The sequence below is a fragment of the Ahaetulla prasina genome, chromosome 6 (assembly GCF_028640845.1).
Source record: "Ahaetulla prasina isolate Xishuangbanna chromosome 6, ASM2864084v1, whole genome shotgun sequence".
Lineage (NCBI taxonomy): Eukaryota > Metazoa > Chordata > Lepidosauria > Squamata > Colubridae > Ahaetulla > Ahaetulla prasina.
The window spans coordinates 8,219,808-8,291,896 of NC_080544.1; the positions used below are offsets into that span (position 1 = coordinate 8,219,808).

Consider the following 72,089-nt stretch of genomic DNA (forward strand, 5'->3'; position numbering starts at 1 on the left):
GCCGGACTTTCTCCGTCCCACCTGAGCGAGCCAAGGAACGGGGCGGGGGGCGTCAGCGAGGCAAAGAGACGCCGAAGCTCCTCGCTCCGCTTCTTCAACGAGCGAAATGGAGACGGGGCGGGGCGGGGGGGGGAGAGCAGCGGGGCGGCACAGCTGGGGGTGGGGTGGGGGGTCTTTTTTTCCCCCCCTCCCCCCCCAAAACTTCGCCTGACTTACTTGAGGCGGCGGCGGAGGCGGCGGCTGCCATGCCGAGCTTCCCCTCAGGACCCGTCCAGCTCCGTCCTTACGGCCGGCAAAGTCAGCCGGAGGTCTTGGCCCTCAGCCTCCTTCCGGGCGCTTGTGGGGGGGAAGAAGAAGGGAGACCGTTGTGGCGCCTCAGCGAGAACCGGCCGGCTGAGGGCGGCCACCACTTCCTCCCTTCCCCTTCTTCCCCTTTCTCTGAGCCGGGAGAAAAGCGGCGGGGCGGGCGGAGTTCCCACGGCCAGGAGAATGGAAGCAGCCGCCCGCTTCGGTCAGCCCGCAGCGGGGTTCGCTTGGCGCAGCCCAGCAGCTGTGGGCAGTTGGGCCGCCTCCGTTTAAGGGAAGCCCGCGAAGCTCTTGATGATGGGGAAGGAGGCTATCGGGGGGGGGGGAGCGCGGAGCCTTCGCTGCCGATCTCGGAGCGCAGCTTGCGAAGCTTCTCTACAATGTTGCATACAAAATAAGTGGCCAAGCGCCAGTCTCAGTGCAGGGGTCTCCAACCTTGGCCACTTTAAGCCTGGCGGACTTCAACTCCCAGAACCAGCAAAGCTGGCTGGGGAATTCTGGGAGTTGAAGTCCGCCAGGCTCAATAGAATAGAATAGAATGGAATAGAATTTTGTATTTATTTATTTATTTTATTTATTTATTTCGATTTTTATACCGCCCTTCTCCCGGAGGACTCAGGGCGGTGTACAGCCAAGTAAAAATTCAATATATAAACATTAAAAAGAAGTTAAAAAGAAATATTATAATGTGGCCAAAATTTTAAAACCATTTAAAATCTTAAAACATAAATACCCCAATAAAATTTCAATCCAGTCCCGCTTGAATAAATAGGTGCGTTTTCAGCTCACGCGAAGGTCCAAGATCAGGCAATTGACGAAACCGGGGAAGTTCATTCCAGGCGTAGGAGCTCCAACAGAAGGCCCTTCCTGGGGCCGCCAGCCGACATTGCTTGGCAGACGGCACCTGAGAAGGCCCTCTGTGTGAGGCACGGGTCGGTGGGAGGCACAAGGTAACAGCAGGCGGTCCCGTAAGTACCCGGGTCCTAAGCCATGGAGCGCTTTAAAGGTGGTAACCAAAATCTTGAAGCGCACCCGAAAGACCACAGGAAGCCAGTGCAAGCTGCGCAGGATTGGTGTTACATGGGAGCAACGAGTTGCCCCCACTATTACCAGCGCAGCTGCATTCTGGACTAGCTGCAGCCTCCGGGTGCACTTCAAGGGCAGCCCCATGTAGAGAGCATTGCAATAGTCCAAGCGGGAAGTGACAAGGGCATGAGTGACCGTGCATAAGGCATCCCGGTGAAGAAAGGGGCGCAACTGGCGCACCAAGCACACTTGGTGGAAGGTCCTCTTGGAGACGGCCGCCAAATGATCGTCAAGCGACAGTCGCCCATCCAAGAGGACACCCAAGTTGCGCACCCTCCGTTGGGGCCAATAACCGCTTCACAGCCAGCTGCGGCTGCAGCTGACTGTACCGGGTGCCGCATCCACAGCCACTCCGTCTTGGAGGGATTGAGCTTGAGTCTGTTTCTCCCCATCCAGACCCGTGCATAGCTTCCAGACACCGGGACAGCACTTGACAGCTTCGTTGGGGTGGTTCGGGTGAAAAGTACAGCTGAGTATCATCAGCGTACAGATGATAACTCACCCGAAACCACTGATGACCTCACCCAGCGGCTTCATGTAGATGTTGAACAGGAGGCGAGAGAATCGACCCCTGAGGCACCCACAAGTAAGGTGCCTCGCGGTCGACCTCTGCCCCCTGTCAACACTGCTCATGCCGGTCGGAGAGATAAGAGGAGAACCACCGATAAACGGTGCCTCCCACTCCCAACCCCTCCAACCGGTGCAGCAAGATACCATGGTCGATGGTATCAAACATCGCTGAGAGATCTAATAGGACCAGGGCAGAGGAACAACCTCTATCCCTGGCCCTCCAGAGGTCATCCACCAACGCGACCAAAGCTGTCTCCGTACTGTGACCGGCCCGGAAGCCGGACTGGAACGGGTCTAGATAGACAGCTTCATCCAGGTACTGGGGAAGCTGCCATGCAACCACACTCTCTACAACCTTCGCCACAAAGCGAAGGTTGGAGACAGGACGATAATTTCCCAAGATAGCTGGGTCCAGGGAAGGCTTCTTGAGGAGGGGTCTCACCACTGCCTCTTTCAAAGCAGCGGGGAAAACCCCTTCCATCAATGAAGCATTTATAATTCCCCGGAGCCAGCCTCGTGTCACTTCCTGAGTAGCCAGCACTAGCCAGGAAGGACACGGGTCCAGTAAACATGTGGTCGCATGTAGCCTCCCCAGTAACCTGTCCACGTCCTCGAGAGCCACAGTCTCAAACTCGTCCCAAATAACCTCAACAAGACGTGCCTCTGCCATCCCACTTGGATCATCGCAATTTTGGTCTAGACTATCCCGAAGCTGAACGATTTGGCCAAGTGTGATTGGACACACAAGGAATTTGTCTTTGGTGCATATGCTCTCAGTGTACTAAAAGAAATAGAATAGAATAGAATAGAATAGAATAGAATAGAATAGAATAGAATAGAATAGAATAGAATAGAATAGAATAGAATAGAATAGAATAGAATTCTTTATTGGCCAAGTGTGATTGGACACACAAGGAATTTGTCTTTGGTGCATATGCTCTCAGTGTACTAAAAGAAATAGAATAGAATAGAATAGAATAGAATAGAATAGAATAGAATAGAATAGAATAGAATAGAATAGAATTCTTTATTGGCCAAGTGTGATTGGACACACAAGGAATTTGTCTTTGGTTCATATGCTCTCAGTGTACATAAAAGGAATAGAATAGAATAGAATAGAATAGAATAGAATAGAATAGAATAGAATAGAATAGAATAGAAAGAATTCTTGATTGGACACACAAGGAATTTGTCTTTGGTGCATATGCTCTCAGTGTACATAAAAAAAATAGAACAGAACAGAATAGAATAGAGAATATATTACAGAATAGCATAGCATAGCATAGCATAGCATAGCATAGCATAGCATAGCATAGCATAGAATAGAATAGAATAGAATAGAATAGAATAGAATAGGACAAGTGTGATTGGACACACAAGGAATTTGTCTTTGGTGCATATGCTCTCAGTGTACTAAAAGAAATAGAATAGAATAGAATAGAATAGAATAGAATAGAATAGAATAGAATAGAATAGAATAGAATAGAATAGAATAGAATTCTTTATTGGCCAAGTGTGATTGGACACACAAGGAATTTGTCTTTGGTGCATATGCTCTCAGTGTACTAAAAGAAATAGAATAGAATATAATAGAATAGAATAGAATAGAATAGAATAGAATAGAATAGAATAGAATAGAATAGAATAGAATAGAATAGAATTCTTTATTGGTCAAGTGTGATTGGACACACAAGGAATTTGTCTTTGGTGCATATGCTCTCAGTGTACATAAAAGAAATAGAATAGAATAGAATAGAATAGAATAGAATAGAATAGAATAGAATTCTTTATTGGCCAAGTGTGATTGGACACACAAGGAATTTGTCTTTGGTTCATATGCTCTCAGTGTACATAAAAGAAATAGAATAGAATAGAATAGAATAGAATAGAATAGAATAGAATAGAATAGAATAGAATTCTTGATTGGACACACAAGGAATTTGTCTTTGGTGCATATGCTCTCAGTGTACATAAAAAAAATAGAACAGAACAGAATAGAATAGAGAATATATTACAGAATAGCATAGCATAGCATAGCATAGCATAGCATAGCATAGCATAGCATAGCATAGCATAGCATAGCATAGCATAGCATAGCATAGAATAGAATAGAATAGAATAGAATAGAATAGAATAGGACAAGTGTGATTGGACACACAAGGAATTTGTTTTGGTGCATATGCTCTCAGTGTACATATAAAAAAAGTTACCTTCATCAAGGTACAACACTTACAATACAAATGATGGTCAATATATCAATATAAATCATAAGGATTACCAGCAACAAAGTTACAGTCATACAGTCACAAGTGGAATGAGATGGGTGATGGGAACGATGAGAAGATTGATAGTAGTGCAGATTCAGTAAATAGTTTGACAGTGTTGATGGAATTATTTGTTTAGCGGAGTGATGGCCTTCAGGAAAAAACTGTTCTTGTGTCTAGTTGTTCTGGTGTGCAGTGCTCTGCAGCGTCATTTTGACGGTAGGAGTTGAAACAGTTTATATCCAGGATGTGAAGGATCTGTAAATATTTTAAAGTGGCCAAGGTTGGAGACCCCTGGTTTAGTGCGTTGTATGCACAGTGAGGAAAGATAATTGCTATATTTTTACTTACAGTGTTAATAGGCTGTTCTAGCTAATCCCCTTTGCTAACTCTGAGCAGGGTGCAACTTCCCAAATCCATAAGAAGAGTTAAAGTAATTTGTTTGAATCATCGAAGATTAGAGCTAAAATCGTAATATAAAAGAATTATAAATATAATCAGACATTGTAACACCAGAGAGTTAAAGTAAATTACTCATCTGGAGGAGGAGTAATAGCTGCCCTGGTACTGAGGCTTGATCAAATAGCCTCCTCTGATTTTCTCAAGATCAAGAAGAGCAAGGGTGCAGACAAGGCAGCGTCAGCTGTAATACTGAGAAGGAAAGTTTCACTTGATTCTGTAGGTGGCAATTTCTGATTGAGAGGTGTGAAGAGCTCACTATATTAGATTTATTGGCAGATAGATGTTATAGAGAGAAAACGGTCCCACAAATATCAAGGCTCTGAACCAGTGGTGAAGTCCAATTGTTTTTACTACCGGTTCTGTGGGTGTGGCTTGGTGAGTGTGGCAGGGGAAGAATACTGCAAAATCCCCATTCCCTCCCCACTCCCCACTTAAAAATGCAAGTAGAAAAAATAGGGACCACTTTTGGTGGGAAGGTAACAGCGTTCCGTGCACCTTTGGCGTTGAGTCATGTCGGCCACATGACCACGGAGACATCTTCGGACAGCGCTGGCTCTTCTGCTTTGAAAAGGAGATGAGCACCGTCCCCTAGTCGGGAACGACTAGCACGTATGTGCGAGGGGAACCTTTACCTTTAACCTTGGCAACTTTAAGACTTGTGGACTTCAGCTCCCAGAATCCCTCAGCCAGCAAAGCAAAGGGGCGAGCATAAGAGCACCAGCGTGTCTACCGTTCCTGTCCCAATGTTCCCATTGACTGTATCCAGTTCATATGGTTATTTCATGCTTATACTTATATATACTGTTGTGTTTGACAAATAAATAAATAAATAAAATAAAAGTCTTAAAGTTGCCGAGGTTGGAGACCCCTGCTCTGGATAACAGGAGATCCTGCTTTGTCCTCCCGGCCATGAGTGGGCAGGAAACATCCCTGCTTGCTCTCCTTATCTTGCCACTTTGGCCGCGAACACGGGTTGGCGAGAGAGGTTGCGCAGTCGGACTGCCAGCATAGGGAGAACCTCCACTCCCTGGCGCCCAAAAACAAGTGGCTCAGAATTCCAGGGGCAACAACTCAGCCGCAGGTGGAGGAGTCCTGGGTGGCCAATAGGAACAGGGCGGGAGCTCCTCTAACCAGGGGTCTGCAAACTTGGCTCTTTTAAGACTTGTGGACTTCAACTCCCAGAGTTCCTCAGCCAGCTTTGCTTTGCTTTGCTGGCTGAGGAACTCTGGGAGTTGAAGTCCACAAGTCTTTTTGTTTAAAGTTTTTTATTTTTAAAACACATTAAAACGAAAGACAAAACATACAACATTTACATAGATATCACTGTTTATCAGCTATTCAAGACAGTCCTTTCCTATTATTTACACATATTTTAGTTCTATCTTACTCTACTTTTATTTATATACCCTTCCTATTTTCTAACCATTCATACCATTTGCTCCTGACCTTATAATATTCTGTGTCCTCTTTCTCTTTAATTTCTTATGTAAGCTTGTCCATCTCTGCACATTCTAATATTTTTTTAATTAGTTCTTCCTATGTTGGTCGATTTTTATTCTTCCAATTTTGGGCATAGGCTATACGTGCTGCTGTTAATATATGGAGTATTAAATATTGCGTTATCATTTGTATAATTTTCTGTTGAAATCCCTAATAAAAAATATTTATTAGGGAAGTCCACAAGTCTTAAAAGAGCCAAGTTTGCAGACCCCTGCTCTAACCTCATCTCAGGCCGATTTTATGGACCAGAGGTCTTCAAACTTGGCCCCTTTAAGACTTCTGGACTTCAACTCCCAGAATTCTCCAGTCAGCTATACTGGCTGGAGAATTCTGGGAGTTAATCCAGAAGTCTTAAAGCTGCTCAGTTTTAAGACCTCTGTTATAGACCAGGGGTCTCCAACCTTGGCCGCTTTAAGATTTCTGGACTTCAACTCCCAGAATTCTCCAGTCAGCTATACTGGCTGGAGAATTCTGGGAGTTGAAGTCCACAAGTCTTAAAGCTGCTCAGTTTTAAGACCTCTATTATAGACCAGGGGTCTCCAACCTTGGTCCCTTTAAGACTTGTGGACTTCAACTCCCAGAGTCCCTCAGCCAGCAAAGCAGGGGGCTCCAACCTTGGTCCCTTTAAGACTTGTGGACTTCAACTCCCAGAATCCCTCAGCCAGCAAAGCAGGGGTCTCCAGCCTTGGTCCCTTTAAGACTTGTGGACTTCAACTCCCAGAGTTCCTCAGCCAGCTTTGCTGGCTGAGGGACTCTGGGAGTTGAAGTCCACAAGTCTTAAAGGGACCAAGGTTGGAGACCCCTGTTATAGACTGACCCCCAACAACAGCTTTCCCCTCCCTTCCCACCATTATATTCCCAGCAGGTTTCAAAAGCCGCGTTTCTTTCCCTCCGAAGCTGCTGCAGGTTTTTCCCCCTCCCGCAAGAGGCCGCTCTCGCTGCAGCGCGCAGAAAAGGACTTGAACGTAGAATCGGCCGCTCTACATCTTTTCCTATCTCTACGGTTTCTCCTCCCGCCGAGCTTCCGGCCCGGCGAACCCGCCTCTTCCGGCTCAAAGATGGCGTCGGGCCGCGCGGTGCCGAGCGACCTCTTCCCGCTGGTGCTGGCTTTCCTGCGGGAGAACCACTTCGACGGGGCGGCGCGGGCTTTCCGGAAAGCGGCCGGAGTGGTGAGGCCCGGGGAGGGGCCTGGAAGGGCAGGGAATCCCCGCCGCAGCGCCTGAGGGAGGCCTGGGCGGCTCTCGGAGCGTGCGGGCAGCGCAGCCTCTGAGGCGAGGTCGATCTTCAGCCTTGAGGGAAGCTGAGGGGGAACCTGAGGGGAAAAGCGCGGGCGCGCGTGGCGGTTAAAAGAAGCGCAGCTGCTCAACGATTGGATACTTTGGGGAGGGGGGCGGGATTTCTCAGGATTTAGAGTGGGGGGGTCAGGGTTTTTTACTACCGGTTCTGTGGGCGTGGCGTCGATTGGTGGGCGTGGCATGGGAAGGATACTGCAAAAGCCCCATTCCCTCCCCACTCCAGAGTAAGGATACTGCAAAATCCCCATTCCCTCCCCACTCCAGGGGAAGGATACTGCAAAATCCCCATTCCCTCCCCACTCCAGGGGAAGGATATTGCGAAATCCCCATTCCTCCCACCCAGGGAAGGATACTGCAAAATCCCCATTCCTCCCACTCCAGGAAGGATACTATAAAACTCCATTCCTCCACGCCCAGGAAGGATACTATGAAAGGCCCATTCCTCCCACTCCAGGAAGGATACTATAAAACTCCATTCCTCCATGCTCCAGGGAAGGATAGTGTAAATCCCCATTCCTCCCCACCCAGGAAGGATACTATGAAATCCCCATTCCCTCCCCACTCCAGGAGAAGGATACTGCGAAATCCCCATTCCCATCCCACTCCAGGGGGAAGGATACTGCGAAATCCCCATTCCCACCCCACTCCAGGGGAAGGATACTGTGAAATCCCCATTCCCTCCCCACTCCAGGGGGAGGATACTGCAAAATCCCATTCTCTCCCACTCCAGGGGAAGAATACTATAAAAACCCCATTCCCTCCACGCTCCAGGGGAAGGATACTGCGAAATCCCCATTCCCTCCCCACTCCAGGGGAAGGATACTATAAAAACTCCATTCCCTCCATGCTCCAGGGGAAGGATATTGCAAATCCCCATTCCTTCCCACCCAGGAAGGATACTATGAAATCCCATTCCTCCCACTCCAGGAGAAGGATACTGCGAAATCCCCATTCCCATCCCACTCCAGGGGGAAGGATACTGCGAAATCCCCATTCCCACCCCACTCCAGGGGAAGGATACTGTGAAATCCCCATTCCCTCCCCACTCCAGGGGAAGGATACTGCAAAATCCCCATTCTCTCCCCACTCCAGGGGAAGAATACTATAAAAACTCCATTCCCTCCACGCTCCAGGGGAAGGATACTGCGAAATCCCCATTCCCTCCCCACTCCAGGGGAAGGATACTATAAAAACTCCATTCCCTCCATGCTCCAGGGGAAGGATATTGCAAAATCCCCATTCCCTTCCCACTCCAGGGGAAGGATACTATGAAATCCCCATTCCCTCCCCACTCCAGGAGAAGGATACTGCGAAATCCCCATTCCCATCCCACTCCAGGGGGAAGGATACTGCGAAATCCCCATTCCCACCCCACTCCAGGGGAAGGATACTGCGAAATCCCCATTCCCTCCCCACTCCAGGGGAAGGATACTGCGAAATCCCATTTCCTCCCCACTCCAGGGGAAGGATACTGCAAAATCCCCATTCTCTCCCCACTCCAGGGGAAGAATACTATAAAAACTCCATTCCCTCCACGCTCCAGGGGAAGGATACTGCGAAATCCCCATTCCCTCCCCACTCCAGGGGAAGGATACTATAAAAACTCCATTCCCTCCACGCTCCAGGGGAAGGATATTGCAAAATCCCATTCCTCCCACCCAGGGAAGAATACTATAAAATCTCCATTCCTCCACTCCAGGGAAGGATATTATAAAATCTCCATTCCCACCCCACTCCAGGGAAGGATACTGCAAAATCCCCATTCCTCCCACTCCAGGAAGGTTACTGTAAAATCCCATTCCTCCCACTCCAGGGATGGATACTATAAAGGCCCATTCCTCCCCACTGCAGGGGAAGGATACTGCCATATCTCCATTCCTCCCACTCCAGGAAGGATAGTGTAAAATCATTCCTCCCACTCCAGGAAGGATACTATGAAAGGCCCATTCCTCCCACCCAGGAAGGATACTATAAAACTCCATTCCTCCCACTCCAGGGGAAGAATACTATAAAATCTCCATTCCTCCCACTCCAGGGATGGATACTATAAAATCTCCATTCCTCCATGCTCCAGGGGAAGAATACTATAAAACTCCATTCCTCCATGCTCCAGGGAAGGATACTGCAAAATCTCCATTCCTCCCACTCCAGGTGGACTTCAACTCCCAGAGTTCCTCAGCCAGCTTTGCTGGCTGAGGGGCTCTGGGAGTTGAAGTCCACGAGTCTTAAAGGGACCAAGGTTGGAGACCCCTGCACTAAATAGATAAATCTTTACTTTTAAAACTTAATTTAAGTAGAAAACCTAGAAGTAATCTTATTTCTTCAAATAAAGTTTTAAGTGTTACCTTGCTAGATATAATTTCTTTCTACCAGTAATATTACCAATAATGACAAACTAGTTTTTCTGATGCTTTTAGTTTAGTAAACCAAACAAATTGTATTGTGGTCTCTTTAAAAACATTTATCAGTGCTTGAAAAACTGGTGGCCTTCAAGTACCTGAATTGTTTCATTGTTAAATGCACTACAGCTAGTCCTCAACAACCACAATTGAGTGCAAAATTTCTGTTGCTAGGTGAGAAATTTGTGAGTTTTGCTCCATTTTACTTTTCTTGCCACATTTGTTAAGTCAATCATTGCAGTTGTTAAATTAGAAAAATGGTCGTTAAGTGAATCTGGCTTGGCCCTTGGCTTTGCTTGTCAGAAGATTGCAAAAGGTGATTACATGACCCCAGGACACTGCAACCGTCATAAATGTGAGTCAGTTCTCAAGCATCTAAATGTAAATCCTGTGACCATGGGGAATGCCACAATGGTCATAAGTGTGAAAAAATGGTCATAAGTCACTTTTCACAGCCGTTGTAACTTTGCTGTAACAGTCACTAAGTGAACTGTTGTACGTTGAGGACCATCTGTATTTGTGGGGAGAATGCTTTATATAACAGCTCTGTACTCATGATATAGGATGTTTGCAAGATGACAGGATTGTTATATTTATCTCTAAGCTGAACTTTTCAATCATTGTCAACAATATTATTTATCTTAATTTTTTTCCCAGTTTTCATTTTCTTCATGATTCTTTTGTAGACTGAGCAAGATCCAAATGCTGCTTCTCTCCTTGATATCTTCAATTATTGGCTAAAGTAAGTAGCTTCTCTTCAGGGAAAAGATTATATATTTCTGTTTTAAACAATTTAGCCAGCTAGCTTATTTTTTAGTGATTTGCCATCAGCTTTAAGTCTTTCTGCTGTGGATGTATGTGAAACTAGTGAAAAGGCTGGGAGTCTAAATTAGGGATGAGCAACCTGCAAACTTTGCAGCCTTCAGGGTCCTTCTGTTTGTGGTGGCTGGAAGTTGGCAACAGTTTATCACCAATCCCAGAAGATAGTGTGGCATTGGTTCTAATACTTATTTCTAATAGAAAAAAATTCAAGTGTGATTTACCCAGGTCATTTTACAATTGGCAGTGAATACAGTGATGTTGCCCCAACTGTATGTATCCTATATGGCTGCCACAGTTGGGGCAAGATCACTGCACAGTAAGCAGATACATAGAATAAAAATTAGCAGAACACGGAACATAATTGTGGCTTGGGATTTAACGGGATTGTGGTTGAACCAAAATTTGGAATTCTATGGCTCTTCGGGTTTTGATTACAACAAAGTCCAGATGGGTCCTCCAGAGCAGAGGTCTCCAACCTGGGCAACTTTCAGCCTGGCGGACTTAAATTATACTATCTATCTATCTATCTACCTTGATTATCCCAGCTTCTTTTCTCAATATGCTGTCACTATCTTGGTATTGCTGCCTCTGCAACACATATCTGGACACAAAAAAAAAATGTGGGTTCTGGGTCCAAACAAAACAATTGTCTAGGCAAGGGCAAGGTGTGCTCTATTTTCAAAACGTTTCATACATCTTTGTAGTTGAGTAAAATGCATTTGTTATGCTTATCCCATGACTGTTCGTCCAGTGACTAAGGTTATATAACAGCACTGAACAAATGGTGATTAGGAGAAATCTCAGAGTTCCAGCCATCCCAGCACTCCTGTGGTCATGCCTTGGTTTGGCAACCAGTTTGAACTTACGACATAGCACCCTAGAATCACATTTGTAACCTTCCTTAGAAAGTCAGGGGGGAAGCCAGCCAGTAAAGTTACAAGTTTTTGAGTAAGTCCCCTCCCACCCATACACCATCTTCCCAGCCCCTCTGTGCCTCATCATTGTTAAGGGTAATCTTGTCTCACAACCTATGTTGTGGACTATTGAGCAGAGTACCCTTTGAGATTACACACAAAAGCGACTGAGAATGATTGTGGATAATAATAGTTAATACACAAACAAACTGGGTTTTGATAATATTTTACTTTTAGGGAAAAAGCAAAATTATAGTCCAAAAACAATCCAGGTCATACACATATAAAGTCAGTCCAGGGATATTTTTTAAATATCAAGTCTTCTTACCAATCGTAGAAAACACAACAAACCAGATCTTCTTTAGTTTCATTCAGGAACAAAGTTCAATACAAAACAGTCAGTAAATATTAAAGAAGCAGTCAATAGCCATGATCATGCATAGAGCTCAAATATAGAGTTACAGCATATTAGCTGGTAACAATGGTGTAGTGTCCACACAAACCATAATTCAGGCTTTCTTAAGTACATTGGCTACAGAGCTCAGCCAATCAGGATGCATGATGATGCAACAAAGTTTTTAAAGCTACATAGTACTTTTAGCTACAAACATACAATGTTGGTTTATATATTTCCTGGCCAACCAGTTGGGCAATAACAAATTTCCTAACAATCATGTTGGCCCTTTTGCACACTCACAGCACTCCTCCGACCCTCACTGCACTCTCACCCACCTTTCATCCACTACACCTTTCATACATACCATTGTCTGTGTTGTGTCTGCGCCCCCCGAGCTAGGCCTCCTGCCAGAAAGTGACTTGAACAGTGAGGGGGAAGGGCCATCAGGACTTACCTCGGGAACACCAGCTTCCCTGGCTCAGCTCCAGGAGCCAGAGGCAGGCCAGGTGGAGGAGATAACGAGGCCTCTGTCCCCTGACTCTTCCCCCCCCAGGCCACGCCTGCAGACCCAGCTGACGGCAGTCGGGCTTGGTTGAACACAAGGTTTCGTAGGCAGGAGAGGAGGGAACAACAGAAGCAGGGGTAGGGCAGGCTCAGGAAGTGCTGAGTCATGGAGCCACACCCCACAGGATATAAAAGGCAGCGAGAGCTGCTGTGTCTCTTTGTAATAGGCAAATCCACTGATTAAGAGCTGAAGTTTGTTTCTAGGTGACTCACCAGCGTCATGGAAGATAACGGAGGTTCTTGGCAGATGCTGGCTATTCTGCTGCCAAAGCTGATAGTGCCAGCTAATTAAGTCATCACTCGGACGGAGGCGAGGGAGGACAGAACAGTCTATTCCCCCCAATCTGCATCTCTCATATACCCCTTTGCACACCACATATATTTGTAAATAAATGAGACAAGCTTCATTTATACTATATAAAAAAGTAAAATTAAGGTTGTGGGCAAATTTATTAGTAGTTTTATTTTTATACTAAATTATTCTATACTCCTTTAATATTAATAAACTTTGTTTTTCCAAGAAATATTCATTGTATAGGTCAATAGAATAGAATAGAATAGAATAGAATAGAATAGAATAGAATAGAATTTTTTATTGGCCAAGTGTGATTGGACACACAAGGAACTTGTCTTGGTGCATATGCTCTCAGTGTACATAAAAGAAAAGATACATTTGTCAAGAATCATAAGGTACAACACTTAATGATAGTCATAGGGTACAAATAAGGAAACAATATCAGTGTAAATCATAAGCAACAAAGTTACAGTCATCAGTCATAAGTGGAAGGAGATGGATGATGGGAACGATGAGAAGATTAATAGTAATGCAGATTTAATAACTAGTTTGACAGTGTTGAGGGAATTATTTGTTTAGCAGAGGGATGGTGTTCCGGAAGAAACTGTTCTTGTGTCTAGTTGTTCTGGTGTGCAGGTTAATAAGGTTCTGGTGTATAAGTTAATAAGATACCAGCAGTAACTACATTATGTCTGCAGGCATTATGAATGTTTCAAATGGGCCCTTTGGGATTGTTTTTAACTACAAATTGTGATAAAAAGGCTATAAACATAATCACAGCTTCTTGACTAGTTTAATCTTTATGAATATTTAGATGAACGTTTTCATTTTCCCCCATTTTCTATATTGGAGCATAAGATGATCTTTTTCAATCATTGGATATGCCCAGCTGTGTTTATCTTCACACACTGGCTACAATCGTATTTCTCCTGAACATTCCAAAACTTAATATGGAATAGTGATTCTTATACTTTCTCACTCACCCATCCATTCAGATCACCTATTGCCAAAAAACAGCAAGCATTTGCAAATGGGTCTCCTGTGAAGAAGGCAAAGAAAGAATCATCTAGATACAAAAGTTCCAGTGACAATGAAATCCCTCCAGTCAAAAAACAAGGTGAGGCTTGCGGGTTTATGCCTAGTGTAATATTTCATGCTTTTTCAAAGTGGTTTGTTATATTACTGATAAAATGTCTCACGATTTTATTCCCCTTTTGACTCAGAGAATGATGTTTCAGGAGTAAGATAGCAGATACTTGTTTACCACTATGAAGGCGTTGTTATCAAGTCTTCCAATTGCCAGAATGCATCCAAACGTATTTATTTTAGAACACCCAAATTCAACCACAGTTTCAGTTGAGAAACTGTAGTTATCTTAGATTGAAACCAGATCTAGGAATGCAAGAGAATTTCTTGATGTATGATACTTTGAGAAGCCGTCATTAGCAGACCTATTTAGATAAGCTCCATGTCAGGTCTTTTCCAGCTCAGAACCCTTAAGAAATAAAAACCCTCGACTCCATTTGGTTGAAATGATAGGTTCTTTTATTAGGTTAAGTGGTTGCAGCAAAAGAACCCTTACCCTAAAAAGCTATTAAGGAAGGCAAGGCCTCTGTGGCTCAGACTGGTAAGACAGTCTGTTATTAACACAGCTGCCTGCAATTACTGCAGGTTTTAGTCCCACCAGGCCCAAGGTTGACTCAGCCTTCCATCCTTTGTAAGGTAGGTAAAATGGGGACCCAGATTGTTGGGGGCAATAAGTTGACTTTGTATATAATATACAAATAGGATGAAGACTATTGCTAACATAGTGTAAGCCGCCCTGAGTCTTCGGAGAAGGGCGGGATATAAATGCAAATAAAAAAAAAGGCTGTTAGAATAAGCTACCATATTAAAATATCCAGGAAATTCCACTCCCTGCCCCCACCCACATATTAATGAAACCTAGTTATAAAATGCTTGCAGGAATGTTAATGATTTTAATGAAACCTGGTAAAATGCTTGCAGGAAGAGCAGCATGTCTTGAGAATAATCCAATTTCTTATAGCAGGGGTCTCCAACCTTGGTCCCTTTAAGACTTGTGGACTTCAACTCCCAGAGTTCCTCAGCCAGCTTTGCTGGCTGAGGGACTCTGGGAGTTGAAGTCCACAAGTCTTAAAGGGACCAAAGTTGGAGACCCCTGTCTTATAGAATACATGGTGTGGGGATTTCTACATACCTTTCTACCACTGTCGATAGGAGAAAGCAAAATGGTTCCACACTGAGAAGATTTGTGCAGCATAGTGGTCTTAAGAGCATGTACAAAATGAAAATTATAAAAAGTTTTGTTCAGAGCTTGAAACAAAAAAAAACAAAACACCATTTAGAATATTCCACTGGATTTTTTCAGTGAGTTGTAACGTGACAACGAATTTGAAATATATAATTTCCTGCCATAGGAAATACTGGGAATTCGAAACAAGCTCCATGTTTCATCCTGTGATTGGAGGTGTTTTTAGCTGCTTTGACTCTTCCATTGCACTGATAGTGCGCATTGCACATTCCAAATCTCAACCAGCAAATGCTCAGTCTTACACATTGGAAAAAAATAATGAAACACTAAGTACAAGCCTGATGGACATTACCTTACTGATGACCCCCACCCTGTTTAAGACCTTGGAGTTTTCATATCAAATGATCTAAGTGCCAAAGCCCATTGCAACTACATAGCAAAAAAGGCTCTAAGAGTTGTAAACCTAATTATGCGTAGCTTCTTTTCCAAAAACACCACACTACTAACCAGAGCATACAAAACATTTGCTAGACCCATTCTTGAATACAGCTCACCTGTCTGGAACCCATACCACATCTCTGACATTAATACAATTGAATGAGTCCAGAAATATTTTACAAGAAGAGTTCTCCGCTCCTCTGTAAACAACAAAATACCTTATGCCACCAGCTTGAAATCCTGGGATTAGAAAACTTAGAACTCCGCCGACTCCGACAAGACCTGTGTTTAACACACAGAATCATCTATTGCAATGTCCTTCCTGTCGAAGAATACTTCAGCTTCAACCACAACAATACACGAGCACACAACAGATTTAAACTTAATGTGAACCGCTTCAATCTTGATTGCAGAAAATATGACTTCAGAAACAGAGTTGTTAACGCTTGGAACTCACTACCTGACTCTGTGGTCTCTTCTCAAAATCCCCAAAGCTTTAACCAAAAACTGTCTACTATTGACCTCACCCCATTCCTAAGAGGACTATAAGGGGCGTGCATAAGTGCACAAAAGTGCCTACCGTTCCTGTCCTATTGTTTTCTTTCATTATATGTGCTTGTATATAATGTGTCAAAAAAAAAAAAGATAGGACAAAACTATTTCTATTCTGGCTCTTAGGACGCTTTAAAGAGCCCCTCCCTGCCTGTGTCAATTGACTGACAAATACTAGAAAAACTCTAGTTCAAAATGAAAGACAGTGTAAACCCAAAAGCCATCTTCATAAGGAATGAGTTCTGGGTGTCTTCCTCCATAGGTATAAAACATCCATTTCATGATAAATTAGGTATTCCCTCCTGTATCTGGAGGATATCGCCACGTGGTCTCCTCAGTTTGGGGAACTCCTGGCTGAACTTGTTCAGGAACAAAACAGCACTTGCTACAGCGTTTGTCTCTGAAAGAAGCTTCAGCCAAGATCCATACCTTGTTTGCAGTCCTTCACGAAGACTAGACTGCTGTTAGTGGAGAAGTTAAGGTGAACTTATTCATAACATAACATAATAAGAGAGTTGGAAGGGACCTTGGAGGTCTTCTAGTCCAACCCCCTGCCAGGCAGGAAACTCTACACCATTTCAGACAAATGGCTAGCCAACATTTTCTTACAAATTTCCACTGTTGGAGCATTCACAACTTCTGCAGGCAAGTCGTTCCACTTATTGATTGTTCTAACTGTCAGGAAATTTCTCCTTAGTTCTAAGTTGCTTCTTTCCTTGATGAGTTTCCACCCATTGCTTCTTGTTCTACCCTCAGGTGCTTTGGAGAATACCTTGACTCCCTCTTCTTTGTGGCAACCCTGAGATATTGGAACACTGCTATCATGTCTCCCCTGGTCCTTCTTTTCACTGTTCATATGTTTTAGCCTCCAGTCCCCTAATCATCTTGGTTGCTCTTCTCTGCACTCTTTCTAGAGTCTCAACATCTTTTTTTACATCGTGGCGACCAAAACTGAATGCAGTATTCCAAATGTGGCCTTACCAAGGCATTATAAAGTGGTATTAACACTTCACGTGATCTTGATTCTATCCCTCTGTTTATGCAGCCCAGAACTGTGTTGGCTTTTTTGGCAGCTGCTGCACACTGCTGGCTCATATCTAAATGGTTGTCCACTAGGACTCCAAGATCCCTCTCACAGTTACTACTATTGAGCAAGGTACCACATATACGGTACCTGTGCATTTTGATTTTTTGGCCTAAATGTAGAACCTTACTTTTTTCACTGTTGAATTTCATTTTGTTAGATAGCGCCCAATGTTCAAGTCTGTCAAGATCTTTCTGTAATTTGAGCCTATCTTCTGGAGTGTTGGCTATTCCTGCCAGCTTGGTGTCATCTGCAAGTTTGATGAGTTCCCCATCTATCCTCTTGTCCAAGTCATTGATGAAGATGTTGAAGAGTACTGGGCCTAAAACAGAGCCTTGGGGTACTCCACTGCATACTTCCCTCCATGTGGATGTAGTTCCATTGAGGACTACACGTTGAGTGCAGTTGGTCAGTCAGTTACGAATCCATCTGGTGGTGGTGCTGCCTAACCCACTTTTTCTACTTTATCTAGTAGTAGGTTATAGTCTACTTTATCAAATGCTTTACTGAAGTCCAAGTATTCGTAGCAGAATGGATACTTGCTAAAGTACACTGGCTTCAAATCAGAGTAATAGTAACTGGGTTTTCTCTGATAAAGTTAAGCTGCTGTTTTTACTCTTTCTACTTTATGTATTTTGATTATAACTTATGTTTATATGGTCCTGTATTTTTAGAATAGAATAGAATAGAATTTTATTGGCCAAGTGTGATTGGACACACAAGGAATTTGTCTTGGTGCATATGCTCTCAGTGTACATAAAAGAAAAGATACGCTCATCAAGGTACAACATTTACAACACAATTGATGATCAATATATCAATATAAATCATAAGGATTGCCAGCAACAAGTTATAGTCATACAGTCATAAGTGGAAAGAGATTGGTGATGGGAACTATGAAACGATTAATAGTAGTGCAGATTCAGTAAATAGTCTGACAGTGTTGAGAGAATTATTTGTTTAGCAGAGTGATGGCCTTCGGGAAAAAACTGTTCTTGTGTCTAGTTGTTCTGGTGTGCAGTGCTCTATAGCGTCATTTTGAGGGTAGGAGTTGAAACAGTTTATGTCCAGGATGCGAGGGATCTGCAAATATTTTCACGGCCCTCTTCTTGATTCGCAGTATACAGGTCCTCAATGGAAGGCAGGTTGGTCGCAATTATTTTTCTGCAGTTCTAATTATCGTCTGAAGTCTGTGTTTTTCTTGTTGGGTTGCAGAAGCGAACGAGACAGTTATAGAGGTGCAAATGACAGTCTCAATAATTCCTCTGTAGAATTGGATCAGCAGCTCGTTGGGCAGTTTGAGCTTACTGAGTTGGCAGAAAGAACATTCTTTGTTGTCCTTTTTAATGATGTTTTGATGTTAGATGTCCATAAGAGATCTTGGGCTATGATTGAACCCACAATTTAGAAGGTTTCTACTGTTGATACTGTGTTGTCAAGTATTGTGAGAGGTGGAAGTATGGAAGGGTTTCTCCTAAAGTCTACCACCATTTCTACGGTTTTGAGTGTGTTCAGTTCCAGATTGTTTTGGTTGCACCACAAGGCTAGTCCCCACCCTCTCGCTCATATGCGGATTTGTCATTGTCTCGCATGAGACCGATCACTGTTGTGTCATCTGCGAACTTCAGTAGCTTAACAGATGGATCATTGGAGATGCAGTCATTGATATACAGAGAGAAGAGAAGTGGGGAGAGCACACAGCCTTGGGGGGCCCCTGTGCTAATTGTACAGGTATTTGATGTGATCTTGCTTAGCTTCACCTGCTGCTTCCTGCTTATATCTTTTATTAAAAGTTTTACAAAGAACATAAAAACTAACAAAAAGTAATGAAGTATGGGAAAAACGATTTAGGCAAAAGTTCAGAAAGAAACAAACAAATAGAATTTTTTATTTCCTTTGCAGCAAATATAAATACAATTACAAAATTATCTTTTACTCTGTGATTACAAAAGAAAGCTCACTCCTTTCTATTCATTTTTTTCTAATCATTAAAACCACAAATCATCTGTATTTTTTCCATTTTATACAAAAAGGATTTCTGGTCAGTCATAAATGTAGAGGTTTTTTCTTTAGGAAAAATTAATTTAACCATGTCTACAAGTTCCTTCATCCTCACCAACCATTCTACTGATAAGTGTTAATTGAACTTTTCCACTCTTGAGTATACGGTGCTGCTTGCTGCAATTACATCTCATACAAACAAAATACACCCATTTTTTTCTAGTTGCATATCCATTAGTCCCTAAAGAAAAGACTCTGGTTTCAATTGTATTTTAATCTTTAAAATCTTCTGAATTAATATATGTATTTGTATCCAAGATTCTTTAGCTTTTTAATATTTCCAAAAAGCATGACAAAACGTTGCTTCACATTATTTATATTTCCAGTAAAGATTCAAAATATCTTTATACAGTCTAGATAATTTCTCTGCTGACAAAAACTAATGATACGTCATTTTATAAAAATTCTCTTTAAGATTGTAACATAATGTAGCCGTCAATCCTTTCAAACGCACATTTTCCTATTGGACCATCTGCATACTATAGACCAGTGTTGGCGAACCTTTTCAGCACTCAGGGCCAAAATGGGAGCATGTGCGCAGGAGCACCGGAAACCGGAAGAGCAGTTCCCAGCGATGTGCCTTTTAACTGGTTTCGTCATTTTATCCGCTGGTCACCAATAACACTGGTTTTTGGTGCGCGTGAAGACCAGCTAGCTGGCGGTCATGTGCTTGCTGGAACCCAAAAGAGCAACGGGCTTCCGGCACATGTGCCACAGGTTCGCCATCATGGCTATAGACAGTGTTGTTGTTTTTTAATTTGCATTTATATCCCGCCCTTCTCCGAAGACTCAGGGTGGCTTACACTATGTTAGCAATAATCTTCATCCATTTGTATATTATATACAAAGTCAACTTTTATTGCCCCCAACAATCTGGGTCCTCATTTTACCTACCTTATAAAGGATGGAAGGCTGAGTCAACCTTGGGCCTGGTGGGGCTTGAACCTGCAGTAATTGCAAGCAGCTGCTGTTAATAACAGACTGTCTTACCAGTCTGAGCCACAGAGGCCCCCAGTCTGAGCCACAGAGGCCCATCATGTATACAATTTATCATACATTATTTCACTTCTGTCTCATGTCTCCGAAAAAAGGTATACATTTTAACAATTACATGCTAATCATTAGCATGTAATTCAACCTCCATATTATTTTGTTCAAAGTCAAACATCTTTCTGAGTAGAATCTAAATTTATATTTGTTCCATGCTCTTAAGAATAGCCCACCTGACATAATGGTTTTTAAAATCTACATTTACTTAAACTTTATCATATCATAAATATCTAGGCCACCCAAATCTCAAATTGTGACTTCCTAAATCCAATAGATAGGGACACGGTGGCTCAGGGGCTAGGACGTTGAGCTTGTCGATCGAAAGGTCGGCAGCTCAGTGGTTCGAATCCCTAGTGCTGCCGTGTAATGGGGTGAGCTCTCGTGACTTGTCCCAGCTTCTGCCAACCTAGCAGTTTCGAAAGCATGTTAAAATGCAAGTAGAAAAAATAGGGACCACCTTTGGTGGGAAGGGAACAGCGTTCCGTGCGCCTTTGGCGTTGAGTTATGCCGGCCACATGACCACGGAGACGTCTTCGGACAGCGCTGGCTCTTCGGCTTTGAAACGGAGATGGGCACTGCCCCCTAGAGTCGGGAACGACTAGCACATATGTGCGAGGGGAACCTTTACCTTTTTAAATCCAATAGCCTCTAACAACACCCAGTCTTACCCATCCAAATTAAACAACAAGCAGCAAAATATAGCTTCAAATCTGACCCTCTTTTCTTCACATCTTTAATATCTTGTACTTAATTGATGGCTGTTTTCTTTGCTATACCAATTTTTTATATATTCATCTGCCATTGTTGGATGGAACATACTGTATATTGTAGTGTATTCTTGATTTAGATTAGTGGGTGCTGGGATTTATACTGAAATTTTATTTTGTCTTTTTTCTAAACTTTCCAGACTCTTTAGAGCTGAGCAGTTCTTTAGATTTACTTTTATGATTTATAAAATCTTAGCTGTTCACTGTCATAAAATATAGAAGCTGATCTTTGATTTTCAATATCAATATGATTTATTGATGTTATTATTATTTTAAATTCTAGCTGCAAAACCAGTGACTGTGTCCCCGGTACAACTAAAGGCAACTTCAGGCAGTTCTGAGAGCAGCAGTGCTGAGAGCAGTGACTCCACAGATTCTGAACAAGAAGGGAAGAAGCCAGCAAAGGTTTGTTTTTAATTTTCTCAATATCTCTTCCACAGAGAAAACCTGTGGCGTTTGTTTATCATCAGTGACCACATTTAAAAACTCATCCAGAGGAAGTAATATAAATTCAGAACATAGAATCAAATAAGATATATTCACAAATCCTGACAATGAAATCATAAAAGTAAAAATTAGCTGCTGTTTGGTCTAGTTTCTGTACTTTAAAATAAGTTGATGCAATAAAGTACTGTACCTCACCAATCCTGGTACAGCAAACAGTGCACCTAGATATTTTATTGTCTATTTCTTGAAGTACATACTCTAAGCTGGCTCAGAGATTTTATTCTGATTCTTAGTTTTGACAGTTGCTGTTAGGATAGAAAATACTATGAAGCCAACAAAGTTGGGTACCCCTCACTTTCCTGTTATACTCAGATACTTCAAGAGACGTTTATTATACCCTCAAATTTTAGAGGAGTGAATAAGTTTGAAACCAACAGTAAGGCTCATCAGATGGCATTTACATTCTGTTATCTAAACACGTATAAGAAATGTTCTGTGGTAAATCACCCTTTATGTTGCAGATGTGCTAGAGAAACTTGGATTTCTTGAAACTGTCTGGTAATAAGCTTATCTGATATCTAAAACTACAGAGAATAATATTCGGGAATAGTTAGGTGCCTCTTTCAATAACACAGCTCTCTTAAAATGATAGGTGCTGAGTGAGAAGAATGATAGTTTTGAACAAGCTACACCCATCTGCTGTTGAACCTAGATCCATCTTAATGACACTGTATTTTTTGACACTGATACTGACCTATCTTGATAGAAGAGAATAGCTCTCCAAACAACCATTCAAAAAACCAAGTCCCAGAAGACATCTAAGAGTTCAAGTTCGGATTCAAGCAGCTCAGAAGATGAAACTCCAAAGCACCAACCACTGAAGTCAGAAGGAGCTCAAAAAGCCATAAAACGGGCTTCTGCATCAGGTAACAACTAACTTCAAGCTATAAGTCTGTGAGTACCGTATTTTTCGGAGTATAAGACACACTTTTTTCCCCCTAAAAGAGGCTGAAAATTTGGGTGCGTCTTTTCAGCCCTAACGAGGCACTAGCGAGTGAAGCGATCTCCATGCTTTGCCTACTTTTCTCATTGCTTTCTCTCTCCAAAGATCAGTTGTGCTCTAGAAGCTGGTTTTTATCCTTGCGCAGCAAACCAGCAAATTAATGTGCTGAAGCTGACCAGATTAAGGACGCTAGCAGATGAACACCTGGTAGGCAGATTTTTTCCCCCCTATTTTCCTCCCCAAAAACTAAGCTGTGTCTTATACTCCGGTGCCTCTTATACTCCGAAAAATATGGTAATTCAAGTGATGTATGAAGGGAATAGAGGAGACATGAATGTATTTTTATAGATATTTTTCTGTTCCCGTTTTATAGATTTTATAAAAGAAAATTTAGTCGTGTTCTGATATTGAAACGTGTTGAAGAAATCTTAAGACGGAGGGAAAAACAGGATAATATAAGCTGCTTGTGACTCAGGCTTGCTGCACATCTAGAGAAACAGCAATGCCCTTGGGTTGAAATGGAATAATTAAATGGCGAGTCATTGGCCCCGATGGAAAGGGTCCGCAACTTAGGCGTCCTCCTGGACGAACGGCTGTCTCTAGAAGACCATTTGACGGCCGTCTCCAGGAGAGCGTTCTACCAGGTTCGCCTGGTACGCCAGTTGCGCCCCTTTCTGGACCGGGATGCCCTATGCACGGTCACTCACGCACTGTGACGCCCTCGCCTGGATTACTGCAATGCTCTCTACATGGGGCTCCCCTTGAAGGGCATCCGGAGGCTGCAGTTAGTCCAGAACGCGCGCGGGTGATAGATGGAGCCCTCGTGGCTCCCGTATAACACCCATCCTGCGCAGACTGCACTGGCTACCTGTGGCCTTCGGTGCGCAATCTGTCTTGTGACCACCTTTAAAGCGCTCCATGGCATTGGGCGGGTTACTACGGGACCGCCTACTGCTACCGAATACCTCTCACCGACCCGTGCGCTCTCACAGAGAGGTCTCTCAGTGCCGTCAGCAAGGCAATGTCGTCTGGCGGCGCCCAGGGCAAGGCCTTCTCTGTGGGGCTCCACCCTTTGGAACGAACTTCCCCGGACTCGCCAGCTGACTTGGACCTTCCGCTGGGCTTAAAACATACTTATTTAATTGTGCAGGACTGAGCTAGGTTTTAAATTCATGGGTTTTAATTGGGTTTTATTTGTATATTTTAATTAACGGGCTTTAAAATAAGTTTCTTAATTGTTTTTATTCTGTATTTATATTTATATGTTTTTAAATGCCTGTGAACCGCCCTGAGTCCTTCGGGAGATAGGGCGGTATATAAATATGATTAATAAATAAATAAAATAAATAAATAAAAGATAAATTTGGAAGGGATCATTTAGTTTTGTTTCATTTTTAAGTTCAGTTCCTGCTCAATACATGAATCCATGTAATATACAAGAGCAAAGTTCTTACTGTTGCTTATTCCTGGTGCTTAATAAGTTGAATTAGTGTTTTACAGTGCTAATGATTCATATTTTTAAGTATAGAAAATTGACTAATTTCCTTTGAACTTTGGTTGGTTTCACGTGTTGCCAAGTAAGTTTGGATGTTGTTTTGGGAAATATTTTTGTAAAGATACATTACAAAGATGTAAAAAGAGGTAAAAATTTAAAGCTACATATCTAGTTATCTGATGTTTCAATTTAATGGAAACATTTTAATCACAATTGGCAGCAAAACCTACCAAGCTGATGTCCAAAACTACCAATGGCAAGGCAGAGAGTAGTAGCAGCAGTGATGAGTCGAGCAGTAGTGAGGATTCCAGCTCTGAAGACAATCGGCCTGTCAAAGTAAGTTATGAATCTTTGGTATGATAGTTAAATAGTAATTATTTATTTTTGACGAAAATAGAAAACTAAATATCTTTCTCTTCAGAAAACTTGTAGAGTATATAAACTGCCAAGAATTATTTGAAATTGCAGTGTCAATAAATTTAATATATACATAAAACCTCCCTAATTTTCACACATACAGAAAACCTAGTAAGTAATTTGTGTATAGTGTTCCTCTATAATGTGTGTTCCTGCATGTATAAAAGGATATGAAGACTTACTGGGCAAAACCAGAATAACAAAATGTTCTGTTACTTTTGTTTAATAGGACATGTTTGATCTGAGAATGTGTGCTCTTTAATCCTTATAGATAAAGTTCTCATAATTCTACTCTTCCAATTCACATTCCAATCTGACTCTGGTATTTCAATATTAAGATCTTTTTCCCAATTTGTCCTCATCACTCTTTGTAATTTTTCATCAGAATTTATAATCTTATAAACCCTACTAACGAGTCCCTTTAGCCCAATTTCATCTTTCATTATCCGCGATACTACATATTCAAATTCAGTTTCACATCTATTTATCGAATAATTTTCCTTTAGTTTTTTGTCCATTTTCTATCTGTATTTTTCAAACCAACTTAACCCTAATTTTCAATAATTTCTTTATTCCTCCTTTCATTTCCATAACTTTTATCCAATCTCTAATAATTTCTATATCCCTTTAACCAATAACTTCTACTTACACATTTTAAATTTGCTTTATCTAAAACCACCTTGATCCAAATTTCTATATCCCTTTAACCAATAACTTCTACTTACACATTTTAAATTTGCTTTATCTAAAACCACCTTGATCCAAATTTCTATATTTTCCTCTTTAATCACTTCATTCGTTTTATATTATTTTAATCGCCAAATTCAGTTTCACATCTATTTATCGAATAATTTTCCTTTAGTTTTTTGTCCATTTTCTATCTGTATTTTTCAAACCAACTTAACCCTAATTTTCAATAATTTCTTTATTCCTCCTTTCATTTCCATAACTTTTATCCAATCTCTAATAATTTCTATATTTTCCTCTTTAATCACTTCATTCGTTTTATATTATTTTAATCCTTATAGATAAAGTTCTCATAATTCTACTCTTCCAATTCACATTCCAATCTGACTCTGGTATTTCAATATTAAGATCTTTTTCCCAATTTGTCCTCATCACTCTTTGTAATTTTTCATCAGAATTTATAATCTTATAAACCCTACTAACGAGTCCCTTTAGCCCGATTTCATCTTTCATAATCCGAGATACTAAATATTCAAATTCAGTTTCACATCTATTTATCGAATAATTTTCCTTTAGTTTTTTTGTCCATTTTCTATCTGTATTTTTCAAACCAACTTAACCCTAATTTTCAATAATTTCTTTATTCCTCCTTTCATTTCCATAACTTTTATCCAATCTCTAATAATTTCTATATTTTCCTCTTTAATCACTTCATTACGTTTTATATTATTTTAATCCTTATAGATAAAGTTCTCATAATTCTACTCTTCCAATTCACATTCCAATCTGACTCTGGTATTTCAATATTAAGATCTTTTTCCCAATTTGTCCTCATCACTCTTTGTAATTTTTCATCAGAATTTATAATCTTATAAACCCTACTAACGAGTCCCTTTAGCCCAATTTCATCTTTCATAATCCGAGATACTAAATATTCAAATTCAGTTTCACATCTATTTATCGAATAATTTTCCTTTAGTTTTTTGTCCATTTTCTATCTGTATTTTTCAAACCAACTTAACCCTAATTTTCAATAATTTCTTTATTCCTCCTTTCATTTCCATAACTTTTATCCAATCTCTAATAATTTCTATATTTTCCTCTTTAATCACTTCATTACGTTTTATATTATTTTAATCGGCCAAATTCAGTTGTCTCCACCAATAAGATTATATCCGGAATTAAAATTTTAACAAATTTGTTCCACATTTTACTTAATCCCTTTAACCAATAACTTCTACTTACACATTTTAAATTTGCTTTATCTAAAAACCACCTTGATCCAAATTTCTCTATATCCCTTAACTCTAAATCTCTCCAATAGTTATCTTCACCTTTAAGTATTTTTACCACTATCCGGATACCATACGCACAGTAATAATTAAATAATTTGGGGATTCCTAATCCACCTTCCTTTTGATTTTGATACCACATTTTCTTCACTAATCTAGGTCTTTTGTCACCATTGCAAAATTTATCCAGTTTTTCTGATATCCTTCAATATCTTTCTCTGTCAAATTTAGTGGTAGCATCTCGAATAAAAGTTGAACTTGGGCAGCAACATCATCTTACACATTGCAATTCTACCAAACCAAGACAACTTTAAAATTTTATATTTATCTATCTTCTTCTCAATTTCGTTAATCACCACATCATAATTAAGTTTTTTCAATTCTTTAACCTTAAGTGAAAGCACTATACCCAAATATTTCAATGTGTTTTAATCCTTATCCCAAATTGCTCTTGCATATTCTCAGACTCATTACCATTACTATCCATCAATAATTCTGACTTTGACCAATTTACTTTCAATCCTGTCATTTCCTCAAATTCTATCAAATGCTTATATATCTTTTCAGATCTTTCTCTACATTTTCAAAATAATTAAAGTATCATCCATACAAATTTATCTTATACCCTTATATCCTTCTAATTCTTCATCTTTTCTATCATTTTGTCAATATTTCCATAGCCAATAAAAATAATGTTGGGGACAGGGACATCCTTGTCTCGTACCAGCTTCTAATTTTATCTCTTCAGTTAATATTCCATTCACCTTCACTCTTGCACTGCTCTTTTGGTACAATTTTGAAATAACATGTATAAACTTATTACCAAAGCCTAAAGCCTCCACAATTACTTTAATTGTTTCCCATTGTACAGAATCAAAAGCTTTAAAAATATCCAATGATACTATACCAATTTTATCACCATTATATTCAGCTACATCTATAATATTTAATACTCTTCTAACAATATCACTCATGTATCTACCCTTCACAAAACCTACTTGATTATAACTTATATATCTATCTATAAATCTATTTAATCTATTACTTATAATAGCAGTAAATATCTTTGCATCCTGATTAATTAAAGAAATGGGCCGATAGGACTCAATCCTTTCTAAATCTTTATCTGGTTTAGGAATTAGGGATATCACCGTTCTATTCCATGACGAAGGTACTTCCCACCATGTAATATTCCATTGAATAATTTTTGCAATCTTGGTATTATTAATTCTTTAAATTCTTTATAAAACTCAACAGGTAATCCATCCTCACCTGGAGCTTTCCTAATTTTAATTTTGTATTATTCCATTAATCTCATCTTGTGTTATATCTTCTTCCATCAATTCCTTATATGTTTGATCAATTTTCACCACATACTTTTCTAAATAGCTTTGCAATTTTCCCGATTAATTGGTTTCTTTGAATATAGATTCTGAAAAAAATTTCTAACCTCTTCACATTTCTCTAATTTTTTATAACATCTTATACCTCTATCATCTATCAAAACTCCAATTTCACTCTTCTCTCTTTTATCTTTCGCCATCTTTGCCAATAATTTAGAATTTCTATTACTAAATTCAAAAATTCCTATTTAAAAATCTCAAATTTCTTTTACTAACTCTGTATCTTCTTCTATCATTTTATTTCTTAACATATTAAGCTCCTGAAGAATTTTTTTCTTTAGTAAGCAAAATTGATTTTCCAATTCTTTAATCTGATTTTTATCTCTTTCCATTTTAATTTTATAATTTTTATATTTCCTACTTGATAATTTAATACTCTCCTCTAAACACCGCTTTCATCGCATCCCAAACAATTTCAAATTTAACCTCCCGTTATCATTTAATCTCCAACTTTCCTCCAATTTTTAAGTATCCATTTTTATCCTTTTCATTTTATACAATTTCTCGTCATATCTCCAATAGCTTCTTTTTCTCAAAATTAAAATCTAAGTCCACCATAACTTCTGCATGATCAGAATCTTTAAAAATTCTACATCTACCTTATCCACATTATTCAACAAATCTTTAGAAAGAAAAATATAATCAATTCTAGAATATGTATTATATATCTTAGAGAAAAAGTGTATACTCTCTCAATTCCTTTAACCTCTCTCCACACATCAACCACGCCGCTTCAAGCATCCACATATTTAAAATCCCCATTTTATTTGCTCCTCCACAGCGGGTGGGATTAGTACTATCTATTTTATCTCTGATTAAATTAAAATCCCCAGCCACAATTACTTTCCTACACTTTCATTCTCCAAAATTTTGTTATTTTTCAAGAAATTCTCTTTGTTTTTCATTCGTAAATATAAATTAACAAGTGTCACTTTTTCCTCATTAAGATTTCCAACAATTATTACATATCTTCCATCTTCATCCAAAATTACCTTATGTTTTCAAAGTACACCCTATCTGATATCAGTGTTGCAACTCCTCTAGCTTTTGAAGTTCCAAATGCTTTTCATATATTTGCATACCTTTTATATACATTCTATTTGAATCTTCAGATTTCTGATGGGTTTCTTGTAAAAATAAAATGTCTGGTAAATCCTTTTAATCTTAAACTCCAATCTTCTTCTTTTAATCTGATTCCTGTACCCTTCACATTCCATGACATTATTTTTATAACTCCCATTTAAAATATAAATTTTTAATCCTATCCCGATCTTCCTTTCTGTGCCCACCACCGACATTAAACTACCATATTTAACATATAAACAACAATAAGAAAACAGAAAAAAACAAAAACAAAACAAACAATAAAGTACAAACAATCTTCTTCCCCACATCCTCATCGGTTTCGCCTCTATAAAGAGAATGGGGAGAGGGACGTGCCAATGCCCGGCCACTTCTTCGGCTGTCTATTTAAATTCATCACTCAAAAAAAAGATAGCGATGACCGCATTCAGCTTCATATTTTCCAAGACTCTTATCTGCTTCTTCTCTACTGTATCCTCACGACTCTTCTTCTGTTCAACCAACACAGGTGATATTTCTTTCCTCTTTAACCCTTTGGAGTCTTGCCTCCAATAGCCCCTTTTTCTTCTTCTGGGATTGATGTTTCCGTATGTTCCACCCATCTGAAGCATTTGATCTTTTATCTCCATTAAATCCTCCATCTCAATCAGTCCAAGCTCCGTAAATATAATAATGCATCTATATCTGGGGTGATTGTACGCATCCTTCCTTTATAAAAAATTTCAATTGTTGTGGTGGCCTCAATTGTATTTAATTCCATTATCTCTCAAAACTTTTGTGATTGGTTTTAAAAAAAATCTCCATGCCCTTTCTTCTCTTGATATATCCGGGAAGACTTGAATAGTCTTCCCTTCAAACTTCAAAGCATCTCCCAACTCTCTCACCTTGGCCATAACTTCCAACTTATCACCAAGATTTGCGAACCTGACAAGCACATTCCTGTTAGAACCATTTTGCCTTCTATATCCAATTCTAAAAACACTTGCCAGGTCTGCTATTGTGAACGTAAGTTGCGTATCCAAATCATTAATCCATTTCAGAACCCGCTGTTTCAATTTATCCTCCTTTTCTGAGATTCCTCTGATAACCAAATTATATTTCCTCATCTCTTCTTCCAAAAGACAGATTCTCTTATCTTGCTGCTCATTTTTATAAAATATTTTACCAATTTGCCGATCTACTTTTGCCTCATGCACATGCATCTGCTCCATTTCATCTTTAATCATTATCATTTCCTCTTTTTGTTTTGCAAAGTTTTCATTCATCTCTTGCTTTAAATTCTGCATTTCAGATGTCAGTTTCAATGTCAAATTATCTATATGCTCTGATAGTCCTGCTATTTTTTCCCCAATTTTATTTAAAGCTGCAGCAAGTTGCTGCGTTTCTGAAAGTTGTTGAGTCATTTTGAAAAAAACCAAAAAATTTCCCAAACTAGGATTCCAAACCAATTTTACAGAGGGTCTTAGTGAAGATCAAAGGACGACTGTCTTTTAATTGAAGCGAAGCGGGTTATTTGCACTGTTATCTCTCAAGTTCAAGGATACTCCACAAAGAAACACAAACTTCACAGCTAACATTAATCAGCGCCATTTTTCCTCTACGTCAGCAAAGCAGAAAGGAAGACAAACCAACTTAAACGAAGCAAAATCCTTTTTTTCTTTAGTAATATAAACAAGCTATTAATTTGCTCTCCAGAGAAAAAAAAAATAAAGAAAAAATTAGCTCAGTAAAATCCTCTTACTGCCAAACAATCCAATAAAAGTCAGTTTCTCTTCTCTTCAATTAAATTCTTCTTGGCTGAACTTCCGGAAGGCTCAAAAAAAAAAAATTCTTCTCATTATCAAATTCAGTCCTTAATATTCACTCCTTAGCCTCAGCAATAGAAAAATTTTTTTTAACACAGAACAAGATAGTTAATTTTGGAAAAACAAAACACAGCAATTTATTCCAACTTATCTTGTCTGCCGGCTCGGTCAACCCACGCTGTAGAAACTCCTTAATTCAAGCCGTTTCAGATGACCTACCAGTTTTAAATTCAATCTGCTGGGCTGTTAACACTTTCAGTTCATGATTTATTAACTTTCATCCATAACAGTGCATTCCAAACGGCATAAATTCTCATAAATCTTCATTAATAAGCCCTGTGAAGTGAAGGAAAGGTCCTTACCCCACCACGGTCATGGCCACGCCCCCGTTTCCAATTAATTTTAAAAATTTGGTCCTACTAAATGGGCTTCTAATACTCTAAATCAGGGGTCTCCAACCTTGGTCCCTTTAAGACTTGTGGACTTCCACTCCCAGAGTCCCTCAGCCAGCAAAGCTGGCTGAGGAACTCTGGGAGTGGAAGTCCACAAGTCTTAAAGGGACCAAGGTTGGAGACCCCTGCTCTAAACCTTAATATGCTTTACGGTTGCTTTTCATAAAATGCTCATCATCCTAGCCAAACATTTCTCAAAGATACTGTTAACAATATTGATCCTAAATATCTTAGGCAGTACTTTGAGTTTCCATCAGCAGTTAATCATGGTCTGTGGACACAGTTAATAGAGAATATTGCCCAAGAAAGTGAGGTATCTACTTAATGGATTCTAAAATTAAGCAGGCAGGGAGAGGAAATGGTTACGATTAACCAAAGGTTAATTTCAGCAACAAGTGAGGAAGAACTCTGAAAACACTCTTAGGCATTGGGGAACTGCTGATCCCTAATCGCACCCTGTGCAATGATATCTTAACAGCTTCCCCTGCCTTTGGTTTGGCATTTGTATATATAAGCAGTCTCTGACTGAATGAGGATTCATCTTGAAAATGGTGTTTGTTAGACTAACGTTGGAACAATTTTAGTTTTCATTTTGTTCTGTTTATAAGGGTAAGCTGAAGAAACCTCCACACGGTAAAAACAACACTGCTCAGCCACTTCCGGTTAAAACCAAGCCCGTAAAGAAGAGCAACAGTGAGACTTCTAGTGACAGTTCAGAAGATGAAAAACGAGCCTCAAAGCCCAAGCCTGGTGAGTTATTAAAAGAAGCTGACTTCTTAATTTAGATGAAGATCTAGATAGAAAGCTGAGAGTTGAACTAAAGGTCAAGTATTTAGTGATCTTGGGATGGGTTGCAAAAGTAAGTTGCATGGTTATATGTTAATTGTCTTTCTGGAAGCACACACACACATATATATATATAAAGAATGGATAAAAAGAATGAATTGCTAGCAGCTTATCTGTTGCTGTACTTAGGTTGTTTTTCCCCCTTAAACTTCTGCTAGCTCAGAAGAAGGACCAAAGAATAACAGTCCAACAATACTTAAAAATCAAGTTTGTATTCTAGATTTTTTTCATTTTCTGAAATAATATATTGAGAAATGTATGATAAATGTGAACAATTTCATCAGCAGATACAATTTTTCTATTTTCTATTGCTACATTCTATATGTGTGTGCATGTGGGTGTAATATATACAATGCACATACACATATAGGAGGTAGCAATTGACAAGCTAATCCCAAATTGTTTTTTCCAGAGAAAAAGTTAGAAAATGGCCTTAGTAATGTACAGAGGTCATTCTTTTTTATTATTATTATTATTTTTATTTTTTTTATTTGCATTTATATCCCGCCCTTCTCCGAAGACTCAGGGAGGCTTACACAGTGTTAAGCAATAGTCTTCATCCATTTGTATATTATATACAAAGTCAACTTATTGCCCCCAACAATCTGGGTCCTCATTTTACCTACCTTATAAAGGATGGAAGGCTGAGTCAACCTTGGGCCTGGTGGGACTTGAACCTGCAATAATTGCAAGCAGCTGCTGTTAATAACAGACTGCATTAGCCTGTTGAGCCACCAGAGGCCATTATTCATCAAATGAATAAGAAAATGTTTAGAAGAAAATGGCAATCGATTTGAACATTTAATGCAATTTATGTAGTTAAATCATGTACATATGTCTACAAGACCTAACGTTTGATTTATCCTATATATGTTTTTGTGTGTGGCTGTCCCTCCCTTCCTTCCTCCCTGCTGTCTGTCATTGCAGGAGAGTACTCGGCCGTGCCGCCCCCTTCAGCCATAGAATCAAGGAAAGGCAAAGAACACCTCCTTAAGAAGACCTTTAAGAGGAAGGGGGAGAATAATGAGAAAAAAGAGCAAGCGTTCACCAAGAGACCATCAAGTATGTTTCATAAATAACTTGTATATAAAGCTGATGAGATTTGCATATTTAAAGAGATTCTCTCAAATATATCTTCCTTTTAAATGCTTGACTTTTGGTAAAGAGTTAAATCTAATCTATGGGAGAGAAATATAGTCCTCTGGTAGATACATTCTTATTAATGAAGAAAAATTTCCTTTATTTATATTTGAAAAGGAATTTCAAATATAGGAAAGGATGCACTATTGTCCATTAGACATAAGGAGACCTCTGATCCCTGCGATAGATGCCAGGAAAAAGAAGAAAGGCGCTTTTTTTTTTTTTTGCATTTTAGGCTCAGGAAAATTATTTTCAGCTAATACCTGACAGTTCCAATTTGGAATGCTTGCATATACCCCAAACACACCATTTATTAGTCATGTGCAGGTTGAGATTGGACATAAGGCAAAGAAATATAATGGCTACCAGGCATCTGGGCAAAGCTTTTTGTTATTGTTGGCTGATTTGAGCAGTTCCATGCAGTATGTGAGAAGACATTGGAGCAGTCAGACCACCCTAAATCAGGTCTCCCAAGCAGTCACCAACCTTCATCAGTCAGAAATTGGAATTTCTAAATCACAGTTGCAAACTATTAATCATGTTCAGACTGCTAAACGCCCAGATTGAGGTTTGCTTTTGACTTAGCAGGTGGTGAGGACAGAGCCTTTGTGGTGTGCAAATCATGGGCTTATACTACTTTACTATAAATGTGTCCCTGCGTTCCTCTTTTTAGTGCATCTGAATTTTCCCTAAGTTGTCTTTACTACAACCTGACAATAACCTGACGCCACAAATCGGGATTGACCATCCCCCAAACCCCGCCACTCTCAAAGTGGATCCCAGGCGCTGCCACTTTCTCACTGGCCTGCATCGCCCCACATCTCCGTTCTGGAAATGTCAGCCCCCTTTTCTGCCACTTCTCCAACCTGCATTTTGTTCCTCCTTCATATATTTTTTTCTACAAAAATCATACTGTAGCTACCATATCCTCAGCTGTTTAGGAGGAAAACATGTGTGCTCTGGATTTTGAGTCAGAAAAGCGAGGGGGGGGAGGAATTTCAAAGTTTTTCTGTTTGCCATCCAAAGCGGATGCCGAGGCCAACCCTGCGGGAAGCAATCTGCTCCTCCACACAAAACCTCAAGGGCTTTGCAGAACCATCAGGGAAGGGGAGCCTGGCCTTCCTCACCCAGCTCCAGGAGGCCTAGTTTTTCTGGAGCTTGGCATCCAGAAAAACTGGGGTCTGCAACCTTACTCAAAGAGCCATTTGGACCCATTTCCCACAGAAAACAAAACACTGGGAGCCACAAAACCTGGGTGGGCGTGACCAACTTGATGTCACTCACTCCCACCCAGTCACATGATCCACCCAGCCATGCCTACCATGTTCTGTTACTCCTGGTATTTTCTATGGGAACCAGCGCTCTCTCTCTCTCTCTCTCTCTCTCTCGCTCTCGCTCTCGCTCTTTCGTTCTCCCCCTCTCCCTCCCTCTCTCTTTCTCCCTCATCTCCTTCTCCCTCTCTTTCTCTCTCTCATCTCTCTCTCTCAGATCTCCCTCTCTCTATCCTTATCTCTCTCTTCCTCTCTCTCTCTCTCTCATCTCCCTCTCTCTTCCTCCGTCTCTCTCCCTCCCTCCCTCATCTCTCTTTCTCCCTCTCTCTCATATCTCATCTCTCTCCCTCTCTCATTTGTTTCTGTCTTTTTTCCCCCTCTCTTATTCTTTCCCTCCATCATTTTCTCATCTCTGTCTCTCTTCTTTCTTTCCTCCCTGCCTCCTCCTTCCTTCCTTTGTTAAATAAATAAATACTGCTTTCGGAGTTCTACTAGTTGCGTTCCTGAAGCAACAGGAACCAGATAGTACCAACTCTGTCAGATCTCAAATGAAGGAAAGAAATCATAGAGAGAGGTGATCCTCTTTGCCCCTCACTTCCACTTGTGGCTGGCTCTGCTTCTCTTTTTCTCCCCTTTTCTCTCATCTCTCTCTCATGCGCATGTGTTCCCAAGCAGGATCCCCTCCTGAGCCAGGATCATGGTGGGGACGGTGACTCCTTCCACTGCCGACACCGTGTAGTGATTTGAGTAGCAGGCTGCGCAGCGCTGCAGAGCCCACACTGCACAGGGGGCAGCCCAGGCTGCGCAGTATCCTTTGTGGGGAGCTCAGCGCCAGCCGCGGTCCCCTTCATGTCAGCTCAGGAAGGAGGGGAATGGGTAGGAGTAGCTGCCGCCGCCGGTGCAGTGAGGGAAGAGCTCTGGCTCCCCCCTGCGCAGCCCAGGCTGCTCCCTGCGCTAGAAGGGCTTCAGCTGCACGGCTCTGCAGAGAGGCTTGTGCCTTCTCGGGGCAGAGAGCATGTCGCACGACCAGGTTGGCAGTGAGCCACAGGAGAGGGGTCAAAGAGCCGCACGCATCCGTTCCATACGAAGGAGGAACACAACACCGGTTGGAGAAGCGGCAGAAAAGGGGGCTGCCATTTCTAGAATGGAGACGTGGAGCGATGCAGGCTGGTGAGAAAGTGGGGACCAGCTATCGTTGCACAGTGGAAGGAAGGGAGCAAGCGAGAGACAGAGAGAATGATCCAATCCAACCTCTGTGTGTGTGTGTGTGCCTCCTGCTCGATTGTGGCTGAGCAAGCCGAAGAAGTGGGCTGGCAGCCATGTGGGCTCCTGCTGGACAGTACTGCTGTTGCTGCTGTTGCTGTTGCGAGGCAGGTGTTGGGGCATGGGTGGGCTGGCTGCGGGGGTCTTGAGGTGCAAGTGTGTGGGGCGCCTCCAACCGCCCTCACCTCACCTTGTGGCCGCTGCACCCGTGTACCGCTTGGCCTCCTGCTTGGTTAAAATGTTGGGGCACCGGCTTGGCTGCGAGGGTCCTAAGGTGCACGGGTGCGAGGCACGTGGGCCAGCTCCACCCCCTTCACCACCTGCCTTACCTGACCTTGTGGTGGCCGCACCAGTGTGTTGAGCAACAAGGCGGTGGGATGGAGTGGGCGGGTCTTAACTAGGGCTTATTTTGGAGGTGGGGCTTATATTAGGCACAGACATGGAAAATCAAGCTAGGTCTTATTTTCCGGGAAACACTGTACGTTATGTTCATAAAAAGGTACTTTGCATTAACAACACATAATCCCTAAATGTTATAGCATAAATAGTGCAGATAGTCCTTATTCAATTTATAAAAAGTATTTGCAATTATTTTCGCTGAAGACAACTTTAGTTTTAGGTTGCAGTTGTACCTGTAGATTTCGCTACATGATCCCACCTTGAGAGCATTATCTGTGAACTCTTATTATCTTGGAATTGTCACAGGGAATATAATGAAACCTTTATATTTTTTTCTCTAGCTGAAGGGTCTGTGATTAAAAAAGCATTTGCCCCCAAATCTCTTCCTGTTTCTATCCAAAAAGGAGATACTTCTTCAGAGAGTGATTCAGGTTAGTACCCTGTCATATAATATGTGATCTCTCTATTAGAGAGTTGTATAGTGTTGTATAAGGGGACGCGGTGGCTCAGGGGCTAGAACATTGAGCTTCTTGATCGAAAGGTCGGCAGCTCGGTGGTTCGAATCCCTAGTGCTGCTGTGTAATGGGGTGAGCTCCCGTGACTTGTCCCAGCTTCTGCCAACCTAGCAGTTTCGAAAGTACGTAAAAATGCAAGTAGAAAAAATAGGGACCACCTTTGGTGGGAAGGGAACAGCGTTCTGTGCGCCTTTGGCGTTGAGTCATGCCGGCCACATGACCACGGAGACGTCTTCGGACAGCGCTGGCTCTTCGGCTTTGAAACGGAGATGAGCACCGCCCCCTAGAGTCAGGAACAACTAGCATATATGTGCGAGGGGAACCTTTACCTTTACATAGTGTTGATAGTTATAAGCAACCAAGTACAAAATGCTGTCAGTACTATATAATCTTCCAACATTTTTGAGGTAAAATTAAATATGCCAGTATAAATGAAAGCTACGTGTGTTTTATTTAGATTCTAGTTCTGAAGAAGAAAAGAAAGTTTTGGTCAAATGCTCTGCCAAAGCCGTTTTAGCAAATGGTGGTACTAAATCAGTTCCATCCAAGGAAGCGAGCAGCTCCTCTGATACTTCAGGTACTGTGGATAACATGGTAAATCAATTGTTTTCCATTTTAATATCTTGTATTCTTTCATTGTAGAGCAGGAATTTTGCTCAGTCTTCAGTTACTTACAGACAGTAACCCAACATAAAAAATCTATAATTAATATTTTTCTTGCATTGCATGCTTACAGTAGCAAAATTTAAATTTAAAATACACCATAAGTAAGTAATAAAGGATTATGAATTGTTAAAACAAGCTACTTAGGCGGAGGTTTGTCTTCCGAGTTTGCTGCTTAGCTCTCAGATATTTCATTACCAAACTAGGTAACATCTTCAGTGGGGTTTGGGGTGAATTGATTTGTTTGTTTATATAGATCCTGGGTGATCAGTCCATCTTGTTGAATCTCAAGGCTGATTCTGGTCTTGTGACTTCTGACTGGTTGCTGTGAGGCCTGAAATTTAACTGGTGAGGGTGGTTGATTCTGTCGTTGGTTGGTGGTTTGGATGGTCCACTTGCTTATTATTTTATACGCTGGTTCTAAGTTAGTGTGTGTGTTGATGGACCCGTTGGTAGAATACCAGGCTTTGAAAAGCTCGTGTGCTTGATGGGTTTTGGTGTGGCCGATGACTTCAGCTTTGTCCCAGTCAAACAGGTATTGTTTGTTGTCGATGTGACTGGTGATCAGGGACTTTGCATTTGACAGCCTACTGGTTGGTGGTGGTCATGGATTCTGGATTTTAACTGTCGTCCTGCCTGCCCCATGTAGAACTGGTTACGATTCTTGCAACTGATTCTGTATATTAGGTTGGTGCTGTCTTCCTTCCGTGTACTGTCTTTGACCTTTGTAAGTTTCTTTCTGAGTGTAAACGTGGGTTTGTGGGCTGTTGTTATTCCTAGGGGTTGCAGTAGCCTGGCAGCCATTTCTGATGTTCCTTTGATGTATGGCAGGACCTGTTTCTGTGCTGTGCTTCTCTGTGTGGCTTTCCGGGGTTTGGATATTATGCACCACAGTATAAAATTCCTGGGGTAGCCATTGCAGAGAAAAATGTTGAAGAAGTATTTCTCCTCTGCTTTTCTTGGGGATTTGGTGCTGCAATGTGTTCTGGCTGTCTTGAAGAGGTCTGGACACAGGGTTTTTTTTGTGTGTGTGCTGGGAGTGGTTGAGACCTGTTGTGTCCCTTTCTCTGGATGTTGGGGATAGTCTGATTTCTTCCTGCATCTCATGATCGAGGTTGTTGGTTTTTAGTATGGATTCTAGGTTAGCAAGAAGTCAACCAGGTGCACTTTTTTGTAGTTGATATTGGGTTTTTAGTATGGATTCTAGGTTAGCAAGAAGTCAACCAGGTGCACTTTTTTGTAGTTGATATTTGGTGTTGTGGTCCGTCAGCAGCCTGTGGACCTGACAACGGAATCGGACAGCGATGAGGCTGAGATGAGGCCAGGAAGTGAGGTGCAGACTCCAGACTCCAGAGCCTCCAGAGACTGACAGTAGTGAGGCAGAGGAACAGGAGGAGCCTGTTCCTAATGCACACATGAGAAGAGCTGCCAGAAGGCAAGAGCAGCTCAAGCAGAGAGGACAACTCGGGAGTAGGGCCAAGTGATGATTGGCCCCTCCCATAAGGTTTAAAACAGACCAGCAACGGTGTTTCAGCTTTGCCGGAAAACAACATTGGTAGCTGCCTCTTCTGCTTCATCTATGTCTTTGTTTTTGTGGCTTCTGGACGTTTTCCAGGAAGGGCTTTTGGCAGTTTGCCTAATTGGACCAAGGTTTGCGAGAGAACTGAGGAATTTGTGTTGGGAGGAATTTGTTTTAATTTGAGTTGAGTGATGCTGGGAATGAAGTAATTCTCAGCTGTTCGAATAAAGTTTGTTTTTTCACAGACTGAGATTATTACTACCTACTTGGGCCTGGGTCACAACATTTGGTAACAAAACTTCCAGAAGCCAAGCAGCAAGCTCAGAAGACAAACCTCTGCCTAAATCTACAACCTGAGCTACGATTATTCTCTGCAATTTCTAACAAGCTACTTAATTGCTCTCAAAAATAATTTCTACTGTCCTGAAGCCAAAAAAATCAAATACCGGCTTTCCTTTTGAAAGGTAGAAAGGACGGAATTTGGCTTTTAAGGTCAAAGCATCCATGGTATTTCTTGGGGCTTTCATACTCCAAATAATATTTAGGAATTAGTCAAAGATAATTCCTAAATTATCCTACATTCTTGTAAACATCCTCTTTTCTAGACTCCCTCACCTAAAAAAAGTATCAGCTACTATGCTTGATTTTCTCCATGTTCAAAATTCTGAGATTGTACTTTTGATAATATCAGTGTATTGTTCCGAATTGGTACTTTCTTCCATGTTAAAAAAAAATAATCTAAACTTTAAAAATAGCGAGAATAAGTTGCAGTGCAATCGGATTAGTTTTTCTATTGCTGTTTTTCCTTCCTAGATTCTGATAGTTCTGACAGTATTCCTGAGAAATTTGCAGTTAGGACAGGCATAAAGAAAGTGAAGAAACCACTTGGAGTGCTGGCAAAGAAAGTAGAAAGTAGCCTTGAAGCTAAAAAAGTTCATAAGATAAAAGGCACAAAGGCTGTCAAATCGGCACCCAAATCCAGCCCCCCTGTCTCTAAACCAAAGAGTTCTGAGTCGAGCAGCTCAAGTAGTGAAGAAGAGACTCGGCTGTCCCAGAAAGCAGCTAGCAAACTCTCAGTGGGTAGCAAGCCAGCCCCAGCTGAGATCAGGACCTCTTCTGAGAATTCCACGGATGAGTTTAAAATATCTGAAAAAGCAGAAAGAAAGAAGGGACAAAATAAGTGCAAAACAGCCAAAAAAGTGCTAAAAACCTCAGCCAACTTTGTGGGCAAAACTTCTGCATCAAAGACTCCAACATCCGAAGTATTGAATTCCGCAAACAGTAGCAGTTCTGAAGAAGAGGCCACAAAGGAAGGTTAGTAATTTTTCATGAGGGAAATATTAAATAGAATGGAGCTAGTTTGAAAATAACACCCAATCAAATATAATAAGATAAAGGAAAAATGTGATGGAATGTGCACGTAGTGGGTTAAAAGGTTTAGTTTGTCAAGATTCTGCTTGTTAGGAGTAAGTAATTGAAGGTTTGCAGTCATTTGGATCTTGCTGTGTCACCTTCGGGCTTGGTTCTGATAACCATATTTAATAGGATAGGTCAGGGGTCGGCAATCTTAAACACTCAAAGAGCCACTTGGACCTGTTTCCTACAGGACAAAAACACACTGGGAGCCACAAAACCTGGGAGGGCGTGGCCAACTCGATGTCACTCACCCCCACCCAGTCACATGACCATGTAGCCACGCCTACCCAGTCACAAAACTATTCTCTATGTCTCTCTCCCTCTCTCTTCCCCCTCTTTGTCGCTTTCCCTCGGTATCTCTGTATTTCTCCCTCTTCCCCCTCTCTGTGTATTATTGTATGTGTCTCTATGTCTCTCTCTCTCTCTCTGTATGTGTGTGTGTGTGTGTGTGTCTCCCCGCTTCCTTTGGGTGACCATCCTCCTCCCCCCCCTCCTCTCGTAACTCTGGCCGGCTGTGGCTGAGCTGGGAGCATTCGCACGCACAAGGAGACTCCAGGCTGAAGTGGCAGGAAGCGAAGGCTGCCTTACGTGCAAATGTGGCGCAAAGGCAGGTACAGGGCAGCTTCCCTCCTGCACTCTCCAGCGACCCTCTTCCCCCTCCTCCTCCTCTCAGGATGCCCGGGACAGCTGTGGCTGAGTCGGGAGCGTGTGCACGAGCGGGGAGACCTTCCTCAAGCAAAGCTCAGGAAAGGCATGCACGGGACGGGCAGTGGCTCACTTATGGAGAGTCTCTTCATGTGTGCGCACACTCCCAGCTCAGCCATAGCAGGCCAGGGGGGTATGAGAGTGTGAGGGGGAGGAAAGTGCAGGAGCGAAGCTGCCCTATACCTGCCTTCACACCATGTTTACATGTAAGGCAGCCATCGCGCCTGCACATGGTTTTTTTTGTGGAAGAGCCACACTCAAGGGACCAAAGGGCCGCATGTGGCTCGCGAGCTGCGGTTTGCTGACCCCTGGGATAGGTGAACATCATCCCTGTCTGCCAAGAAAGACTTTTTAGTGGCTCCCAGCATGCCACAGAATCATTTTAATCATAGCTTAATCATACTTTGGCTTAGACAGCATCAAGTTATAAACCACACTGGATTATTTTGTTTCTTGATGGCCTCCTTCATCTCGGTTAGGGTTATTTTATTGTTTATCGTTTTCCTAGTTTCTTCTGGTATTTTCTAAATATTGCTTAATACTTTCTTCTGGGATATCCTCTTGGCTATATACTTTTTAAAAGAAATTTTGAATAATACTTTTTCTCCCCTCTGATCGGTAATGAAGGTTCCCATTCTCATCTTGTAATTGTTGTATTAATTTTTCCATTCTCTCTTTCTTCAGTTTATGTGACAGGCATCTCCCTGGTTTATTTGCATTTTCAAAAAAGTTTTGTTTTGTTATTTTAAGATTTTGTGCCATTTCTTCTTGTAATGTTAAATTGATTTTATATTTCACTAAGTCTCTTTCTTCTTTAATTTTATTATTCTGTGGTTCTTTTTGCAATGCACCTTGCAATTCTTGAATTTTTTCCTGAAGTATCTTTTGTTGTTTTTTCTTCTACTTATTTCTCCTCGCCACATAAGCTATTGTTAAACCCCGAATATACGCTTTAGTTCTATCCCATAGGTTTTGTAGTGTTGTTTGTTCTTTCCAATTGTCGGTAAAGAAAAATCCAAGTTCTTTTTCCATAATTTGCACATATGGTTTTTCTTTTAGAATCCTCTGTCCATCTTGCTTTTTTCCTTTGTCCCTCCCATTTTACTATGAATGGATTATGGTCGGCCCATGTGTTCGGCCGTACCTCTATGTCTTCAGTGTCACCAATCAATTCCGGGTTCATCTACACCATATCGATTCTCGACCAAGAATTGTGAGGATTACAGAAAAAGATATATTGTTTCTTCTTTGGATTTACTTCTCTCCATGCATCTCATAGGTTTAGCTCTTTTATCATTTTTGAGAAAGTATTTGGTAGTTGTCTTGTCTTCTTCTTGTTTGTTTGGTTTTGTTTTGTTTTTTGCTCATGTAGTCCCTCTTATTGTCCACTATTACATTGAAATCATCTATTAGGCACACATTATCCCATTCTAACTCTATTATTTTCTGATGCAATTTGCGATAAAATTTCTTCTAATTAGTGTTTGGAGCATATATTACTGTTAGCAGCATTCACTTTTGGTTTGTTGTTATTTCTATCACCAGAATGCTTCCTTCTTCATCTTCGTATATTTGTCTCGGGTTTAGCCATTCTTTTATGTATACTTCTATACCTCTTAACTTTTTTGATGCCAACACCAGATGAAGTTTTTCTAACTTAGGGAATTCTAGGATACTGCCATTTTTTTGTTTTTTGTTTTTCTTAATATGAACCTCCTACAAGCAGATGATATCCATGTTTTGTCTTTGGAGTTTTATCAGTGTTTGTTTCCGTTTGGCCGCAGAATTCATACCATTGATGTTCTAGCTTCCACTATCTTTATTTTATTTTCTGATCATTTCTGGCTATCGTCTCCGGCATTGTACCAATTTTATCATCTAATTTCTTCTTTCACCTCACTCATCTCACTCTTTATTTCTTCATGATTTTTCGTTAATTGTTTCTTGTGTCTTCATCATTGTTTCTTGAATCAGCATCAGCATCGACTGCACATTCTGTAGGTTCAATGTGGAGGCTGATTTCTCACTGCCCAATAAATATATTTTCCACTGAGCGCTGTCCCAATGGGGAGACTATCGCTGAAGTTGGTTTTTTTCCCTATTTTCGTGAATGTCGTCATACTCGTCATTTTTAGAGTTTTAAAAAAGTGTTTCCACAATACCATATATTAACTAGCTTTATTTAGCTTCTTTCCACTCTCTTTAATCTGTCACAAATGTAACTTCTTGTTATAAGTCAATTACCCTTTGCTGTCAATAGTAATAATAAAAATGTACTAGCCTAAATATATAAGTAGAAATTGAGATAAATAGAAATAATTTAAATTTTAAAGTACCCTACAATCATTTACTATAAATATTATGAATTTTTAAGTATCATAAAAAGTCAGAAATTTAAATATATCTAAAATATATCTATACAGTTAAATTAATAACTAAACAATTATTTAGTTTATAATTAATAATTAATAGTTAAATTCATATATTTCTGCACGATCAGTTAGATCAGTTAATTACAATTCAGTTATAAATGTTTAACATATATTTAGAATTTCCTTAAATTGATTCTTTATATTGCCTATATATAAATATAAATATATGAAGTTCCTCATCTAATCCTATATATACTATTATATATACATAAATATAAAAGCAGAATCGCGTAAAAAAATCTAAAATATGTATCAGATAATATATAGATATAAATATAAGTATAAATATCAGATATATATATGTCCACTATTCACTTATGTTTGTTAGTAAAGATAGTCCATTTTTTATTTATATCTTGTTTATGTAAAGGTCTCTTCTGAGATTCTTGGTATATGCAGTCACAACAGTAAAGGTCCACCACTATTAACACCATTTTTCCAATATTACTGTCTCTTTAAATAGCTCTCTCTTTAATTCCAATACGTCTCCCTTCTATTTCACCCTATCCCTGTTAGTTCTCCAGGCAGAGTTCTTTTTCCAAACCACGTACTTTTTCACAATTCCGATCCAAATTTATCATCAATCATTAAACATTTCAAAGGGTGCCCCTTCGAATCTTTTCATACATACTGCCAGCTTTGGAAGCCACACTAGGCTGAAGGCTTCCATATGCTGCCACAATTCTCTGTGGGAAAGGAGGGGAGGAAGGTGGTAGCGCAAGGGTGGTAGTGCAACGTTTTTTTTCCTGCCGGTCAAGGTCAGTCTGGGTTCGCATCTGGAGAAGGAGTAGCTGGAGTGATGTTTCGACATGGGACGGTTGGGGATTGGAGCATGTGACCGGCAGAGGGGTCATGAGGGTGGAGATTTTGGGGTTTGAATTACTGAGGGACGAACCGGAATCCCCACTTTCGGTTTTCACCCAACTGTGCCGGTTTACCTATGCTAGTAAAAGAACTTTGAAAGATGTTGGCTTCGGAGTCTTTTCTGCAGGAGGGGTTTTCTGGAACGTTGACATATACCTTCCATGTGATCTGTCCTTTTCAATATCGTTCACTATCTTGTCTCTGCTCCCACTGCTAAATCACCGCTTTCCCACCATCTAGGAGACTCACTCATCCACTGATATAATTTGTATTACTCAAAGTCACTGAGTGTCTTTCCAGTATCAATCTCCTTTTCATCCCTTCTCCCTGATACGTTATGCTGTTTTAACTCTTTTCTCTTCCTACTCCATTCGAACAGTCAGGTCATCATGCCTCCAGATCTGCCATGAAGGACGATTTCTTTTGCGTCTGATCTGAGGGCATCCTCTTGTTATAGCAGGAGATCGCCCCTTTCTCTGCCAACTCCAAGGTTTCCCCTCTACACCGTTGCTCCCTCCGAGATCCAGTTTCACCCTGAGGGTCTCAAAAATGTGAAAATTCGGGCAAACTAAATGGAGCCCCGTTTGTTTGCTCTGTGCTGGTGCGACGTCACCACCGGAAGTCTGGATTATTTTGCTTAGCATGTTGTACATATCCAGACATCGGGTGAATCAGTTCCTGCTGATTAGTGATATTTTAAATAACTATTTCATACCTGAATTTATAGCACAAATGAAACTCGCTCTTGCACCACAAGCTGTATATTGATTAGACTGCTACTTACTTTTGTGGAAGCTTACTATTCTTGTAAAATGTAACAGGCTTATCGGGAAAAAAGCGGAAAAGGAAAGATGAGCAAGAGTTGGAGACCCCAGACATCAAGAAGATGAAAGCCAGAAGTCCTCATACATTCCCAAAATCAAAGCGGGTGAGGATTGAGAAAAAGGATTTTATGATTTTATTTATTTCACTTTATTTATTAAATGTATTGGCTGTCTGTCTTATCACAGGGTAACTCTTTCCTTCATAACTGCAAAAGCTGAATTTGAATTGTGTTTTACAAGGTTTTTTGAAAGAAGGTATTATGGAATGGTGATGGGTGACCTTATATCTCTGGTCCTATTGTTTGGTGACTCTGAAAACAATTTCGCAACTAGAAAAGCTCTTAAGTTGCCATTTTGAAGGTTTCGGTCGGAAATCAGATATATCACGGGCAAGTAATCCTCAAGTTACAATTGCAGCTGGAATGGGATTGCTGTCGCTAAGCAATGAGGCTGTGAAGTATGATCTCATGTGCCATCATTTAATGATGCCTCGCAGACCCAGTTGTCACAATCCAAAATGTGTGAATCATTAAGTGGAGAGAACAAGGTAATGAATAGGGGTACTGGGGGAAGGGAAATGTATAGCGCATAGAGTGGATGTGATCACAAGCAGGCCGAGAAAAGAAGGCACTGGGTTGCATGCATTCTTCCATCCAAATAAGAGAGGCTCAGAAAAGTAGGTGTGGAATGAGTGCAATTGAAAGAGGGTGCAGGGCACATGAGTATATGTGTGGGAGAGATTTCAGAGGAGCCCAGTAAAGCAGGTCCATGCAGATGTACAATGGCAAGTTAGCCAGGGGAAAAGGGTCTGGTTTGTGTGCAAGTGAAGTGGGGGAAGGAGGGCACAGCTGCATGTGTATAGTAAAAACCGGTCAGGCACTTGGCCCAATGTCTTCGAAATTTCCTTGCTGGTTTCCCATTAACTTTGCCTTTACTTAGAGGAAACCGGCAGGGAAGGGCACCGATTGTGGTCATGTGACCATAGGATGCCACAATTGATCGTAAGCGCAAGATGCTTTTGTTCATGTGGCCCTGGGGATGCTGAAATGACAAGAACGTGGAGGACTAGTCAGAAGTCCCTTTTGTTTAGCACCTGGAATGATCACATCATGACTATTTGTATCTTTTTTTCTTCTGCAGCAATCCAGTCCTTTTCGCAGGATAAGAACAGAAGAAATAGAAATTGATATGCGAGTAGCTAACAATTCCTTTGATGCCAAGGTAGGGATAGGCATTTTTCATGCAGTAATCTCTACAAAATAGAGACTACCTGGATAAACGATAACACAATTGCACTATTTGCTATTTATGTATGTGTTTGTTTGTTTATATATTTATTGCAACCTACACTCATAGACTCTGGACAGTTTACAATGCAGTGATAAAAACCATTTTATGCTTTATGTTTTGTGGCTTTTAACGATCATCAATTGTTTCATCTTTCCCAGAAAGGAGCTGTAGGTGACTGGGGTGCAAAAGCAAATGATGTCCTGAAATTTACGAAAGGTAAATCCTTCCGACATGAGAAGACAAAGAAGAAAAGGGGAAGTTATTGTGGTGGTACTATCTCTACACAGATAAACTCCATCAAATTTGAAAGTGACTAAACTTCTACCATATTGGGAACGGGATCCCAATTAAATAAGGAAATGTCATGGATATCTCTTCTATAACCTGTCGTCTTAATTTCTGATGGGAGGATGGTTGCCAGTTTTCTATGTGATAATGTGACTCTTAATGGAGGCATGAGATTGAGTCCTCTGGATTTCTCAGAAGTTTCTAACTTTGCATCATTTTATGTTACAGCCCACTTGATAATGTGATAAATAAACATACCTTATTTCTAATTCTTACTCTTCCTCTGATGCTCATATATATGTATCTTGCCATTTGATGATGCATATTGTTGACTTTGTATATAATGTATATTTATATACTTTGTATATAAATATACAAATAGAATGAGACTATTGCCTTACACAATGTAAGCCGCCCTGAGTCTTCGGAGAAGGGCGGGATATAAATGTAAATAAATAAATAAATAAATAAATAAATTGTGTCCTTAAATTTTAAATTCCTCCTGGAAATACAACCAACTGTTCTTCATTAAGAATAGTTTCTAAACCCTAGTATATCTCATTAAGCATGGTTCTTGCCTCTGCTTTCCCAAACTCATTGAAGTTAGAGAGTTCAATAGAGAAAAATCTAAAAGAATTGTCAAGATTTGACTTTTATATTATGTTTGGAAGGTCAGAAATCTTATTTAAATATAGATCTATAATATATTTTCATTAGATTTAAAAATGATTGTGATCAGCTCAGTATAGCATACTTAACGCCTATTGTCAGGCACAAGCAACCAGATCCATTTGTGAAAGGTTCAAATCCACCTCTTTATTGCATTCTACCTATATTACAAGAATCTTCCCCACTCCGCTTGCCTTGCCTGGGGAATGAACAGATAAGGTCCCATGGAACTTGGGATGGAGTTAGGCTAATGGCTTTTCTGGGTGCGTAAGGACTGAAGTCTAGTTCCCCATTTGACTCCTCCTCTTCAGCTGGCTGAAAGTTTCCCAATATTTATGTTTACAAAGGCAAATGGATAAGATAATATGACTATACAATGTAATATTAGGCCCTCACTACATGTAAAATACAATGAGCATCCCTTATAAAGTTACTACTATTCATTTACATACGTATGCCTAATTATGCATATATATGTTTATATGCATAAGCATACATAGATGCATAATAAATGCACATTCTTTTTATTCTATTTCATTTCATTCAAAGAAAGTTAAAATACAAAATTTCAAATGTTTTTCTTCAAAAAGCCAAACAAAGAAAAAAACCCCCACAAAGCAAGACATTAAAGTGCATTAAAAAACATGCACACATATTATCCCTCTGGATTTATTTATTTATTTATTTATTCATTTTTCATATTTTTATACCGCCCTTCTCTGAGGACTCAGGGCGGTGTATAGCATAAATAAAACATAGATATCGAAAAAAATTTTAAATACAGTATTCAATTAAAAATCTAATTCAATAAGCTGCATGTTAAAATTGTTGAATAAAAAGTGATAAATAAATTAAAACCCCTTTAAAAAAAACCTAAAAACCCTCAATATTAAAATTAATCATTAGGCCAGCCCCGCTTGATGAAAGAAAAAGGTTTTGAGCTCACGCTTAAAGGTGAATACTGATTAATATATTACAACAATATTAGGTTTTTACCCCTAGCAAAACAAGCTCCAAACTTTTTTAAAACTACTAAATATATTTGCAAGTTATTAGCCTTCATCTATATACTATGTTGATGACCAAATAGTTAAAAAGAAAAACAATAACAAACTTATTGTAATCAATTTGTAGAAAATTTATCACGGCATCGTTATCTACCGCAAAGCTCCAAAAGATAACAGTGATTTGTCCTGGCTCAATATCCACATTTGTTTCTTAATATCATCTCATATCAATTACTGTCTGGTTAAATATAATGTCCAATCTCCAAAGTTAGTATCTACCAAAAAAAAGTCCAAATGAAATTGTTTTACATTTTAATGTGATAAATCTATCCCCCAGTCTCCTTCAATCTTCCTAAACCAATTGATCACTTCTCTACTTAGTCAGGTTTCAGCTGTTGTACAAGAATACAGGCTTGAACTTCAGGGAGGTATGTGCAAGTGACTCAGTCCTAAGTCTGTAGAGTCCATATTTCTTTCCAGCAAATCTGTTTTCAGATCACATTCTTTTTGTGAGTCTAATTCAGGAGTCTGGAAACTTGGCTCTTTTAAGACTTGTGGACTTCAACTCCCTGGCTGAGGAACTCTGGGAATTGAAGTCCACAAGTCTTAAAAGAGCCAAGTTTCCAGTCCCCTGGTCTAATTTATCTGCAGCTAGATGCATCTGAATATTTTCCATAATCATTATTTCATCAAACGTCTTAAAAAAATTTCAAATATGGAATTCATAAATTACTTTTTTCAAATGTCAGCCATATTTGCTTGTCTGTAATCTGATATATTGTTGCTCTCTGTAACTTGACAATGATAAATAAAAGAACACAGGACTCTCCATCCAAATTTTTAAAAAAAAAATTAAAAAAGCTCCAAACATTTTGCAAATTAGTAAAATGCAAAAATCCTGTAGTGGGAGACCAACATAGATGTAAATGCAATGAAAACACTTTTTTCCTTACAAAAAAAAAAGTTATTCAGATTTATTCACATAAATCAAAGGGAAAAAGAAAAAAAAGAAAACAGATAAAATCCAGCAAGGGATTAAAATAAATCAGCATTCGACCAGTCAACTTTTAAAGATAAAAAGCAAAGTGAAACCAAAGCTTCAAAAAGTGAAACCCCAGGCATTCTTAAGAAAACAAATTTGGATGACCGTGAATTTCTGACAGCTCCCAGACAGAGTCTTCAAGACTTCTTTTCCCAGGTGGGTCCATGGCCCTATGAAAGCTGCCTTGGATCCTTCCTAAATGCTCCCATTCAGATCCAGGGAGCAGCACTACCAAAGAACCAGCTTTGGCAGTAAAATCAGCAGATTGTCAGGAGGAAAAGGAAAAGCTTCTACCATTCAGCAGCCATCTTGAGTTTTTCACATGTTCACACTTTCTTATCGGTACAAATCGCCTTCCTCTACTGATCCCATGAAAGTGATACTTAAGAGTACAAGAAGGAGGTTAAAGGAAGGAAATGATGGGGAGGGGAGGGGAGGGAGAGTCTAGCCTACTCCATCTGTTAATCCAATATTTGCCTGAAAGAATGAGCCAAGGGGTCATGGGTTGTTTAGTGTTTTATAAAATTGCCAAATTTCAATTCCATTGACATGGATTTTGGCCACATTCTGTTAGCCCAATCGAGGTACCTTGGCTCAGAAATTGTTGATATGCACCATATCCAATGGTGGGATTCAGCCGGTTCGCACCACTTCGGGAGAACCGGTTGTTAACTTTCTGAGCAGTTTAGTAAACTGGTTTTTGGAAGAAATCATTAGGGCAGAGAACCTGTTGTTAAATTATTTGAATCCCACCACTGACCATATCCAGTTAAAGGTAACTGGAACAAGAATTTTACACAAACACACACACATGCCAGGGAATACAGTAGAACCTCTGGTCACGAATGCTGCTGACCACGACCAAATCAAGTTCTGACCCAAAAATTTACTTTTTTTTTTCCTGTGGCCAGTTTCCCTTCCCACACCATTTTTTTTGTAAGCACCAAATTTCCAAAATTGGGTTCGGGTCACGACCAAATCGGGTTGCAACTAAAGTTATGGAACGAATTATGGTTGTGCATTTTTTTTCTATTCCATAGTGATAACACTTCAGAGTGGTTACATAAGGAAGTAGGAGTATTACACTCCAATATCAGTTCATCATTGATTATATTAATTTAGGATTATATTTGCATTTTAAGAGGTTAGGATTTTGTAAATGAAGGTAAAAGCAGCTGGAGGCCCATTTTCTCTCATTCTAAAAGATAAATCCTGGTGTTCATGTTGCTTCTTAGCAACAATGCAATATAAAATTTTACTCACAGTCTATTCTGAAACCTCAGATCTGTCTATACAAAACTTCAAGAACCAAAATAAACAACAGAGGATATCCCCTTTTGGATATAACATGGTTTAGTCAAATCACCATTAACCAAAATTTGGGCCTTTTGAGATCTATCATATTTTTCAGAGTATAAGACACACCTTAATTTTTGGGGAGGAAAATAGGAAAAGAAAAATCTGCCTATCAGGTATTCATCTGGCTCGTCCTTAGCCTGGTCAGCTCCAGCAAATTAGTTCGCTTGCTGGTTTTGAGGTTGGGGCTTGTTTGGGCTAAAAAACAGCTGCTAAAGCACAGTTGATGGTCGGAGGGAGCAGTAATTAGAAAAGCAGGCAAAGCACGGAAGATTGCTTAGTTCTGGTTGGGGCTGAGAAACAGCTTTAAAAGCACAGCTGATCATCATAAGGAGCTCCAGTGGAAGGGGTAAGAAAGCAGCAGCTGTTCCAGGTAGCCATTTTGGGCACTGCATGTCGTGTTTTCAGCCTCGAAATGCGTCACGTTTTCGGGCAGCGATCCCCACAGCCTTGAAGGGCTCTCAAACAGAGCGTTTTGCAGGCTGAAAACACGACGTGCGGAGCCCAAAAACACAAGCCATTGTCAATGGCAATCTCTGCAGCCAGGACGAGGACGTGAAGAGACTGAAGTATAAGATGCGCCCAAATTTTCAGCTTCTTTTAGGAAGGGAAAAAGTGTCTTATACTCCGAAAAATATGGTATGTATTGACTTGATTCCTTGAATAAAATTCTGGTCAGATTCTTTACCTTCCACAACTTTAAACAGAAATTGCTGGTTCAAATTGTCAAAAGCTTTCTCGGCATCCAAGGAAATCAATGGGTTTGTTTTTCATAATGTTGTTGTGGATATCCTTGTTACGGACATTCTGTGGCACTTGCTGAAGCTACCCAGCCCGGAAACTTCTTGGAAGATCGTGAAAGAGTTTCAGGTTTTCCAGTACGATGAACACTGCAGAATTCTCCATAGCATGCACCAAAGAGAGCCAGCTTGGAAATATCTTGGTATCCAGCAAAAAGCTAAAGTTATCAGTGTATATCAGGGGTCTCCAACCTTGGTCCCTTTAAGACTTGTGGACTTCAACTCCCAGAGTCCCTCAGCCAGCTTTGCTAACTGAGGGACTCTGGGAGTTGAAGTCCACAAGTCTTAAAGGGACCAAGGTTGGAGACCCCTGGTTTAGCAGATCTTCTCTGGAGCACCATCTTGGTCTCCAGAGAAGCAGGAGAAGTCTCTGGAGAAAAGGTCTTCTCCAGAGCAGGGGTCTCCAACCTGGCTGAGGGATTCTGGGAGTTGAAGTCCTCAAGTCTTAAAGGGACCAAGGTTGGTGACCCCTGCCTTAGATTAAAGCAGCGGGCCCCAACCGTTCCACCTTGGCCCAGTGTGTATGTGTGTGGGAGTGAGTGGCAGGCGCATGCACAGATCCCATTGGTGTGAGTGGCGGACAGGTGTGCCCTGCACTCGCGCAAGCAGAGCTTCACATGTGAGCACAAGTGCCCTCTGCTTGCACAAGGGGACAGTCACGTGCAAACACACATGCCCATAGTTTGCCCGGCTCAAGTTTCAAACATGCTGTGGCCTGGTAGTGGGCCGGGGGTTGGGGACCCCTGGATGAAAGGTATTGTTCGCTTAAGGATTGGAAGCCACAGCAAGGAAGGAAGACCCATCCAGCAGAATCTCTGGTCACAAACGCTTCTCTTCTGACCATGACCAAGCCTGGTCATTTTTTGGTCACCACAGAATTCACCCCCCAAAAATATTTTTTCTGCTGCCAATATCCCTTTCCACACCATTTTTTTTTTTGTAAGCGTCAAATCTTCTACTTGAGTAATAGTCACAGATTATTCAGCAATCCAGAAACATTCGTTTAAAGCACATGCAGAAGGAGCAACTGGTTTAGATATCATGTCAAGAAGCATCCAAATTCGATGTGATTTATCTCGACTAGGCTGCTTTTATTTGGTTTATGCATTCATATGAATATCTTACTAAAACAGTGCATTGAACATTTGCAGAAAAACATGGATATGGAATGTTAGCCATATTTTGTCTGAAATCCAACTTAATGTCAGGCTGCCTCTGATTATATTTAGGAAAGAATACACCTTGACTTCATTTGAAAATAAAGAAAAGTACTTTTACTAGATACATCCGGACAGCAGCAGTGTAGAGTTGGATCTGAGACAAAATATGGCTAACATTCCATATCCCCTCGTTAGTCCCTCCTTCCCACAAAAGGTCAGGCAAGCCTGGTCCAATGCCAGCTCCTTCTCGGGCCCCGTGGTAATCTTCCGAAGGTCTCCGGCAGTTTCTTATCTGTCATTGAACGGCTGTCATTTGAAGATCATTTGACGGCCGTCTCCAGGGGGGCCTTCCACCAGGTTCGCCTGGTTCGGCAGTTGCGTCCCTTCCTTGATCGGGATGCCTTGTGCACGGTCACTCATGCGCTCGTTACCTCTCGCTTGGATTATTGTAATGCTCTCTACATGGGGCTCCCCTTGAAGTGCACTCGGAGGCTTCAGTTAGTCCAGAATGCAGCTGCGCGGGTGATAGAGGGAGCTCCGCGTAGCTCCCATATAACACCGCTCCTGCGCAGACTGCACTGGCTACCTGTGGCCTTTCGAGTGCACTTTAAGGTGTTGGTTACTACCTTTAAAGCGCTCCATGGCTTAGGGCCTGGGTACTTACGGGACCGCCTGCTGTTACCACATGCCTCCCACCGACCCGTACGCTCTCACAGAGAGGGACTTCTCAGGGTGCCGTCCGCCAAGCAATGTTGGCTGGCGGCCCCCAGGGGAAGGTCCTTCTCTGTGGGGGCTCCCACACTCTGGAACGAACTTCCCCCGGGTTTACGCCAAATACCTGACTTTCGGACATTTCGTCGCGAACTGAAGACACATCTTTTTATTCGCGCGGGGCTGGCTTAAATTGATTTTAACAAATTTTTAAATTCTTAGTAATTAATTTTAAATGGGGTTTTTTAGCTTATTATATATTTTACTTCTCAGGCCAATTTTAAAATAAGTTTTTTAACTGCATTTTAAATTTGTATATTGTACCGTCTGTTTTATTCTTGCCTGTACACCGCCCTGAGTCCTTCGGGAGAAGGGCGGTATAGAAATCAAATAAATAAATAAATAAATAAATAAAATCTCAGGAATGCATCGTTTGTTAGAAAGCCCGCTTGTTTGGCGTTTATGCTGATTTAAAACATTTGCTCCCCCCTCCCCTAATTTTATGTCAGACGACACTCTTAAAGGGCCCTCTTCTGTTAATCTGAATAGGATAGTATACATCTTAGGTTCATGGCTATTTTACATTAACATACTGACATTGCACGCTAACTACTGAAAACAAATTGCACACATATAAGACAAATAGAGTGAAGCTTGGAGTGGAGGCTGACATTTATACTCATAGGCAAGCCCAAAACAGGGCAGAGCCCAAGCTATTGTTGCAACAATTTTATTGGCACCAAGGTGTTGTGACCCAGGCTCAAGTAGATAGTAGGAAACTCCATCTGAAAAAAACAAACTTTATTCGAACAGCTGAGAATTACTTCATTCCCAGCCTAGTTCAACTAAATTAAAACAAATTCCTCCCAATACAAATTCCTCAGTCCTATCACCAACCTTGGTCCAATTAGGCAAACTGCCAAAGGCCTTTCTTGGCAAACGTTCAGAAGTCACAAAAATAAATGCAAGACATAGATGAAGATGAAGCAACTACCAATGTTGTTTTCCGGCAAAGGCCAAACGCCATTGCTGGTCTGTTTCAAGGGAGGGGCCAATCATCTCTTGGCCCTATTCCTGAGTTGTCCTCTTTGCTTGAGCTGCTCTTGCCTTCTGGCAGCTCTTCTCATGCGTGCATTAGGAACAGGCTCCTCCTGTTCCTCTGCCTCACTACTATCAGTCTCTGGAGGCTCTGGAGTCCGCACCTCACTCCCCGATGGCCCTGGCCTCACCTCAGCCTCATCGCTTTCCGACTCTGTTGCCAGCTCCGCAGGCTGCTGGCGGACCACAACACAAGGAACTTCCAAGAAGTTTGCCAACTTGATTTCAACCAGACCAAAAACAACAACAACAACAACAACAAAAAGGCAAACCAGAACTGCTCAAGTAGCACTGAATTCTGCACACAGATTTTTCCAAAGTTGCTTGTGCCAGGTCGCCACTGATACTGTAGATATCCCAATCTGTAATAGTACTCACTGGTCTTTGGACTTGATTCTTCCTAGAAAGGGGAAATCGGGACATAAAGCCTTGAAGACGGGGGGTCTCCAACCTTGGTCCCTTTAAGACTTGTGGACCAAATCCCAGAGTTCCTCAGCCAGCTTTGCTGGCTGAGGGACTCTGGGAGTTGAAGTCCACAAGTCTTAAAGGGACCAAGGTTGGAGAACCCTGCTTTAAGAGATGCTTCCCAAACTATTCATCCTTCCCAAGAGTACCAAGAGAAATTCCCGATGGGCACCCTCTCTTCTCAGTGCTGATGTTGTTGCTTCCTGCTCTTCTACTGAAGTTATTTTGTTCAAAACTCATTTTTTTTATCTTAGAGCACAGGCACAAATCAAGTGTCTGCTAAGCTTTCTGAAGATTACTGTATGCTTCTGATACTTCCTATCTCTTCAGCACCTCCTTCCACACTGTAGTTTGCTCTACAAGTTGGCGACCAAAACCCATTACCTGGAAAGCTACCATTGAACTCTGCGGGTTGTGGGACCAGTTTACATAGTCTGCCTCAGATAACTATAGTAAGATCCTACTGCTTTCTAGAAAGTACTTCAGGAGTTTTCCAGCTCCCTTGACAGTCAAGATCAGAGGTTTTCAAACTACGACCCGTGGGCAGGATACAGTCCGCTGAAGCCATTAATCCAGCCTGCACAGGAACTACAAGGCTGCCCCCCAACCCGCTGGCCCCCACCCCTCAGCCGAGGCCAGAACTTACCTTCGTGAGCCCTGTGGGCTGGAACTGGAAGGTAAGGTGAACATTTTTGGCTACTGGAGGTGGGGGAAGTTAAAAATGGGGCACATGGACATCCTGGGAGACTAAAAACGGGGCGCACGGAGGCCTCCCAGCAGTCCACATGCCCCGTTTTTGACCTCCCCCACCTCCAGAAGATGGAGACGGAGAGAAAGAGAGAGATAAAGAGAGAGATAGACGGAGAGAAAGAGAGAGAGGGAGGGAAAGAGATGAGACAGAGAGAGTGAGATAGACAGAGAGAGAGAGAGACTTGTTGATTGTAAGCTCCTTGGAGATGAGAAGAATTGCTGCAAAACAGTTTCCTGATGTGGACCACTAGACTCCTAAACAACTGAAAAAAACCATCCAGTAAAAAGAAAAGTCAATCAAAAGAGCAACATGCAAGCAAAAGGAAATAAAATAAAAAAAATAAAGTTTAATTTGTGTGCATTGTTTAATGCAGGGGTCTCCAACCTTTGCAACTTTAAGCCTGGAGGACTTCAACTCCCAGAATTCCCCAGCCAGCAAAGCTTAAAGGCTTAAAGTTGTAAAGGTTCAAGACCCCTTGTTTAATGGACTGCTAAATTGGCCACGTCCACCCAGTCACATAACCTAGCCACGTCCACCCAGTCACATGACCACCTCGACACACCCACCCAGCTGGTCCAGCCCCCCCAACAGTCTAAGGGACCATGAAGTGGCCCCTGTTTAAAAAGTTTACCCTGAGGTAGATCATTAGTGTTCAGAGGTGACTCAGATGTCTGTTGTCTCTAAGCAACTTCTCTCTGGGCACCATTTCCTTGGTTTACTGAAAAATGAAGTATCAGAAATTTTAAAAAATCAATTTGAACCAATTTCACTCAAGCAGACCAAGGCATTTTTGCAGAGAGAAGGCACAACGATTAGAGAGGAAGTGTCTAACTTATATAAAATAACAAAGTATTCCAATAATAACTCTATAATTGTGTGAAAACTAATACAGTCCAAATAATTTCATTAAAATCTCCGAGATGGGTAGATACAGATACAGATACAGATACAGCTCTGAATGGGCAGCTGTGATTACGTAAGTAAATATTAAGGTTGTGAATGACTAGATAATTTGTTGTTGTTAGCTGCAAAGTCGTATCCAACCCATCGCGACCCCATGGACAACATTCCTCCAGGCCTTCCTGTCCTCTACCATCCTCTGGAGTCCATTTAAACTCATGCCTACTGTTTCAGTGACTCCATCCAGCCATCTCGTTCTCGGTCGTCCCCCTTTTCTTTTGCCCTCAATCTTTCTCAGCATTTGGCTCTTCTCCAGTGAGTCCTTCCTTCTCATTAGGTGGCCAAAGTATTTCAGTTTCACCTTCAGGATCTGGCCTTCTAGATCAGGGGTCTCCAACCTTGGTCCCTTTAAGACTTGTGGACTTTGCTGGCTGAGGAACTCTGGGAGTTGAAGTCCACAAGTCTTAAAGGGACCAAGGTTGAGACCCCTGTTTTAAAGAGCAGTCAGGGTTGATCTCCTCTAGGACTGACTAGATAATTTGTTGTTGTTAGCTGCAAAGTCGTATCCAACCCATCACGACCCCATGGACAACATTCCTCCAGGCCTTCCTGTCCTCTACCATCCTCTGAGTCCATTTAATCTCATGCCTACTGCTTCAGTGACTCCATCGAGCCATCTCATTCTCGGTCGTCCCCCTTTTCTTTTGCCCTCAATCTTTCTCAGCATTTGGCTCTTCTTCAGTGAGTCCTTCCTTCTCATTAGGTGGCCAAAGTATTTCAGTTTCACCTTCAGGATCTGGCCTTCTAGATTGTCTCAACCTTGGTCCCTTTAAGACTTGTGGACTTTGCTGGCTGAGGAACTCTGGGAGTTGAAGTCCACAAGTCTTAAAGGGACCAAGGTTGAGACCCCTGTTTTAAAGAGCAGTCAGGTTGATCTCCTCTAGGACTGACTAGATAATTTGTTGTTGTTAGCTGCAAAGTCGTATCCAACCCATCACGACCCCATGGACAACATTCCTCCAGGCCTTCCTGTCCTCTACCATCCTCTGGAGTCCATTTAAACTCATGCCTACTGTTTCAGTGACTCCATCCAGCCATCTCGTTCTCGGTCGTCCCCCTTTTCTTTTGCCCTCAATCTTTCTCAGCATTTGGCTCTTCTCCAGTGAGTCCTTCCTTCTCATTAGGTGGCCAAAGTATTTCAGTTTCACCTTCAGGATCTGGCCTTCTAGATTGTCTCAACCTTGGTCCCTTTAAGACTTGTGGACTTTGCTGGCTGAGGAACTCTGGGAGTTGAAGTCCACAAGTCTTAAAGGGACCAAGGTTGGAGACCCCTGTTTTAAAGAGCAGTCAGGGTTGATCTCCTCTAGGACTGACTAGATAATACAATTAGCAAATATATTTGTTTCACGAACTAATCCTTAGGCCAGGGGTGGCAAACCTTTTACTCACCAAGTGCTGAACAGGTATGTGCTTCGTGCGCGCACATGCTATCCATGCTAATGCGCAGCTCCTCTTCCGTGTGCTGTGCGCACAACTGCCTCATCTGCGCATGCTCACGGCTTCCACATGCATGCCCCTCTGTGTGCTGCCCACGCAATCACACCATCTGTGCATGCGCATGGCTTGCATGTGGCTCCGTGAGCCGTGTGCACAACTGCACCATCATCACATGGCATGCAGTTTCCATGTGTGCAATGTACACACGTGAATGCCGTATCTCAGTACGAATGCTGTACCCTTGCAGCATGTGCAAACACGTGCACATCCGCAGGAGAGCTCCGAGCACCAGCTGGGGCGCACACACAGCTGCAGGTGAGTTGGGCAACAGCTCACGTGGCCGGAAAGATGGCTCTGCGTGCCACCATGGGTACCCGTGCCACAGGTTCACCATCACAGCCCTAGGCTCAAAAAAGAGGGTAAGTATAAAAATAATAAAGGGACGCGGTGGCTCAGGGGCTAGGACGTTGAGCTTGTCGATCGAAAGGTCGGCAGCTCAGCGGTTCGAATCCCTAGTGCTGCTGTGTAATGGGGTGAGCTCCCGTTACTTGTCCCAGCTTCTGCCAACCTAGCAGTTTCGAAAGCACGTAAAAATGCAAGTAGAAAAAACAGGGACCACCTTTGTTGGGAAGGTAACAGCGTTCCGTGCACCTTTGGTGTTGAGTCATGCCGGCCACATGACCACGGAGACGTCTTCGGACAGCGCTGGCTCTTCGGCTTTGAAAGGGAGATGAGCACCGCCCCCTAGAGTCAGCAACGACTAGCACATATGTGCGAGGGAAACCTTTACCTTTTACTATAAAAATAATGCCTCTGCATGAGAGAAAAGAAGGTTATAAAAGGAGAATTGCTCTTTTCCTGGAAAAATCTCCCTCGTCAGTCATTTTACTGATACTTTGCCCCAAAACAATCTGAGGAAGATGGAGCAAAGAGACAGTATTGTCCCACAGTTACTCGGGCCTCGTCCTACCTCAAAAACTCCACCAGAAGGACTTTTTTTTGTGCGTGGAAGATGTTTGGGAGTTTTAAAATGAGCATTAATTGCAGTTTTTTCCTTTTTATTGATTTCCATCTCTGAAGAACATGATGCCAGTAATCAGACTGCAATTTAAATTTACCTTTATTTTAAAAAATGTCAAATGACCTCTCCCCATTGTGCTTATGTTTATACACAGACACAAGCACATACAGAAATATACACACAGTCCTACACGATCCAACAGATAAAAAGAAACAGATATTTTCTGTTTCTAGAAAACTATTGAGGCAAGTTTTAAAATGTAATCTGCCCTGCTATTAGCACTCAAATTTATTAGCATCAAAACATAACTTTTAAAGAAAAAAATATAAATTATGAGTATAAATTAACAGGTTTTTTAGGATCATCCATCTTGAGTAGTTTAACAGGATGTTGGAGTAGCAAAAAAGCAACCCAAACATGAAAAATTACTTCAATGGTACCCACCCATTTCTCAGTTTGCCGCTTGAGATAAGTTACAATATTGTCAAGTAAAAGGAAGCTATAGTAGATGAGCATGACTTCCTTCACTTCTTCCCACAATACATTCTTACTACAGTTGGCTGCAGTTTTGTTGGTCATGGTTAGCATCTATGGATTTTGATTTGAACATTTCTGAGCCCTGAAAAATTCAGGAATTCTGGTGGACAAATTTGGGGATGAGATAAACCGATGTTCTTAAAGCTCTTTCTATACTTGCTGGCTTGTGAGAGATTATTGCAGAAAAATTAGTATGATTAGAGGCACATGTACTACGATTGTAAGCTCCACGAAATTAAGAACAGTGAAAAAATGGTTGTCTGGATCGTCCTGGAAACCAATAATTGGAAGTTGTTGCCTGCATGTGGTCAAGGATAAGAGACTCCATTTGTCTAATTCAATTGATTACTTCTATTCAGTTGCAGACCTAATTTTTCTAGAAGTTAGGAATTGTTGCATACAAATAGTGCTTGTTGCTTCTGCAATAATCAAATGCGAATGAGATGCTCGGGCATTTTTCTTGTTTGTCTTTGGGAACTTAAGCCATTGCACAATGTGTGTGTTTATAATAGCAATAGTACTTAGTCTTATGTACCACTTCATAGTGCTTTACAGCATTCTCTAAGCCAGTGGTTCTCAACCTTTATAGTGCTGTGACCCCTTTAATACAATTCCCCACGATGTGGCGACCCCAACCGTAAAATTATTTTCGTTTTGAATTTATCGTGCCTGAAGCCGTATTGGCTAGCGATCTGAACTGCTTGCGATTGCCTTGAGGACGGAGGCATTAAAGCAGAGACTCCTCCCCTATTAAGTTTATCGTGCCTGAAGCCAGATTAGGCTAGCGATTGGGAGTGATTGCAGCTGGCTTGAGAAGGAGACATCAGAGCAAAGATTTCTCTCTTTTTTAATTCATCGCGCCTGAAGCCGAATTCGGCTAGCGATTTGAAGAGCCTGCAGCTGGCTTGTGAAGTCAACCACTGGAGCGTGATTCTTCGACTCGCAAGTATACTTCTCATATTTCCGATGGTCTTAGGCGATCCCTGGCAAATCGTCATTCGACCCCCAACGGGGTCGCGACCCACAGGTTGAGAACCGCTGCTCTAAGCAGAGTCAGTATATTGCCCCCAATATACTCATCTTACTGACCTCAAAAGGATGGAAGGCTGAATCAACCTTGAGCCGCTCAGAATCGAACTCCTGGCAGTGGGCAGAGTCAGCTTGCAATACTGCATTCTAACCACTGCGCCACCATGGCTCCTAAGTAATATTTCCTGCTTGGTAGAAAATGAAATTGCACAGGGAAATGAAATATAGTCCACATACCTATTGGTTTTATACATTTAAATAAGTATCCTGTAGAACCAAGTGGTTTTGTTCCAAGTTTGATGACTTGTCTATTTTCTCCAAATATCAGGGCTCTTTTGATAACAAATTAATAGCTTCTATTTCAGTCATGGCAGCCAGAGATACCTAGGACCACATCTATATGTTTCTTTGTCCTAGATCTTCCACATAACTCATGGCATGTCTGCACATAAATTTCCTTCTCGTGCTATCAAATTACTTTTGGCAATATTTTGTTATGATATGCTATTTTTTTTTAAAAGGAAACCAAAAGCTTTACCCAGAGCATTTCATGACAAGCTTTTATGAAATATACATACAGTAAATCCAAACCTGGTACTTCAAGTACAGAATCTAGACTTCCTTATGTAAGCAGGAGTCAGATCAGCGGTGAAATCCAGCTGGATCTATCCAGCTCACGCGAACCAGTAGTGGCAGCAGGAGGAGGCTCCCCCACCCGCTGGGACATCATTACGTCCCGTTTTTGACCCACTGCACATGTGCAGAAGAGGCGTGCATGAGCTTAGCACACGCGCAAGCACGTTCACGTTCTCAAACCGGTAGCGAAGGTAAGTGCATTTCACCGCTGAGTCAGATGTATAAAGCACAAATTGCAGTCATAAATTATGAGCAGCGTCAACCATTTCCCTGGGTATGTTGTCACCATCACCGGATGAGAATTCAAAGCTTGGCAAAAAAAAAATCCTCTGTCTGAAATGAATGTTCAGTGAGTAAAAATATATACTTTACAAAAAACGATAGTAAAACATTTGTTAACAGTATTATAAATACATCTTTTCTGCAATTCAGCTGCAGGGGAAACATAGTTTCTGCTAATAGTTCATAATTAGCGGTGGAGGTTCTCATACTGATCTATCCACTGCATACTGACATGGGCTCAGGCTGGAGGGTGCCGTCTGCACTGCTGGGTAGGTAAAGTTGGCGTGTTGCTTTGCCTTCAATCGCAAGCTAGCCAGGCTCGAGTTACAAGTATCCCTATACATGTAAGGATTGGCTGTGGATGCATAGGGACAGGTACTGGATGGAACGGCGGAGTTAAGAGACGGGCTGTTCAGATTGTTAAGGCTTGGGCCTGGCACACCCGTCACTGTTGAAGGAACCATTGAGGAGGGCACAGACATGGATCCTATGGAGCCGGATGTTGAAAACATGGGCTGGGAAGAAAGGGCATTGACCGACATGGAGTTGAAGAATGGGAAGCTCTTGGTTGATAACGTGCTGGCAGTAAGTCCTTTGGTAGCCCAGTTATTATAGGAATAACTACTATACATTTCATCATAAGGTTGCATCAGTCCGTTGAACTGAGCTCCAAAACTATTCTTACAAAGTTCTGCCTGTTGATTTCTTTCCCGCTTCCTCCATTTGGCTCTGCGGTTCTTAAACCATACCTGTAAAAAAGAGAGAGAGAGAGAGAGAGAGAGAGTTCTTGTCATAACGTTACACAGGGCAACATGTTTGCTTTCCATATTTCTGGCCTTAGATGCAAAGAACAAAGGAGATGTCAAGATAAGGAGATATTTTGCCTAAAAAGAACATTCTCTGGCCTAGCCTAGAAGAATTGGTGCTGCTCATAAAAGGAGACTCCACTGCAGATTACGAAAGTAAGCAATCAGAAAGCAAGACAGATCTACATGTTCCTTGCATGATTGCGCTTCATTTGTTCTTAAAAAGCAGATCTCCTCTTTTGCAGATTGCTGCCATGGCATCCTGAACTGAGCATATGGGGCTGCTCTACCTCTTCTGACTTTCCAGACAGAAGCTCCTCCTCTATTAATTATCACTACTTCAAGGGTTACTCAGATCACAACCTATATTTCCTTAACATCCGCATGGTTCCCATTAGTAGTCAGAAGTGATTAGGTGAAGGTTTGTTGGGGTCATCTGATTAGGGTAATAAAGAGCTTGGAGTATAAGCCTGCTGCAAAAAGAAAAAGTTTCAGGTTGAGAATAATCAGTAAAAAAAAAATATTTTTGAGTTTCTGAAACTTTTTTATTTATGAGAATAGAATAGAATAGAATAGAATAGAATAGAATAGAATAGAATAGAATAGAATTTTTATTGGCCAAGTGTGATTGGACACACAAGGAATTTGTCTTGGTGCATATGCTCTCAGTGTACATAAAAGAAAGAATAGAATAGAATAGAATAGAATAGAATAGAATAGAATAGAATAGAATAGAATAGAATAGAATAGAATAATAGAATAGAATAGAATAGAATAGAATAGAATTTTTATTGGCCAAGTGTGATTGGACACACAAGGAATTTGTCTTGGTGCATGTGCTCTCAGTGTACATAAAAAGAAAAGATACCTTCATCAAGGTACAACATTTACAACACAAATGATGGTCATAGGGTACAATTTAACACTTAATGATACAACACTTAATGATAATCATAGGGTACAAATAAGCAATCAGGAAACAATTAATATCAATATAAATCATAAGGATTACCAGCAACAAAGTTACAGTCATAAGTGGAAAGAGATTGGTGATGGGAACTATGAAACGATTAATAGTAGTGCAGATTTAGTAAATAGTTTGACAGTGTTGAGGGAATTATTTGTTTAGCAGAGTGATGGCCTTCGGGAAGAAACTGTTCTTGTGTCTAGTTGTTCTGGTGTGCAGTGCTCTATAGCGTCGTTTTGAGGGTAGGAGTTGAAACAGTTTATGTCCAGGATGTGAGGGATCTGTAAATATTTTCACAGCCTTCTTCTTGATTCGTGCAGTATACAGGTCCTCAATGGAAGGCAGGTAGGTAGCAATTGGGATAGATATATACATGGTTTATATGGCTCCAGATATGTGTGGTGACCAATAGTGTGCTTTTCCTTTTTAAAATGTATGGTGCAGTACAAGTCAAAGATAGATTCTTTTCTTTTTATACTGGCTGTTCTGATTCTGTTCTATTCTAAATATATTAAAGGTATTTTACACTGTGAGACAAACATGTAAGACAGATAGATGACAGTTTATGTTTCATTGACAGTCTGGAAACTTCTATCTCTAACTTGAGCAGCATATTTTAATATCTTGTCTGCTAATAAGTAAAGAAAACCAAATTTAATAACATTGGCCCTTAGTAATAATTCTGTTATGTTTTGTTTATGGCCTTGTTTATAGTCTCTGCTCTGATTCTTTATCATCATGTAACAATTGCTAGAATGCTTTCTCAATTGGTAAATTTGAATTTATCTTTGGTTTTGCTACAAATGGAATAAGATTCTTATATTCTCAAATCCTTTGATAGTTGTGACAAAATAAATACAATTAACCTGAATTTAACTCATTCACATTATTTTAAGTTCCCTACTAAACAATTTTCTTTGGAAGAGACATTCTTTGATGCACATTTACCTTTTGAGAATGATCGATTTAATTTTCTTCACATCATTGAACTTCATTATTCTTTAGAATAAGGAAATTCAGAATTAATCTCTACTTTAGGCACCACTGAAAAGTTACTATTTGACGCCTCTGCAATTTAGACAGATTTATTCAAAAGGTTTTGGTTCCTTTGCTGATCATAGGTTTCATGAGTGGAAAAAGGACCAATTTGAATGGCTTTATGAGTACTAAGCGTACAAAATTACATATCATATCGAAGATCATGGTTTTATCAATCCAAAAGAAGGACTGGGAAAAGGGGAGCTACTCTGTGTCATATTTGAGAGCTTTCTAAGTTCCTATCCTATGCAATCCAGCTTGGCTGTTCACTTATTAACTGCAAGAGTCCAGGTTATCAAGCATAGTAGTACCGTGTTTCCCCAAAAATAAGACCCAACTAGAAAATAAGCCCTAGCATAATTTTTAGCATGTGCCTAATATAAGACCTAACTCCAAAATAAGCCCCAGTTAAGAGCCTGCCCACTCTATCCCACCGTCTTTTTGATTGCGGCCACAACGGGGCAGGTGCCATGAGGTGAGGTGAGGCAGGCAGGGGGAGTGGACCAACATCCCACCACCTGCTTCGCCTCGCAGTGGCGTCACACACAGCAGCAGCCCCGTCTAGCAGTAGGAATGTCTCTTTGGCTGTTTCTTGATTGGGGTATCGCTTACTTGATTGTTGGTCTGAAGTTGACCTTGGAGTGAATCTATGCTGATCTGAGTGCTGATTACTGGTGATTACTCTCTTGATCTGGTTGTCTAGACAAAATACAAAGATCTGCAAATAGAAGTATAACAACTATGACAAAAGAAAGTGAGGGTAGTAGACAACCAGATCAAGAGAACTCTCAGTGACCTCACTAAGAAAGGCCAAATTACCAAAGAAGAACAGTGGCGGATAAGAAGCAATGGACCCATCCTCCCATGCTTCTACAGACATCTCAAAATACACAAACCTGCATACCCCTCCATCCAATCGTATCTTTAACAGGGACCCCTACATATAATGTTGCAAAAGAACTAACAAAAAAGCTTGAGCATCTCACAAGAGGAAGCCAATACTCCGTTAACTCTCAGGGTCTTCAAACAATCAGGGATGTGGCTACAGATGAGGACCAAATCATGGTCTCATTTGATGTCATAGCCCTGTTCACATCTATAGATCCAGAAATTGCAGAAAATATGACTTCAGTAACAGAGTTGTTAATGCCTGGAATGCACTACCTGACTCTGTGGTCTCTTCCCAAAATCCCCAAAGCTTTAACCAAAGACTATCTACTATTGACCTCACCCCATTCCTAAGAGGTCTGTAAGGGGCCTGCATAAGAGCACAAGCGTGCCTACCATTCCTGTCCTAATGTTCCCTTTGATTGTATCCAATTCGTATAGTTATTTGATGCTTATGCTTATATATACCGTTGTGAAAATAAATAAATAAATAAATAAATAAATAAATAAATAAATAAATAAATAAATAGCCAAAGAACCCATGACTGCATTGCTTCACAGTACACCTGACTTCATTGAATTCATGAAGATCAAAACACCCAGGATTATGGATCTCAGAAGAATCCTCTTACCTCTGCTTAACTGAATACTTCCAATTTGATGAACAAATTTACCAACAAGTTAAAGAGACACCTATGGGATCACTGCTCAGGATTTATAGTGAAGGTCCTCATGCAACATCTAGAAACCATAGTACTTCCAGAAATACAATCTAAAATATAGATTAGATATATAGATGACATCTTCACCATAATAAAAAAGGACCAATTAAAGAACACCCACAGAACCATCAATAACATTTGAAAGGAATTCAGTTTACTAGAGAAGAAGAAAACAACAACTTGCTACCCTTCCTGAACAGCAGAGACCACAACGGCAAACTAGAAACACAAGTCTACGGAAACCTCACCCATAGTAATCAGGTGCTCGGCTACCAAAGCAACAACCCAATCTGCCACAAGAGAAGCTGAGTAAGGACTTTATTTAAATGAGCCCAAACATACTGCAACAACCCAGAACAGCAGAAAAAGGAAATGGAACATCTCTACAACACATTCCAACAAAATGGATACCCACACAACTTTATCAAAAAGTCCCTGACCACTCAACCCAATACAGCACAACCAACACAAACCCTAAAAAGAATTACACGGCCATACATCAAGAGTATCTGAGAAACCACAAATAGATTACTGCAACCACATGAAATCATTGTAGCACAGAAGCCAACTAAAGCCCTTCAAAACATCCTAAGCAAACCAAAAGACCCAGAAACTCCAGAAGAAAAAAACAGGAGTCATCTACAACATACAATGTAAGAACTGCAACAACCACCATATAGGACAAACACACAGAAGACTGGCAGACCAGAAGGCATGCCAAAAATACTTTAATCTCACAACATATAGACAGATTTAACCATAGTTTTAGTTGGGAAAAGGTTGCTCTGAGGATTGGTTTCTGATTAGATTGAAATAGGAGGTTCTGCCTATAATTTGCAATTTAAGCTTTGTTTCTGCTGATCTTCCTGGCCATAACTGTTATTTGCTGCTTTATTATTTCCAGGGCTTCCTTGATCTTCCTTGTTGTTAAGTGGTATTTCCTTATTAGGTATTCTTTGGTCTTCTTGCTCTTCAGCTTCTTTTGTTTCATTTGTTCTAGCTTACTGACATCTGGTCTCATCTTGATAATCTTATTTTCCAGCCTGGTCTTCCATTTTGATGACATTGGCTTTTTTCCTTCTTTGCTGACTTTTGCATCCCAGGTATTCTGTATAACTGCAGCTGTACTGTACATTAGTTGGTTTGTTTCTTGCAGTGAGCTAGTCCTTATATTTGATATTACAATATTGGCATCTTATCTTTTAGGGGTCATGACCAGGGGTGTCAAACTCAAGACCCGGGGCTGGATCTGCCCTGAAAATAGCAAAGGATTGGCCCGTGGTGCCTCTGCTAGCAAAAATGAAGTTCAGGAGGTCTGCGGATAGCCGTCTTGAGCTCCATTTTCACTGGCAGAGGGTTGCAGGAGGCCATCGCAGCTGAAAACACAGCTCGTGAGGGCCGCAAGCAGCTCTTCTGAATTCCATTTTCGCTGCCGGAGCTCTTGGATCACCACAGGTGCCCCCGACATGAGTGGCCATACCCACCCTGCCCCCCCCACCGAGGTCAAACAAAACCCTGATGCGGCCCTCAGTGAGTTGGCCACAGAGAATTGTCAAATTTGCCATGGCAAGTGGGCCGTTTAATGCTTGTGTTAGCTGTTTTTCTGGAACAAGTTTAAGTGCAGGCAACCTTATTCTCTTGTTTTGTGCTGTTCTAGATGCTCAGTTATTCTTTGTTTTAATTCTTCAACTTCTTTAGTTAGATGGCTTTGTTTTTTCCCAAGCAGAGGAGAGGGTTCCTGCTGCAGAAAGAAATTCTACAGCTAGGTTGGCTTCCTCTATTGCCAACTCCCTCTGGTTTGCCTCTATAGTCTGAGTTACTTCTGTCAAGGTTTTGATTTCTTTGCCTTGGGTAGACTTTTGCAGTTCTTCCAATTCCGTTTATATGAATTCTTTATTTTGTATTATAAATTGATGTTGATCTACTTATTATTCATAATAGAATTAGTTAAAATAGTATTTTTTAAATTATTGTAATATAATGGTTGATGGTTGATGAACAATCTGAAACTTCATGAAGGAGTCAATGAGCTGAAGAGTTTAGGAACCCTGCCCTAAAGTAATTGTTGCTACCGAGCAAAAAAAAGGAGGAGCAAGAGCAAAGAAGAGAGATGGGATGAAGAGATTATTGATTGAAATCTTAGAGAAGGTGATAAGTTACTAAAATTGTATTTGTCTTGATGAACGGAGAAGTCATTTCCTTATATATCTTTTTTATTTTTTCCTCCCTTTTTTCTCTATGCACTTTTTTATTTTCTATTTTTCTTAGTTTATGTTACCGTAGTTATCTTTGACTTTTTAGATTTAAAAAATAATATTTTTTAAAAAGCCACACTTTATAGTATGCATTCTTTGACAAAGTGACAAAATTAGTAGACCAGAGGAATGCTGTCGATATAATTTACTTGGACTTCAGTAAAGCATTTGATAAAGTAGACCATAACCTACTACTAGATAAAGTAGAAAAATGTGGGTTAGACAGCACCACCACCAGATGGATTTGTAACTGGCTGACCAACCGCACTCAACGTGTAGTCCTCAATGGAACTACATCCACATGGAAGGAAGTATGCAGTGGAGTACCCCAAGGCTCTGTTTTAGGCCCAGTACTCTTCAACATCTTCATCAATGACTTGGACAAGGGGATAGATGGGGAACTCATCAAATTTGCAGATGACACCAAGCTGGCAAGAGTAGCCAACACGCCAGAAGATAGGCTCAAATTACAGAAAGATCTTGACAGACTTGAACATTGGGCACTATCTAACAAAATGAAATTCAACAGCGAAAAAAGTAAGGTTCTACATGTAGGCAAAAAAAAAAATGCACAGGTACCGTATGTGTGGTATGTTGCTCAATAGTAGTACCTGTGAGAGGGATCTTGGAGTCCTAGTGGATAACCATTTAGATATGAGCCAGCAGTGTGCAGCTGCTGCTAAAAAAGCCAACACAGTTCTGGGCTGCATAAATAGAGGGATAGAATCAAGATCACGTGAAGTGTTAGTGCCACTTTATAATGCCCTTGGTAAGGCCACACTTGGAATACTGCATTCAGTTATGTTTGCCACGATGTAAAAAAGATGCTGAGACTCTAGAAAGAATGCAGAGAAGAGCAACAAAGATGATTAGGGGACTGGAGGCTAAAACGTATGAAGAACGATTGCAGGAACTGGGTATGTCTAGTTTAATGAAAAGAAGGACCAGGGGAGACATGATAGCAGTGTTCCAATATCTCAGGGGTTGCCACAAAGAAGTGGGAGTTGGGCTGTTCTCCAAAGCACCTGAGGGTAGAACAAGAAGCAATGGGTGGAAACTAATCAAGGAGAGAAGCAACTTAGAACTAAGGAGAAATTTCCTGACAGTTAGAACAATTAATAAGTGGAATGACTTGCCTGCAGAAGTTGTGAATGCTCCAAGACTGGAAATTTTTAAGAAAATGTTGGATAATCATCTGTCTGAGATGGTGTAGGGTTTCCTGCCTGGGCAGGGGGTTGGACTAGAAGGCCTCCAAGGTCCCTTCCAACTCTGTTGTTGTTATATTGTTATAGGAAATACTTTTAGTTGTATTTTGGAGAAAGGGATTTCCCTAGCTACATTTTCTAACAGAGTTCACTGTAAGAGGTATTGTGATAATGTCCCTCTGTTTTAAAAGTATACTATATAATGCTTCATTAAAATCTTAGGAATATATTCTTTAGATAAACTTTAATTGCCCTACTTTCTCAAAAGGGAGGAAGGCACAAAGATACAGTCACATGCAGAGGCATGTTGTGCTATCTGGCTTTTTATTCAGCCTTTTCCTTCATATTCTGGTCATTTTCAAGTAAATTAAAAAGAAAACAAGTGTACCCGAACTCTGGCTTCCGTCAAGTTGGTCCAGACCGCAATCTCCTCTCGGGTACTCATGTCTGGATACCGATTCCTTTGAAAAGTGGCTTCTAGCTCCTGTAGCTGCTGGCTGGTAAAATGAGTTCTCTGCCTACGTTGCTTCTTTCTCAAGGAGCCGTCCTCAGGAGTGGAATTGTCAGTCTGATTCTGCTGGGACTTTTCGGTGTCTACGGAAGCAAAACCAAGGAATCCATCACAGATCTTCACAGTGGTCCAAGACAATAATTTTCCTTTAAACATCCCCACCAGTGAAAGTGATATTATTAAATGATGATCTCTTTGTGCACAATTGCTCAATACCTACACAAATCATTTGCTTGAACGGAAGACAATTTTGCAGGTATGCCGCTGCCCATACAGTACATGGTTTATCACAAAGACTGATCCTTTGGATAAGGCACGTGGTGGCAGTGCAAAACAGTGACTCCCTCTTTCATTTCTTGCTCTGAATTCTTCTTAGCGATCATATATGCTTCTGAAAAAAGTGAAACCCAACTTGAGGAATGTTCGTGAGTAAACACTGTGAATTGCCTAGATCTATTGGCGTTTTGTGATTTGAAAAAATAACTTTTTAACCATCGTGCAATCAGGAAAAATATATCTATCTGAAGAAGTAAATTACATGTTAATGAACATATCGAATCCTTTCTGATTCCTGATTTTTCTGAATGTCTCGCGTGAGAGGAAGTAGGTATTTTTTTTGCTTTAAAGAAACCCAGGGGAGAAACGTGTGTCATGGAACGTTGAATGACCTTGGGGATCAGGATAAGGGGAAGAGATGCTGCCCAGGAAAACTCGGATAAGAGCCAAGAATCCCAGTGGCTGAACAGTCAAAAAAATCAGTCAGCTTCAATCACAACAATACACGAGCACACAATAGATTTAAGCTTAATGTGAACCACTCCAGTCTTGATTGTAGAAAATATGACTTTAGTAACAGAGTTGTTAATGCCTGGAATGCACTACCTGACTCTGTGGTCTCTTCCCAAAATCCCCAAAGCTTTAACCAAAGACTATCTACTGTTGACCTCACCCCATTCCTAAGAGGTCTGTAAGGGGCGTGCATAAGAGCACCAGTGTGCCTACCGTTCCTATCCTAATGTTCCCTTTGATTGTAGCCAATTCGTATGGTTATTAAATACTTATGGTTATATACAGTATCTGCTTATATATCATATAGTTATTTCATGCTTATGCTTATATATAATGTTGTGACAAATAAAATAAATAAATAAATAAATAAATAAATAAATAAAAGCAGCCCAAGAAGGATCTGCCCTAATGGATCAGATGGTTAAAAGTGGCGGTGGGAAGTTTGTATCTTCCGACTTTCAAGATTCTCTTATTGTAGCCTTACAATATAGTAGAATTAGCTCGTCTAGTTGTGTTTCCTACTTGGCCTTACCTGGCAGAGTTGACAACATTTCACATCTTCCAGACCAGAATTTGAAAATTAGTGAGATCTTTTAAAAATGGAACAACTGCAGAATAGTAGTTTTATTTTTTACTCTAAATACCGTTTTGTTGTTCACTTGGGCTATTTAGAGCTGCCACCTTTATGGTCTCCAGATACAAGGTGGCTGTGAGCACAGCCCCAAATTGAAAATTTAAAAATGCAACCAATTTCAAGCTGGGGAAAAAAAAGAGAATTATATAGATACTGCTTCATCCAGAGGCAAACACTTCTTTTATTTGATAGATATAAAACATCTTTGCTGGTATTGCAAGGTATTTATTATTCTGTCTTTATATTTAGGAATTCAAAGTTGTGAATTAGCACCATTGCTATTTTGGTCAGGTCTCTTCTTATAATTAACTTGTATTCAAAGACGCAAATTGATTATATAGTTCATCTCAATAATAGTATAAAACCAAGTGCCTCTACATCCAAGCCTAATAATAGTAACAACAAGAACAATAATTAGGAGGAACCGGAAGTGTCACAGCATGACTGGCTGGAAAATAGCAGGCTCCGATGTGCCTTGCGAAAATCCAGCCAGACAAACTGCTACTGGGGGGTCTTCAGACTGGAACTATCTTGGAGGGACTGTGAAGAAAGAGAGGCACCTCGGGTGACCAAGAAAAACAGACAAGTTCCTCAAAGGGTCAGAGGCAGCTCTTTGATCCAGCGGTGGGGGAGGGGTGCCATTAAAATGACTGCTCTAAGCTGGGGCAACTGGAATAAGATTTGTGCAGGAGCGAT

General features: G+C 40.9%; 3 protein-coding genes across 4 annotated transcripts in view; 1 reads left to right on the top strand and 2 right to left on the bottom strand.

Moving 5' to 3' along the window:
* The window catches only part of PIK3AP1 (phosphoinositide-3-kinase adaptor protein 1), an 88,767-nt gene extending 88,117 nt beyond the window's left edge, over positions 1 to 650 (bottom strand). For both annotated transcript variants that reach the window (XM_058188850.1, XM_058188849.1), the window contains exon 1: positions 217 to 650. In XM_058188850.1, the coding sequence (XP_058044833.1) occupies positions 217 to 247 (31 nt within the window). In that variant the 5' untranslated portion in view covers positions 248 to 650. The remainder of the gene's footprint in view (positions 1 to 216) is intronic.
* A 6,550-nt stretch (positions 651 to 7,200) lies between these two features.
* On the top strand, positions 7,201 to 46,886 carry NOLC1 (nucleolar and coiled-body phosphoprotein 1). The gene is made up of 14 exons (XM_058188851.1): positions 7,201 to 7,357; positions 10,569 to 10,624; positions 13,870 to 13,991; positions 21,382 to 21,503; positions 22,312 to 22,471; positions 24,264 to 24,379; positions 31,791 to 31,932; positions 32,956 to 33,090; positions 36,443 to 36,532; positions 37,074 to 37,193; positions 39,612 to 40,112; positions 45,037 to 45,143; positions 46,180 to 46,260; positions 46,488 to 46,886. The coding sequence occupies exons 1-14, from the start codon at positions 7,247 to 7,249 to the stop codon at positions 46,644 to 46,646; spliced, it is 2,022 nt and encodes a 673-aa protein (XP_058044834.1). The 5' UTR covers positions 7,201 to 7,246; the 3' UTR covers positions 46,647 to 46,886.
* Positions 46,887 to 61,689: 14,803 nt separating this feature from the next.
* Positions 61,690 to 72,089, bottom strand: part of LOC131201173 (pituitary homeobox 3-like) — a 19,549-nt gene continuing 9,149 nt past the window's right edge. Inside the window, exons 2-3 of the mRNA XM_058188857.1 lie at positions 69,848 to 70,053; positions 61,690 to 62,327 (exon numbers count right to left, since the gene is read on the bottom strand). Of these exons, the coding sequence (XP_058044840.1) occupies positions 61,782 to 62,327; positions 69,848 to 70,053 (752 nt within the window). The 3' untranslated portion in view covers positions 61,690 to 61,781. The remainder of the gene's footprint in view (positions 62,328 to 69,847; positions 70,054 to 72,089) is intronic.

Excerpts from the sequence above, each read along its gene's own strand:
- NOLC1 (XM_058188851.1), top strand. The coding sequence starts at position 7,247 with ATGGCGTCGGGCCGCGCGGTGCCGAGCGACCTCTTCCCGCTGGTGCTG. Across the intron at positions 37,194-39,611 it reads CAGCTCCTCTGATACTTCAG|ATTCTGATAGTTCTGACAGT; the intron begins GTACTGTGGATA and ends TTTCCTTCCTAG. Across the intron at positions 46,261-46,487 it reads ACAATTCCTTTGATGCCAAG|AAAGGAGCTGTAGGTGACTG; the intron begins GTAGGGATAGGC and ends CATCTTTCCCAG.